General features: G+C 37.3%; 4 protein-coding genes across 14 annotated transcripts; 3 read left to right on the plus strand and 1 right to left on the minus strand.

The window, feature by feature from the left end:
- Window positions 1-295: 295 nt before the first annotated feature.
- On the plus strand, window positions 296-2,416 carry LOC122315150 (WRKY transcription factor 18-like). The gene is made up of 5 exons (XM_043130929.1): window positions 296-525; window positions 654-719; window positions 1,048-1,359; window positions 1,563-1,679; window positions 1,855-2,416. The coding sequence occupies exons 1-5, from the start codon at window positions 376-378 to the stop codon at window positions 2,200-2,202; spliced, it is 993 nt and encodes a 330-aa protein (XP_042986863.1). The 5' UTR covers window positions 296-375; the 3' UTR covers window positions 2,203-2,416.
- A 14,530-nt stretch (window positions 2,417-16,946) lies between these two features.
- Window positions 16,947-19,207, plus strand: LOC122315851 (probable WRKY transcription factor 40). The gene is made up of 5 exons (XM_043132102.1): window positions 16,947-17,107; window positions 17,221-17,309; window positions 17,640-17,909; window positions 18,023-18,139; window positions 18,574-19,207. Exons 2-5 carry the CDS (start codon window positions 17,277-17,279, stop codon window positions 18,952-18,954), a joined length of 801 nt encoding a protein of 266 aa, XP_042988036.1. The 5' UTR covers window positions 16,947-17,107; window positions 17,221-17,276; the 3' UTR covers window positions 18,955-19,207.
- Window positions 19,208-19,742: 535 nt separating this feature from the next.
- Window positions 19,743-39,726, minus strand: LOC122315850 (formin-like protein 18). Of its 10 annotated transcripts, none has more exons than XM_043132095.1 (18): window positions 39,142-39,726; window positions 36,685-37,382; window positions 35,283-35,504; window positions 33,466-35,135; window positions 33,227-33,356; window positions 31,919-31,990; window positions 31,400-31,498; window positions 31,210-31,251; window positions 30,774-30,854; window positions 30,626-30,676; window positions 30,449-30,530; window positions 29,629-29,723; window positions 23,279-23,350; window positions 23,049-23,165; window positions 21,252-21,320; window positions 21,086-21,152; window positions 20,118-20,512; window positions 19,743-20,007 (listed from the first exon to the last, which is right to left on the minus strand). In XM_043132095.1, exons 1-17 carry the CDS (start codon window positions 39,212-39,214, stop codon window positions 20,325-20,327), a joined length of 3,828 nt encoding a protein of 1,275 aa, XP_042988029.1. In that variant the 5' UTR covers window positions 39,215-39,726; the 3' UTR covers window positions 19,743-20,007; window positions 20,118-20,324. The 10 variants fall into 10 exon arrangements, with proteins under 10 accessions (XP_042988029.1, XP_042988028.1, XP_042988025.1 ...); XM_043132094.1 differs by having other exon boundaries at window positions 23,049-23,159; window positions 30,431-30,530; XM_043132091.1 differs by having other exon boundaries at window positions 30,431-30,530.
- A 5,234-nt stretch (window positions 39,727-44,960) lies between these two features.
- On the plus strand, window positions 44,961-48,201 carry LOC122315106 (protein POLAR LOCALIZATION DURING ASYMMETRIC DIVISION AND REDISTRIBUTION). Of its 2 annotated transcripts, none has more exons than XM_043130871.1 (3): window positions 44,961-45,566; window positions 46,726-47,192; window positions 47,647-48,201. In XM_043130871.1, exons 1-3 carry the CDS (start codon window positions 45,179-45,181, stop codon window positions 47,959-47,961), a joined length of 1,170 nt encoding a protein of 389 aa, XP_042986805.1. In that variant the 5' UTR covers window positions 44,961-45,178; the 3' UTR covers window positions 47,962-48,201. The 2 variants fall into 2 exon arrangements, with proteins under 2 accessions (XP_042986805.1, XP_042986806.1); XM_043130872.1 differs by having other exon boundaries at window positions 46,735-47,192.
- The last annotated feature ends 2,336 nt before the right edge of the window (window positions 48,202-50,537 follow it).

Raw genomic sequence — 50,537 nt, forward strand, 5'->3', positions numbered from 1 at the left:
TAATATAAACAATTGAAAAAAGAAAGAAAGAAATTAAGAAAAAGCCATGAATGCGCCGGCCGGAGCTAGATGTCCACGACGACTAATTAAATTAATCTTTAGTCAATACCGATATGCATATGCTATGTAATTTAATTAATTCCACTCATTGACCTTGACATTTCCAAGACTTTCTGCACAAGCCGACATGACATGTCATATGTCCATTTCGTTGCAACTTTCCGACCAAACAAATTAATCCGTGGACCTCACTGTTTTCCTTTTCCTCCTTTCTCATCCTATTATAAATTCCTCATTTCTTGGGGAATTTCTCTCATCGATCACTTTACGACCTTTGAGGCACAAACTTTAATTGTACCCAGAGCATGCATATAGATGTATAATTACCTCGTTCTTTCCAAAAATCAACTCCGAATTGAAGCAGCCGGCCTCTCCATACACGCAATCATGGAATCATCCAGCTTGCAGCATACTTCTCTCGACCTCACCCTTAATCCCTTCCGGCCCATGAAAGAAGAAGTTCCGGTCATGACCACAACTTAATTAGTTTGATATATATATAAGATCTATCTATATGTTTTATTAATTCCTAGTTTGTCGATTGATCTTGTTAGAATTTTTAAACTGATAAATCTTCATCTCATTGGGACCAGAAGAAAGAGCTTGCAGGAGTTTTGGCTAGGGCTGATGATCCTCAGAAAGAATCGATTAAAGAAGAGGTGAATTCCCTGCGCGCTGACTTGACGTTCATCATGTTCACGTTGATCAACTTTTAATTTTATTCTCAATCAAATATGAGCAGTTGATGATGATCAACTTTTGATCTCCTCTAGTTTAATTACAACGTTTTTTTTTTTTTTTTTTTTAATTTCCGGTCAAATTAGTTAATAAAGCATATGGCAAGAAGGATCAGATTTAGTTACTTTGTTCTAGCGACATGATCCGATTTTCTTTTTTGCTAGTTTGTTATATCCAGCTCGATCGTTATTGATGATCTGTTCGATATCAACAACTAATTAATCGGAAAGCTGTTCTCATGATAAACAGGCTGGCTTTTTGGCCGAGGAGTTCGATCGGATAAGCTCCGAGAACAAGAAGCTGACCGAAATGCTAGCTCACATGCGTGAAAATTACAATGCTTTGCAAAGCCATTTGATGGATCTCGAGAGCAACAACTCCAATAAAGAATATTTCGTTATACCCAGGAAGAGAAAGGCTGAGAGAACTGACAACTATGGGAATATTGAGTACAGTTATAGTGATGATCAAGAGTCATGTAAAAGGCCAAAGGAGATCAGTTACTCTAATGCAAAGGTTTCGAGGGTTTGTGTACGGACTGATGCATCCAATACGAACCTAGTAAGTTCTAATATATAAGCAAGCAACTCTAGTATGAATTATATTGGGTTACATTTATCTTTGACACTGAAAAAGATGAGGGGTACCTTAGAAATTGAAATTTGGCTTCGAACTTAGAAAGTTATAGCGCTAGCTATTACTGTGTCATATACATACAGAAGTTACCCAGCTTCTATCTATTAAGAAACCCTAATGCATTGCAGGCCGTAAAGGATGGATATCAGTGGAGAAAATATGGTCAAAAGGTCACTAGAGATAACCCATCTCCAAGAGCTTATTTTAGGTGCTCCTTTGCACCGAACTGTCCAGTCAAGAAGAAGGTAAACATGATATGCTAGCTAGTCTGATCTCTCTCTCCATCTCTCTCTCTCTAGATCTCTTTCTTAATTACAAACGATTATAAAAGAGAAGTCTCAATCATTTTAATCTCTTTTGGTATCTTTTTTTTTTTTTTTTCATTTAATTTCTTATTTTTATATTGTTTTTCATATTTAGGTGCAAAGAAGTGTTGAAGATCCATCCCTTTTGATAGCTACTTATGAAGGAGAACACAACCACATGCACCCCGAGCCTCGAGCCGAATTATCATTAGGCTCGAGTCAATGTGCAAACCTTGGTTCTGTTAGCTCAGTATCATCCATGAGATCTTCACGTCCTACAGTAACCCTTGATTTGATCCAAACTGGGTTGTCTGAAAGTAACAAAAAACCCATTGAAGGAGTAGAAGGATCAACCTTCCAACAGTTCTTGCTCCAACACATGGCTTCTTCCTTGACAAGGGATCCCAAATTCACAGCAGCAATTGCCACCGCCATTTCGGGAAGAATGTTGGACTTCACTTGAAATTGAAAACTCGTAAAAAGAGGACTTAGATAGTTTATGTTGTTTTCTTGGCTCCATCGGGGAAGTAATAGAGGGATCGATCGATGTAAATAGATCGAATTGGAAACTAGTAATCATGGATTTCTCCTTTTTAATTAAATGTATTGCCATTTTGGGGTTTTGTTATGTGGAAAATATTGGTATATATATATTAAGGAAGATCAAGTGCTAGTAATTGCAATAAGAGCAGATCGAACATGATAATTAGTTAATTAATGCATATATAAGATCAGTATCACTGTTAAAGGGAGAAATTAATCGATATATTAACGATAACTAGAGGAAAGAAATGTACATGATGCGATATAGGATCGAGTATCCCGTGTTTCTTTTATTCAGCCAAAAAGGATGCTATTAGAGGAGAATCTGCTTCCCCTGATTGTGACCAAGAAGATAGTTGATTCTCCATGATTCTAGCTTCACTCACTGATTCACCTTAATTATAGGATATTGCCTTTTATTGTATATATTCAAATTATTTCCTTATTTATAATTGTACAGATTTATTGTATAAATAAAGATCACGTCATAGCATTTACACTTGAGGCATTTCCTTTACATGGTATCAGCCAGCCGGTGAAATCCTTGCCGAGATCTTCTCTCAAGCTTTCATGCCTGACTCTTCCACCAACCAGCTTCCGCTCAATACGATGGTTCACTCTAGGGGTGGGCAAAATTTCCGAACTCCGAACTCCGGCCGAATTCCGACAAGGCTCCGACTTCGACGGAGTCGGAATTTTCGGAATTCGGAGTCGGAGTTGGAGTAACTTCGACTCCCTTAGTCGGAGTTGGAGTCGGAGTCCGGAGTCCATATTGGCTCCGAGCTTCGACTCCGAATTCCGACACTTAACTTAATATATTTAATGTTGTAACAAAATTAACAAGTACTTGAGTGGCCTAATGGTGCGATGGGGTGTTTTGCCAATAAGCTGACCCGCGTTCGAGCCTCCCCACGTACAAATGATATATTTTGCCAAGTTTTTTTTTAAAAAAAACCCTCAAAAGTTCAAAACGGCGTCGTTTCGGCCTCATATATATTTATCTCTTCAGCCTTTAGGAATCAGGTCGAAACCCTATGCCGTTTCTCACCTCTTCCATCATTTTCTTAGAGCCGAAAGCTTCTCTTTTCTCTCTTACCAATGTTTCTCACTTCCTCATTCGTTTTCTTACAAATTCCTCCTTTGTTTTCTCACAAGTTCCCTTAGTCAACTAATATTACTCAATTCGTTTTCTCACTTCCATCATTTTCTCAGAACTGTGTTCGAGTTCCACTACACGTGGGTTAGGGTTTCATCCCTAACTTCTTCCCGCCGCTTCTCACCATCAGTAGCCTCCTCTTCTCCACCGCATTAAGGAGCTTCCAGGGTGGACTTGTTACAATATGCTTCTAGGATGCGAAAATCTTCTGTGAATCTGTTTATATTATTTTTTTATAATTTATGTTATTTTTTATAATTTCTGTTTATTTGTTGTTTGTTAGGATGCAAAAATCTATTCTTTGTGAAATGTTCTTTGTTCGGAGATTTTGATATTGGGTTGCAAAAGAGATTTTGATATTGGGTTGCAAAAGACTTGGGGAATGTTCTTTGTTGAGATTTTCGTTTGTTCTGTTTTTTTTTTTTTTTTGTTCTTCCATTCAACTCCGATTAGAGCTCCGACCCTCTACTCCGACTCCGACAACTCCGATCGGAGTCGGAATCTACTCTGATTCGGAGTCGGAGTCGGAGCCCAACTTGATCTCCGACTTTGGTCGGAGTCGGAGGTCAGAGTTGGGCTTTCCGACTCCGACGGAGTTAGAGCCCAGCCCTAGTTCACTCCCACAAATGACCTCTTGTGGCGTCGTCAATTTATTCCTTTACTGGAAAGTCAGGCTTTAATGGGTTATCTGGATGGGTCTTCTTCGGCACCTTCTGCTCAGATTCTCCAGGGTACTGATCTGGTTTTGAATCCTACTTATGGCACGCACATGATTGATTAATTCTCAATCTTCTTTATGCCTCTCTCACTGAGGAATGTATGGCTAAAGTTGTGGATTGCTCTACTGCTCGTGATGCGTGGCTAACTCTTGAAGCCTCTTTTTCACACAATTCTAAGACTCGGGAGATTCAATTGAAAGACGAACTCCAACTGATGCAATGAGGCTCTCGTGGTGTTGCTGAATATGCTGGTTCCTTTCGCTCTCTGTGTGATCAGCTTAGTGCTATTGGCAAACCCGTTGATAACACAAATAAGGTACATTGGTTTCTTTGTGGTCTTGGATCTGATTACAAAATTTTTTCTACCTCAATGTTGTCACAGTTGCCGCTGCCTTCTTTTGCCAACTTGGTGCCAAAAGCCCTCGGCCCTGAGCTTTTCTCTCGGTACCTTCATGGTGACTCATCTTCCCAGTCGGCTCTTGTTGCCCAACGAGGTTCTTCTTCTTCTTGGAGTGCTTCTTCTGGTCACCCAAAGCCTACCTTTGGAAATATTTCCAAGACTCCAGGCGTTACCTGTCAGTGGTGTGGTAAAGAGAGGCACACTGCCAAGAAATGTCATAAACTTGGTAAGTTATTGTGATGACCAGCTTTTACGTGTATTTTTACTGAAGGGTTGTTTTAATTTAATTAATATATTATTTTATTTATTTTAAATTAATGTATTTAAATTGGTTTTTAATTTATTTGATATTGTGTTTTATTTATTTAGTCGTTTTACGGTTTTAAAATCGTTTTTGGTAGATCAGTTTTGGTTTCCTGAGTGAGGACTGGACCTCATTTCTTTCCTTCATCTCTTCTTTTCTCTTTTCCCTTTTCTCTTTTTCTCTTTTCTTTCTTTTTCTTCTTTTTTTCCTCCCTTTCTTCCCGTGCGTCGACCCCCCGTGCGATTTCTCTCTCTCTCTCTCTCTCTCTCTCTCTCTCTCTCTCTCTCTCTCTCTCTCTCTCTCTCTCTCTCTCTCTCTCTCTCTCTCTCTCTCTCTCTCTCTCTCTCTCTCTCTCGCTTTCGTCCATCCGCCCAGTACCGCCGTGAGCCACACCACCACCACCAATCTCTTCCCCTCCCTCCGGTGAACCACCCCACAAATTTTCACCGCCAATAGAGCCGCCGTTTAACCAGAAAGTCACCATCAAGCCGCACGGTTTTAGCCCCGATTTGCTGCCGTCGCTCTACCTCCAGCCACCACCTCTTCACCACTTCATCACCGACTTCTTACCGTCCTAACCCACTCATTTTAGGCATCGATCCGTCGTCAGAACAATCCCCACGAGCTAACTCTCTGACTTGGGTATTTTGGCCTCCTACCGCCGTTTTCGCCGCCACCCATGGCCAACCCTCTCTTCTACTAGTTTCATAAACACCTCTAAGTCATTCTCTATCAATCTCGAGCCTTGGTTTGTCCCCCTTCAAAAGTGGGTATTTTACAACCCACGGCCACTGTGTTTTTACACTGTTACGTTGTTTTCTCTTCGCGCTTTGCTGCTCGCCGATCCTTTAAAAATTATCTTATAGCACTGTATGTAACAGCCCGCTAGAAATTCAATTGTGAAATTTCTATTAACTTTAAGAACCTCGTGAAAACCCCATAAGTTTTCACGAATCCATTAATCGTATAGGTTTTTGTCTAACTACATAGTTAGTGTTATTATTTACTATGGTATCAGAAGTATGTTTTAAGCATTTGGAATATTTTCAATTTGGTGCATAGTATTGCTAAAGAAAAAAATTATCCGCTGCGAATATTGCATAATGTTATATGCATGTTAGGAACATTGCATCTTATATGTCATGAACGGGGGCAGGTAACTTTGTGTTGCATGTCTCGACGCTTCAAATGTCCGTCCGATCCCAAACGGAATTTGGGGGCGTCACACTGTAAGTATTTTCTAAACTCTACTTTTAGATTTAAATATATTTTACTCTTACAATAAATATTTATCTGCTGGTTGGTTGATTCCAGACTGAGTCCGAGGAGTTCGGGAGTCGGATGGATTGAGGATTGAGTGCTTGGTTTTGGTTGTTTGTGATTACTTGGTTATTTGTGCCATGAGGTGTGCGTTACATATTGCATACATGTGCATTTTATTTTAAGTGAGAAAATCATGTTTTGTTGGCGTAAATGGATTTCGGGTGTGTGAGTCTCACAAGCCCAAGCCGGGATGAGTTATTATTTCGGTAGAGCTCCTCTGGTCATTCGGGAGCGGATAATACTGAGTAACATCTCCTGGGTTGTCGCAGGGCGACGACCGGATCGCACGATATGGTAATGCTGTCGTGTCGACTCCGTGGTCCCTAGAGTGGTGGGGACTAAAGGATGGCCTGGCCAGGTACGCGCTGGGCGCGAGTCAGGGCATCGCTCTTTTAGGTGTCACACGCGTAATCATTACCTGCGGTGTGGTACAGAGCCAGGGTGTGCGGATGATCCCTAGGAGAGATCATGGTGCATGCATAATTGGATCATTTTTATGGTTTTCAGATGTGGGCCATTTTCTGAGAAAATGGCGAGGTTTGATTTTGAGGCTTTTGATCCATTTTCTGGAAAAATGGTGGTTTGGGCCATTATCTGGGATAATGGCGAGGCTTGGTTTTAAGCGATATGTTTTTGGGCCTAATGGGTTTTTTGGCGTGCGTGAAAAAATATGGTTTTACAGGACATGTGCTTTGGTTTTTCTTTCATGCATGTTGTTTGAGTTTTATATGTTTTTATCTAGTGGTGTTTGGATTTTACTTACCTGCGGCACCATTTTTTGTTCCGTAGATTTTGGTGCAAAGTTCGAGGAGGAGGAGGACGTTAAGTCCGAGGATGTGGCTCCGCCGAATTCTGAATTGGGTTATGCTTTGTATTTGGGCTTTGAAATAATATTTGTATTTTGTAATATTTTATTAGGTATGTTTTGAACAATTTTGTATTAAATTAAGAAAAAATTTGGTACTTAGTTATTGACTTTGCTATCCGCTGTGTATTTTTCGTGCATATTCGTTGCTTATACACACACTTGACACACGTCGATAGGGTGGTGACCTGTGATGTCATTATCCGGACGTTTCAATTTTTCCGTGTCCGTGCATGGGGATTTGGGGACGTCACAGTTATTGAAGAAAGCCAAGGCAGATGGTTTGATTGAAGCATTTGCTGCTACTTCAGTTGATGAACCGACTGATTCCGAGTGGTATATGAATACTGGGGCTACTTCGCATATGACAAATGATGTTGCTGCTCTTGATAGTTCCGTTCCTTGTACTGGTAATCAGTGGGTGTATGTTGGTAACGGTACTTCCATGCCTATTTCTCGCATCGGTTCAATTTCATCCATTGTTGCTTCTCATCCTTTACCTTTGTCTGATGTTCTCCTTGTGCCTAGTCTTACTAAAAATCTCTTGTCAATTAGCAAGCTTACTCATGAGAACAATTGTTCAGTCACTTTTTTCTTCTTCTGGTTTTACCATACATGATCTAGCAACAAGAACGGTGGTGGGAGTTGGGCGATGTGAGAAAGGGCTCTATGTTCTTGACCGTGGCCATGCAAGTTTTTTATCTAGTCTTTCTAAATGTACCTCTTGTGCTTCATCTATCACTTGGCATGCACGATTAGGACATCCATCTTTTCGCATTGTTTCTTCTTTAAATAAGAATGGTGCTATTACCCTTTCTCATAAGAGTAAGATTGATTCTAAACCTTGTTTTGGTTGTCAATTGGGCAAAAGTCATCGTTTACCTTTCTCCAAGTTAGATCAACGTTGTGCCTCTTTATTTGAAAGGATACATTGCGATTTATGGGGTCCCTCACCAGTTACTTCTCCTTCCGGATATAAGTACTATTGCGTTTTGATAGATGATTTTTCCCGCTTTAGTTGGTTTTATCCGTTAAAGCTTAAGTCTGATTTTTTTGACATATTTGTTCAGTTTAATAAGTATGTCCAAATTCAATTTGACTGTAAAATCAAATATTTTCAATGCGACAGTGGTACTGAATTTACTAATCATCGTTTTACCTCTTTTCTTCGTGAGAATGGTATAATTCAACGTATCGCCTGTCATTATACACCAAATCAAAACGGTATTGCCGAGAGAAAGCATAGCCACATCACTAAAACTGGTCTCACCCTCATGTTTCATTCTCATGCACCTTTACGTTTATGGGTTGAGTCTTTTTCCACGGCATGTTATCTCATTAATCACCTCCCATCATCGGTTCTTCATGGTAAGTCCCCTTACGAAATTTTATATGGTTATCCTCCTCCTTATTCCTTGTTATGTACATTTGGCTGCCTTTGTTTTCCTTTTCTACATGATTATATGCCGAATAAATTATCTCCAAGGTCCCTTCCTTGTGTTTTTATTGGTTATAGTTATCTTCACAAAAGTTTTCGTTGCTTGGATAAGAAAACTAACATGGTCTATATTTCTCGCCATGTCCAATTTTTTGAAGATTATTTTCCTTATGCTTCTAGCTCGACTCTTCCTACTTTGAATGGTGTTGACTATGTCACTTTTGATGACCCTTCTGACAGTTTTCTTTCTAGTGATACTTTCTCCTCAAGTGTGACTTCAGCTCATCGCCCGGCCCCCACCTTGTGTGTTCCTTGTGTTGATTCAAGTATTCCTTCACCACCTCCTGAAGATTCTTCTCATCCTTCATCGCCGGCGATAGCATTGGAAGTCATACCTCCTGTTCCTTCTTCCTCTAATCAATTGCTGACAGCTACTCACCCTATGGTTACTCGTGCTAAGAACGGTATTGTTAAACCCCGTACTCTTCATTCATTATAAGCTTTGTCTGCTCCACCGTGGTTTCAAGTACATCTTGCTGTCAAGGAGCCTCGTGGATTTAAGTCAGCTGTCAAGCATCCCGAGTGGCTTTGCGCCATGGATGATGAAATCACCGCTTTCAAACACAATAACACATGGCGTTTGGTTCCACGTCCGAGTGATCATAATGTTGTGGGCTGTTGGTAGCTCTATAGAACGTCACAAAGCTCATCTTGTGGCCCAAGATTTTTCTCAGAAACATGGCATTGATTTCAATGACACATTCAGTCCAGTTGTTCGGCCTGCCACTGTTTGAATTATTTTGTCCCTAGCTGCTATGCATGGCTGGTCACTTCATCAGCTTGACGTTAAAAATGCGTTTCTCCATGGTTTTCTTACAGAGGAAGTTTACATGGAACAACCACCAGGATACACTGATCCCCAATTCTCTTCTCATGTTTGTCGCTAACAACGTGCTCTTTATGGTCTGAAACAGGCCCCACGGGCATGGTTCCAACGTTTCAGTCAGTTTTTGCTTGGACTTGGTTTTATTGTGAGTCGTGCCGATTCCTCACTTTTTGTGTAGCATGGCCCTCATGGTTTTATTTATCTTATCTTATATGTCGATGATGTGGTTATTACAGGTAATAATTAGTCTATGCTTCGTACACTCATCAATCGATTGGCACGAGAATTTTCAATGAAGGATCTTGGTGATTTACACTATTTTTTGGGAATTGAGGTTATTCGCAATGAAAAAGGGATTTTTCTCAGCCAAACCAAATATGCTTTTGATTTGTTGACTCGAGCAAACATGGTGGATTGCAAACCTATTTCCACTCATTTTCTGGTGGGATCTCATCTAACTGAATCTGGAACTACTCATTCAGATGCCACTCAGTTTCGATTACTTGCAGGAGCTTTGCAATATTTGACTCTTACCCGACCTGATTTATCTTATAGTGTTAACTCTATATGTCAATATATGCATGCTCCTACTACTGATCACTTCCGTGCCTTGAAGCGTATTTTACGATATGTTAAGGGCACCTATCATTATGGCTTACAACTCTCGCGAGATTCTTCTTCGACTTTGCTTGGTTATTCTGATGCAGATTGGGCCGGATGCCCAGTTACCCGGCGCTCTACAACAGGCTATGCTGTTTACTTCGACCGAAGTCTCATCTCGTGGTGTTCGAAAAAGCAAACTACTGTTGCTCGCTCAAGTGCTGAAGCCGAATACCGTGCTCTAGCCTCTGTTGCTGCTGAACTTTCCCGGACACTTCAGCTTCTTCGTGAGCTTCATATCACACTCCCCTCTCCTCCGAGATTGTTATGTGATAACACAAGTGCCATCTTTATCCAACCCGGTCACCAAGTCTCGCTCCAAACACATTAATATCGATTATCATTTTGTTAGGGAACTTGTAGCTCAACAGGTCCTTAGTCTCGAGTTTGTCCCCTCTCATCTTCAATTGGCCGATGTCTTCACTAAAGGGGTGCTGAAATTATAGTTTTTGTTTGATTGTTGCAAGTTGTGTGTTTTTCCCATTTCACCCACGCCAACTTTGAGGGGGGATATTAGAGGAGAATCTGCTTCCCCTGATTCTGACCAAGAAGATAGTTGATTCTCCATGATTCTAGCTCCACTCATTGATTCACCTTAATTCTAGGATATTGCCTTTTATTGTATACATTCAAATTATTTCCTTGTTTATAGTTGTACAGATTTATTGTATAAATAAAGATCACCTCATAGCATTTACGCTTGAGGCATTTCATTTACAGATGCCTTAAGGGAAATTTTTAAAATTGAGTGATGGATTGTTGAGTGTGGTGCGCGCTCTAATTTCTAAGTAATTCTTGCTGAACTTCTTTTCCATTCCGCGCGTGTTGTAATTTGTTGAAGTATTGGGCTCTTTGTGAAGAAAAGGGGGAGGCAAAATCCCAGAACCTGACTAGAGAAAACAAATAACGCAAGAAATACGTAATGGGCAACGAGGTAAGTTTCTCATCCCTTCGTGAATTACCTAAATACATGATTGGCATCTATCTTTTGTATCGTGCAAGAATTTCCACGTTGCATAATTAATTTTAATATTTCTTTTATTATCCTGTTTGTAACCAGATCTTAGTAAAGAATTATAGCTAGTTTTTTTTTTAGAAGCTTAATTGGTTTTGAGATTTCTGTAACCTCGTCGCTTCTATCTGTATAAAGTATTTCTCAATTACAAGTGAAGGTTGATTAATAAAATTGAGATAAAGTCCATGACTGGTACCAATCGAGCAAAGTCAAAGCGCCAAGCCTATTTTTTTTTTTTTTTTTTATTTACCCCAAGCCTAATTAAATTAAAGCCAAATTCAGGACAAAATTATCATGTTTTTCTAAAAATTAGGATATTATATATATAGGATAAAAACAAGAAGAAAACATATTATATAGACTTGATTGGTGAACAAGTGGAATAATAATTGTGGCGTGCTATCCTTGATTGGGCCCCGGGATTACACAAGTAGTACTACTTCATAATTAGTTAATACCCACTTATAATTAATAGCTAGCCATATTAATTGTGTTATGGACGTGTTTCATCGTCATCGATACACAACCACCTACAACTAAAGAATAAGATAGTTTGGAGGATTCGAGAGAACGTCACTGATGTCTAAATTAATAATCATAATGAATAAACTCTCTTCAATACCAATAAGTCATATGGGTCTTATGTACCTAGATAGAGAGCCCATAGAATGTTCTGTTATTGTGTTAGAGCGGACTCATCCGTTATTTGAAATTTAAATCTAAAATGATTAGTTTATCTCATGCTAAATTCAAATGATAATTACTTTTATTCAATGTTACCTTCATACGATTATCTCGTCGGTACTGGAAATGGGCCCCAAAATTCAAAGCTCATATAGTGAGGTAGGCCATGAGCCTGGCTAACGGTCCAGATCCACTTGGACATTATTTCCTATCCAAATTGACTAAACAAGCTGCTACTTGCAATCTCAATTTTAATGGCCGGTAGCCGGTAGGTACTTTAGGATTAACCTACGAACTCATGATCTTTTGAAATATCGAGCTCTTTGCAGGCTCTTTTGGTCTTCCTTCTTCGTAAGAATGGAAGACACGAGGAAGTCTTTGGTCTCCACACGTGGAAGGCGCAGCTATCTATAAATAGTACTTGTGATATATATCTTGCTACTTGCTTGTCTAAATTGCTTGACTAGGAATATTAAAGCGCCTTGAGTTTAATCTAATTGGAGATCAGTACTAAATATCAGCTACAAGCTGACTTCGGGTAAAATTTGCCGCCTGGCCATGCAGCTAGCTAGGGACTTGATCTAGTACCTACGCGCGTACTCCTGACGATCACAATAGTACTAGTACTTGAATTTTCAGGGGCGAGATCATGCATATATATATATATATATATATGCACCCAGCACATAACCTGCAGCGACATGATCTTGATCAGAATAAATTAATTAATAGTAAGATATTCAAGTTAGTTAATTTCCGCTAGATATTGTTTGATTAATATATTTTGGTATGGTTATAAAGATCTCAATTAATTTCCACCATACGTCCATCTTTTTCTTAACATCATCATCATTCAAATAGACTAATTATTAATCGATCATGTTGTTAGTACGTAGGTCCAAAAAAAAAAAGAAAAAAAAAAAAACGAAAAAAGCGAAACTTCGTTGCAGCTTCTTGATTTGTTTTCTTTGCTAGAAAGTTTGGAAAAAAAGAAACTGTATATATAGAGATCAAGGTCCAGTAGTTTTCTCAAAAGCTACGGATGCAAAAAAGTCAAAAAAAAAGAAAAAGTAGTGCTCGATCGAAGCAGGCTGCGGGCGGCCAGGTGGACCGTGCATGCAGTCATTGATCGATTCAATAAATAAACTATGACCGGCGCCGGGGAAGACAAAAAAATTATGGACCCAATTGGCTAGGCTGCAGGGACTAGTAGTACTGGCATGCCAGTAGTACTTGAAGAAGAAATTAAGTTATAAAACATACATGATACAAGCTCACGATGAATCATGATGTAGTAGCTACTAGTAATTAAGGACGCCGAGGAGTGAAATTAATTTATAAGATGTAATTAATATTTAGTAGTTACTACTGCGTGCAACGGCCGTTGAGGGCCAACCGTGAATAATCAATGCACGCAAAGACTGATGGACCAGGTCAACTGGGAGAGATATCGTGCATGGATTGATCAGCTGATGAATGTCTTCTTCTAGAGGTTTAGGGGATTGACTTCCGACGACTATTGACTGGTTGGATATGCAGGATAATGATCAGTAGTATTACTACTGCTTCCGACGACTATTGACTGGTTGGATATGCAGGATAATGATCAGTAGTATTACTACTGCTTCCGACGACTATTGACTGGTTGGATATGCAGGATAATGATCAGTAGTATTACTACTGCTTCCGACGACTATTGACTGGATGGATGCAGGATCATTATCAGTAGTATTACTACTGCTGCACGCATGCTTGCTTTAATTAACAGACTTTGGCCTTAAGGCCGCCAAACGCTCGATCACCATGCACTAGCTAGCTAGCTATTATATACAGCTGGAACATGATCAATATATATATATATATATCATCATGTAGATCGACTACTTATAATAATTTCCATTACATGATATATATATATATATATATTTATATATGACGAATTTCATTGTTTTAAGCGCGCATGAGGATGCATGACTTCAGGCCGATCGAGCATTACATGAATTTTTTTCAGGATTTTGAAGTCATAAGCTAGCGTGCATGACTATCATAGCAAGAAAATCATTTTTTACGCAATGATCATGACAACGATCAAGTTGCTAGCCTTTAATTACCTTGTCCAGACATATAGATTCTTCTCGATCCATTAATTGACGGGCTTTTGGAGATTACTTCGTCCACAATTGAGTTTACATGGAAGAATTCAATGCATGCAGATAAAACAATTCGAATAGTCAATTCAAGTGATTTTGGCCGTAGGATTGTCAACGCATGCATATTAGACCAGCCTCTCTCTCTCTCTCTGTCTCTCTCACACACACACACACACAATAGACGTGAATTTGATTCTTCAGACTACATGGGAATTAAAATAGAAAGGGATCGATCAAAATATGTTAGTACATATATACTTGGTTCACAACCTTCGCTAATTAATCAGCTAGCATGTCCACGTGCACTACAAGAAATTTGATTTTTAGGAACAAAATCTTTTAAAAATGAATTAAATTTTGTCCTTAAAAGTAGTTATTTGAGACGAAAATTATATTTCATTCCAAAACATGAAAGTGATTTTTTACACATTCGAAAAGACAAATATCTATTTAAAATAGAGTTTTTCGGACGAAATATATTGTCTCAAAAAAGAAAAATATTTGAATGCTCGCAAACATGTTTGAAAAGTATTGTATTTCACATTTGAATGTTGACTTAACTGTTCAAATAATATTCATGACGGGGAAAGTGACGGGAAACTATACACAATTGTGGTAGGGGAAAGTTGGAAACCGTTCAAACGTAATATGTTCGTTCGAACAAAGTTTGAGATCGTTCGATGGTATGTAATTTTCTATTCTAATGTATATATATACAAGCATCCAAATGATTGTTTTGGTAGGAAGTTATAAACAAATATGGTGGTGATGCTTGCTATATCGTTCAAACTGTAATATTATGTTTGAATGAATTTATAAACTGTTTGAATGCTCATAGTATTGGTTCAAACTTTGATATAGAAAATTGAAATAAATTTAGTTATAGAAATTTATGAAAGGCATTCAAATGTTTTAATAATAATTATTGTCTGATTCTATTAATTATCATTTTCAAAAGATAAAAAATATACGAATTAATTATTATTTATGGTAAATTTAAATGTATCATATATGTAGTCCTAGAAAATTTATAGAATTAATTTAAAAATTTATTAACAGTTTTTTATGGTAAATGAGAATTTGCAATTAAAAACAAAAGTTCCTTCTAGGTAATGTCATATTTTATATTGCCAAATGGTAATTAAAATAAGAAAACTGATTTGTGATAACAAACAAGCTAGCTTTATATAAAAAGATAAAAATTATATAGTAATTAAAGTGACAACTTTTGGTACAAAACAAAAGGATCAATACAAAATAACATTATTGTGTAAGATTATCCAAGTCCTCCAATATCACAATAATGGGTTCCTCAATCTCTTGTAGCCAAACCATGATGGGCACAGTAATCCTCTCCATGTCCTAGATCATGTGTGTGATGCTTCTCGAGCAGATATCACATCTCCTTGGTAGTAGTTCCTATAGCCTTTATATCAACACCAACATCTGTAGAAGCTAGATCACACTCTGTGCCAGTACCACATGCCACTACAACAATGATGCGAGCCTTCCCTAAGTGGCCCTCGCTCTTACTAAAAGTGATCTTGTTAAAGGGCCCGACTGTGGTTATCTCAGCTCTGTCATTAGCACATCAACTCTCGAACTAACAAGAAGGTTAGAGATCATCAATGTATACAGTAGACTACTTCTAATCAAATATTGTGATTCAGATCATATGCGGATGAAGAAGTATAGAGGCAGATCAATTGGCTCTCCTCGTGCTATCCATAACATAAATCGAGTTTGTTTGATGCCAAAATCAGTCTTTTGATTTATTTTGCCTTAATGCAACATTTGAACAATTGTGATATTTTAATTATAATATTTAAATGTAGTTTTCTTATTTTAAAGTTGTTAATTTATTGTATCATAATTACTGTTTGAACGCAATACATTTGGTTTGAGCAGGTAATTACTATTTGTTATTGTTTGAACACATTTTCTCCACCGTTCGAACAAGCATCTCAAACATTAACCTTTCGAATGAAACTGAAAATCATTACTTTGATTCGAATAGATTAATAATAGGTTCGAACAATATGTGTTTTTTTATCATTCGAACACATACTATTATATTTAAACAAATTCGTCATCATTTGAATGAAAATGAACCGTTCAAACAAATATTGTCAAACTAAATGTTCGAACAGATTTTTTAATCCAAATGTTTCTCAAGCACATTGGATTGGATTATTTATATTCGAACATTAACCGAGTTGCTCAAACAAACGTAAAGCGTTCGAAAACTTTCTTCAATCAAACATAATCAAATAAATTTGTATCGTTCGAATTAAATTTCCGTGATGTCTGAATAGATATTCAATTGTTCAAACATGATTTTGGGACAAAACTGTTTTATCCCCAAAATAAATTTCGTTCAAATGAGTTCAAATGGGTCAGCCACATTTTATCCCTAAAAGGATTTTAGGAAAAAATTTCATCTTTAAAAATTTTTTGAGACAGACTTTTTTAGATGAATTAGAAATTAAAAAAAAAAAAAAATTTGTCTCCAAAATGTTTTCGATGAAAATAGTATTTTTTTGGAATGAAATGGTTAGTTCCAAAAAACCCATGCACTACACGGGTTACTTTATCGTTCACAAAACAAAAGTAGTACCGTGAGATAATTGATTATAGTCCAAAAACTAGCTATTTTGTCCTGCCTTTTCACGTTAAATTTTACTAAGAGTTAAGGGAAAGTATTTGATTTAGCAACCATCACCTCGTTTGATTATACAGTTTAGATAAAATAAGATAAAATATTTTATTAAAAATTAAATAAAATATTATTATAATATATTTTTTTAAATATTAATGTTTTTTTAAATTTTAAAAAAATTAAATTATTTATTAAATTTTATGTAAAAATTTAAAAAATTATAATAATTAAATAAGAAAGATAATTTAATAGTCTTTATTTCAGCCTTCCATAAATGATCAAGTCAATGGGAAATAACGTGGCCGGCTTACCTCATTGATGATGATGTAAGCATCATGTTACGTAGGTACGTGTAGATCATATGTCTCACGTAATTTCGCTGCTCAAAGGTTCGTAATTACCTTTTTCTTTCCTCCATCAAATGGATTTGATTTCAACGGCCTCTTCCTTGCGAAGAACAGAGACCAAGCTTGCTTACTAACTTCTAGAGAGAGCAGCCAATAAATAATTGGTCTCTCTTCAATCGATCGATATTGATCTTCGTGTACTTTCCTTGAACCAAACTGGTAAGTACTGCATGCCTTGAAGTACAATTAACCATTGATCATCGGTGAGATTATTATTCACGTACTGTAGATCAAGGATTTCTCTAACTCGCATTCTTTTTTTCCCCCTACAGTCTTAATTAGTTCTCAATCATTTTGATCAATTTCATCAGTTGCGATTTGATCGAACATGGAAGCGCACATCACCTCTTCTAATGAAAAGGTAATTTTCCTTCTTGCTTCTTGATTTGTTGTGTCCATGTGATCATAAAAATGGCCAAGCTTGCATGCTTTTGTTTCCGTGTTAAGTGCTCGGCCTTCAACTCCAAATTAATCATACATATATCGATCCATACTCGTCATTTTACTAAGAACAGCTACACAGCCGAGACGTTCGTTCTAAGTTTTACTCATTTCTTTCTTCACTTTTGGGCATTTTCCCAAATTCTAGAAAGCAAATTTTGTCATGGACGTTCTTCGTTTTACTTGTTATTCTTCTGAGAAAGAAAAAGAAAAAAAAAAAAAAGAGCTAATGGAAAAGATGTTCCTCCAGGCCGTGGAAACTGATCTCCAAGCAAACTTACAGAGTTTGAGAAAAGAGAATGAAACTCTAAGATTCATGCTTGGCGTTATGAACAGAAAATGCAACATTCTTCAAGCCCGTCTTCAAGAAAGAAAGGCAGAACAATTCATGAACATCAATTTAACTCAAAGCGGCTCAAACAATGAAACAAATTACAAGAAAGCACGGACAGAGTTTCCGGCACCTATTAATAGGACATCACGAATCTTAGTGAGAGCTGATTCTCAGGACAATAGCCTAGTAAGTATATTATATAGTTCTATATATAATGTTTATAATTAATTATATATGTAATTTGTCAAACTAATTGTTATAATATGTATCTGATATTCCTCGATCTTGAATTAATTCAGATAGTGAAAGATGGCTATCAATGGAGGAAATATGGGCAGAAGGTTACTAAAGACAACCCATCACCCAGAGCTTATTTCAGGTGTTCCATGGCTCCTGGATGCCAAGTCAAAAAGAAGGTATTATCTCTAAAGAAATTATTTTAAGCTTTAAAGATCAGCCTTTGGCCTCATCATCATGTATAAAGTCGACTTGTTTAGCTAAAAAAAGAAATAATTAGCTAGATAGAGCTATATATAGGGCATTGCAACATCGACATCACTAGTAATCATAAACTATATATATATATTCGCAAAGCATTGACGGCCAGGAGAAATAATCCGAAGAAATTTCGGAACATACACTGCGTACAAAGAGTGCTTGATACGTACAGTGTTTTGTGCGCACACGCATCTGTAAAAGCTTCGGAAACTTCCCCTGTAATTGGTAACATGTTGTAGTCAATACCGAAACATTAATAATAAGAAGTTGTTGTGTAATTTAATGCTAGTTATAATATGTTGCTTGGATCCTCCTGATACGATCATGATTCATGATCCCTGCCCTTCATCAGGTACAAAGATGCGTGGAAGATAAGAATGTACTTGTCGCAATCTACGATGGGGAGCACAACCATGATTCTAATGCTAATTCTGATATCGGGGAGTACTCTTTATTTTCATCTGATCGTATTGGAGTGGCCACGCCGAGCTCAAATTCAATGCATAATATTATTTCTCCTCCACATATTACTAATCATGATAGCCCATTTCGACCAGCTATCGCCCTTGATCTCAGTCTCTCTGGACCAAACAAAGAAAATCAAAGAAATTATGTGGAAAAAGACCATCATAACAACTACTACTATAACATTGAAGAATGCGTGGCCTCTTTGACTAGAGATCCCAACTTCACCGCATCTTTGGCTGCAGCAGTTGCACGCTCCATGTATTAGCCACCAGCCTAAATTACCAAAGATTTAGATGTGATCGATCAACATCATGCCTGATATCTGTAACTGTAAAGAGATGAAAATAGCCTGGAATCTGAGCTTAATTAAGAGTAATGGTGTTCTTTTGGGTGTTGATTGTTGAGAATAAAGTTTCATCTAGTAAAGATAAAATAGGGGACAAAGGGAAAAGGGCATTTCTGTTTGCTATAAAGTTTATTCTGTTCAACTGATACATGAAGTGCCTCTGTTATTGATTCATAGCGCCAATCCCTTTAGAATGCAGAGGCAATATTCGTATATATACTACAAATATATAGGTATGTCATGTACATCGATCTTCATCCATCAGTTTGACAAATGACGCGATCTAACTCGAGGAAACCATGATTGTCTTGTCTTAAAAAGGTCACATTAATTATAATTAATCACAAGCTCAAAAATGAAAACAGATAATAGGTTTTGTGTTTATAAAAACTACTTAAGGCTGACGAAATTTATAAACTTCAATCGATGTGAAGATCATACCCATGCATTAAATAAAACCTTTAAAAGAGTGTCAATATTAGTACCTTAATCTCCAACGTTTGATTAAGCAGGAATTTTCTCTTCACTTATCCTCTCCTTTGCGTTTTCCACGAGTGTTGAAATGGTTAAGACGGAAAGTTATTCTAAACACCACATGTTTCTTCTTTCTGCCAAAAACACGTTTTAAAAGCAATACTTTTTCTTTTTTATCAAAGCAAATCGCTTTCTCTAGCTACACGCATCCAAATGATATTGAACATAGTACATACTTGCTATTCAAAATAGTGGATTTGATTAAATTGCTCGCACTGCAAAACTTCCATACCGCTTGCTTTTTAAGAGGATGAATATTGCCTTTTCTAGTCATCTTCATGACAATACATATATACATACATACATATATATATATAAACATTTACATCCCTAACATTCCAAAGAATACACAGAAACAATATTGATGAACCAGGAGCGGAGTTGGTAAGAGCATATCACAAGTGGCTCATGGAACGGGACTCGTCAGCTCCGGCATCACTGCTCCAAAAACAAAAAACCGCTTAGAATGATAAAACAGACATAAATTTCAAGATTCTTATGCTAAAACATGTTCCAAAACAGGAAAGGAGGCGACGTATAAGGCTTACTGCTTTAAAATAAATCTCTCCCAGCTGACACCACGCATTCCATTAATTGCTGACTTGTTATTGCATAGGTTTATACGTTCTCTATGTCATCAATATCAGTGCTGCTGGTTGAAGTTTGTATGCTCAGTCCCCTAAAGGTTTTCGTCCAGCAGCAACTAGTTTATGTTGTGTTGCTCAGGTGAATGCAGTGTTGGCATGATGCTTTGATCAATTAACGTTGCCATTCCTGATAGTAATGCGCATAATATGTACGCGCTCCTTTTTGTTTGTAAATAACATCAGCTTCTCACTTTCTTTCTCCTTCTCTGCTCTCTTCTTTTCAAGCTCCATATACTTGCAGTTTTCCTCATGTGCTCGTACAAACATCCTCACAAAGTTGAGCAGGGTAGATACGACTAAGACATGACAAATAAAAGAAAAGATAGTAAATGACATTCCTTAGAAAGGAAAAGGCCAATATGCTAAATAGGATTCAGAAATGTAAAAGCAATAGATCATATCCACCACGATGCAGATTCATAGATTACTACAGCTTGGCATGAATAGGATTCAAGAAATGTAAAATACATCAAGCTAATAACTACTGATGGGTACTGATTTTGAGAAATTCTAAAAGCTAATATAAATTAACCATAATATGCAATTAATTATTCCTCAAATCAATAGGACCAGGAATGAGCATGTTTAGGAACATCGCTGAAACTGTTAGTGATTGACTGCTACTGATTATCAGAGAAACAAAAGGGTTGAAAGGTATTCAGGAGAATTAATAAGTATAAATAATTCTCATTAATGCATTAAGTGCTTCTTCTTTTTTCAGATTTTCTTACACTTCTTTTTCCTACTGCAGTTTGGCCAGTTTTTTTTTTTTTTTTTTTTTGGAATAACTCTCGGCAACTGTGCACCAGCTGGAAATCGAACCTTTGAACAGAAATAAAGCCAGTAAAAGGTGTTAAGACCAAAAATACCTTGCTCAAATGGAAAACGTGCTGGATCTTCCCCAAAATAAAGAGCCAGTGCATCTGCATTTCTACCCTGAAAGCTTCTAAATTCAGAAATGTATAGAACTGCTTCTGTACCATCTTGCAAGCACCACATTAACCCAATTCCAATCAAAATGAGCTTGATACGTACCACACTAGAATAAAGTGAACCCAAAGACCTCACCTCAGCTTCAGCATAACTAAGGAACTCCTTTATAATCTGAATATTTCCCAGTGAAAGATTTAATATTAATGAGTGCATTAATTGTAATCATAAAAATCAAGGTAAATACAGTAATTTAAATTCAAAAGCAGGTTTCAACAAACGGTGAGTGTTTAAACAGGAAAAAAGCCATGCCCTCTACTAATGGCATTAGATCAAGCAGAATGTTGCAGTTACATTAGGGGGCCTCATACCAACCCTTAACAGACATGGTCACCTGGAACTTATTATGTTCATGATCCTTCATCCCGTAAAGCAGAAAATACTCCAATTTCCCACTCTCATATGAGACAGGAAAGTTTACTGGCGATAGGTCAGCATGAAGCGATTCATCGCTTGATAGATCATCAAAATGCTATGAATGGAATAAGAAGTTGGTTCCTTTAAAAGGTTGAAATAAATAACTCCCCTTCCCTGGATTTCAGAACCTAAAGACAACCAATGAGAAAGGTATTTTATTTGTGTTAGTTGGCCTAAGCTGTAAGATTACTGCTGGGCTGGGGCTCAGCCTCCAGATTGTCTGTAAAATAAGTTTCTGCCTCATACAGGCGGCCAGAGACGAGGAGATTTGGGAGAGATGGGGAGACTCAGCAGCCAGCAATCAGGGCTTGGATAAGTCTTGAAGTCAGAACCCTTCAAAACTATAGTTAGATGAGAAGTAAAAAAAAATTCAGTCAAGTTCACAGCTGAAACATAAGGCCTCATTTGTTTGACCGATTACTTAAAGATATTATCGAAATTTCTATTATAAAGAAGTAAATGAGTGCTAGCCCGGACGAACCTCTTGTTTCAGTAAGAATAGGGCAAAGGTTAAATAGTGAGTTCAAGATGCACTGGGAGTAAGTTCTTTTTTTCTAAGATGTATATATCATGACAAGACTTTCATGACCTCATGTTTAATCTTATTACCATGTATGTAATGTAATATGATATTTTATGACCATTCGGCTTTCAGTTATAGTAAACATGGGTGACTGATTTTGAGTCAAGGAACTCAACTAATACAAGGGAACATCTTCTGATTCCTCACTTTCAAGATCAGTGGCAGGAAAATATTAAATTTATGTCCTAACCACTTCCCCTCCTTTTGGACACAATGTTTTTAACTACCCAGGCCTGGCAAAAATGTTTATTTACTTTTTTCACTCTGAATGTGGAACAGCTTTGTTCAGGAGTCTCTACCAAATACACGCAGTCGCACTACCTTTCAAAAGGGGAAACTTTAGAGGGAACCTTGGGCTTGTTGGAGGCAATATATACTCTACTTATGCTCTTCCTGGGCCTTCTTTCATTACCAATCTCATAAAGAAATTGTTGATAATGACTTTCAACTAAATTCACTTGCCACAAGATGGAATGAAATGAAATGGGAGATTATCTTTCTGAAAAGGAAATGGGGTTTGATTAACTCCGGTACTTGTCATCTATGAAGCAGTCTCTCCATAGGAAAATAGAAAGGCGGTCTAGGGAAAAAAAATGAAAAGTCTATGGAGAAGAATTGTTGCCACAAATTACAAAAATAAAAAATAAAAATCATCTTAGACAGGCTTTAGAAAGGTAAGGGATGCTATTGGTCTATCACAAGGGGTCCAGCTAATATACCCAGTTCCTCAAAAGTATATTTCATGCTTCAAATCAATGCATCCATTAGCTGAAGGAAAATAATGCAGAAAGAAGCTTCAATAAAAATATATGAATCACGTATGCAGCTGATGCATAGAATACCTTGCAAAAGTTATTAGATACATGCCCGTCATTTTCCGAGGCAGTCAATTCCTGTATAACCTTCTCCAGTCCCTTACTAATGGCCTGCATTTCCTCGGCCAAATATTTCAACTGTATCTGTGCATGGTAATGAAGCTTTAGATATCAGCTACAAAGACATAGGATACGGGAAATTAATTGTTTCCACAAAATCGATACCAAAAAAAATATAAACAAAAGGAAAATAATACCTTTGTTGAAGCCTCCAAATTCACAAGGTCTTTTGAAAAATCTAGAAGTTCTGGCAACTTTTCAGCGAGTACCTACAGATTTTCAAGCAGAAATAGATTATTAATAAGTATATATGATTTTACCCCAAGTGAAGTGTGTTGCGGATGGAGACAAAAGTGGTGGGTGGCATGTGCTTGTTTAATGCACCGAATGCACCGATTTCAAAAGGTGCGGCTGCACCTTCTCTCAACTGCACCTTCTCATCGACTACTCCCAATCAATATTATAAATAGAAGTGTTGTGATGAGATGAGTGTGTGTGCGGACAGAGTGCAGCAGAGAGAAAACAAAGTGTGTGCTGCGTGTGTGTGCAGACAGAGTGTGGAAGAGAAAGAAGAGAGAAACAGAGTGGGTGAGCAAAGAGAGATTTCTATAAAAAATTATTTTCCTAGTGAAATTACAACATCTGTGGACGTAGGCAATTGCCGAACCACGTTAAATTTCGTCTCTCCTTTATTTATAATCATCTTTGTGTTAGAACAGCTCCCAACAACTGGTATCAGACCACTGGTTCGAGCAGTCCGAAAATTCAAGTTGTTCAAAATCAATTTTTGACAACTCCGCGGTGTTCCTCGAGTCGAGACGAATCCGTTGCCACAAACGGAATCGAAAACGGAGGTCGGAAGAGCCTACAAGCACCCCTAGAAGATCGGCGCCTGCATCTACTGCAACCCACGCGCCCCCACGTGCTCCAGAGGTTGAAGACGCATGATCCACACGCGCCCACGCACCCTCACGCGCTCCAGAGGTTGAAGACGCGTGAAGGTCACGCCCCCACGCGCCCTACAGAGATTCGGCGCATGAGTCACATGCGCCTCACTCTCTCCCACGCGCACACAGTGCTGTAGCGCGTGTAATACACGGGCCTACGCGCCACCCACTCGCACTGTGCCACACGTGTATCCCACGCGCCAGACAGATCAAAGCCGTTCATTTTTTCAGATCTGTTTTCGGCTAGATCTAAGCCATTCAAAGTCCGATTTCAACGATCAAATAGTGCTTTCCAACTATTTGGATCATTCCGGACTCATCCGTACGGTCGAAATTTTGAGATTCGGCATCAGTACATTAGATCTGAACCATCCACGTGTTGCAGATCATTTTGGGCTAGATCGCGCCAGTTGGAGTTCCATCGCGATGATCAAATAGTGCTGACAAACTATTTGGATCATTCCGGACTCGTTTCCAGCTAATTCGAGTGTTTCGGACGCAACAGTGATCTTTGTTTGTTTGAATTTGAACTCATTTGTAAAGTTATGTCTGGAGAAGAAGCTAAAGGTGTTGGTATCGAGAAATTTGACGGTACAGACTTTGTCTACTGGAGAATACAAATAGAGGATTATCTCTATGGGAAGAAACTACATCTTCCACTCCTAGGAAGAAAGCCAAATGACATGAGCAATGAAGATTGGAGTTTCCTTGATAGACAAGTGTTGGGAGTCGTTCGACTAACACTGTCAAGATCAGTTGCACACAATGTGGGAAAGGAGAAGACCACGGCGGATTTGATGAAAGCTCTATCAGACATGTACGAGCAGCCATCAGCCAATAACAAAGTGTATTTGATGTACAAGCTATTCTACTTGAGAATGGCAGAAGGAACTCCAGTTATTCAGAATCTGAATGAGTTCAACACTATCATCAATCAATTAGTTTCAGTGGGGATTGAATTTGGTGATGAAGTACGTGCACTAATTGCTCTAGCTCAATTGCCAAAAAGCTGGAAGGCCATAAGAACAGCTGTTAGCAATTCTTATGGCAAAACAAAGATGAAGTATCAAGATATCCGAGACCATATTCTTAGCGAGGAAGTTCGCAGAAGAGATACAGGAGAAGCATCAACTTCCAGTTCTGCCTTAAACCTCGAGACGAGAGGTAGAGGAGCTAGTAGAAGTTCAAATAGGGGCAGATCGAAGTCCCGAAGAGGCAGAAGTAAATCTAGGTCCGGAAAACAAGTACAGTGCTGAAATTGTGGCAAGATTGGTCACTTCAAAAATAATTGCAAGGAAGCAAAGAAGAAGAATGAGCATGACTCTGTTAATGCCACAACAGAAGATCTCCAAGATGCCTTACTTCTTTCAGTCGACAACCAAATTGAATCTTGGGTGTTAAATTCAGGAGCCTCGTTCCACACTACAACACACTGAGAAATCTTGCAGAATTATGTCACTGGTGATTTCGGGAAGGTGTACTTAGCAGATGGTGAAGCGTTGGAAATCGAAGGCATGGGAGATGTACCAATCAATCTGCCCAATGGAAGTGCATGGTTGCTGCAGAAGGTGCGACATGTTCCCAAGCTCATGAGGAACCTGATTTCTGTAGGACAACTTGATGCTGATGGGCATTCGATACTATTTACCGGTGGCACGTGGAAGATAACAAGAAGAGCTATGGTAGTAGCTCGAGGCACAAAAACAGGTACTCTATACATGACTTCAAGCATTAGAGATACTGTTGCAATTGCTGACGCAAATACCAACCTATGGCATCAAAGGCTTGGTCACATAAGTGAGAAATGAATGAAAGTACTATTATCCAAGGGGAAGTTGCCAAAGTTGGAATCAACTGATTTCGATATGTGTGAAGGTTGCATTTTTGGGAAACAGAAAAAAGTTAGTTTCCTGAAAAATGGTAGAACTCCAAAATCTACAAAGTTGGAGTTGGTGCACATAGATTTGTGGGGGCCATCCCCAGTCGCTTCTCTTGGAGGATCGCGGTACTATGTTTCCCTTATTGATGACTCAAGCAGGAAAGTATGGGTTTATTTTTTGAAAAATAAATCTGACACATTTGATACTTTCAAGAAGTGGAGAGTCATGGTTGAAAATGAAACAGGATTGAAGTTAAAACGTCTGAGGTCAGACAATGGAGGAGAGTACATCGACGGAGGGTTCAAAGAATTCTGTACTGCAAATGGGATTAGATTTCAGAAGACTATTCCCGGGACACCGCAGCAGAATGGCGTAGTTGAATGCATGAACAGAACTCTCAACGAATGTGCCAGAAGCATGAGGCTGAATTCAGGATTGCCTGAATGTTTTTGGGCTGATGCAGTTAACACTGCAGCCTATTTGATTAACCGGGGACCTTCAGTTCCCTTAAAGTTCGATCTACTAGAAGAAGTCTGGAGCGGAAAGAAGATAAATCTTTCCCATTTGAAAGTTTTTGGCTGTTTATCATATGTTCACATAGATTCTACTGATCGTAACAAGTTAGAAGCCAAATCTAGAAAACAAATTTTCATCGGTTATGGTGATGAAGAATTTGGCTATCGATTTTGGGATGATAAAAATCGCAAAATCATCAGAAGTAGAAATGTGATATTTAATGAGCAGATTCTGTACAAAACTAAGTCACAAGCTGAACCTGAGGAACAGCCAAAGAAACCTGAGGTTGTTGATTTTGATGTTACTCGAGTCAACACTGATCAGAACGAGGATCAAGAAAATAATGATACACAGATCGAACAACGTACACCACTCAATGTTATTCGAAGATCTTCAAGGACAATCAGGCCACCACAGCGGTTCTCACCATCTCTACACTACATCTTGCTAACAGATAGTGGTGAACCGGAAAGTTATGATGAAGCTCTACAAATTGAAGATTCAATCAAGTGGGAGAAAGCCATGCAAAATGAGATGGAGTCACTGATGTCAAATCAGACATGGGAGCTAACTAAGCTTCTAAAAGGCAAGAAGGCTTTACACAATAAATGGGTGTACAGAATTAAGGAAGAACACAATGGTAGCAAGCGCTACAAAGGCAGAATGGTCGTGAAGGGGTTTCAACAAAAGGAAGGTGTCGACTACACAGACATTTTCTCCCCAGTTGTAAAATTGAGCACGATCAGGCTAGTGTTGGCAATTGTGACTGTAGAGAATCTACATCTTGAGCAGTTAGATGTGAAGACTGCATTCCTTCATGGTGATTTGGAGGAAGACATCTATATGCACCAGCCACAAGGATTCTCAGTGAAGGGAAAAGAGAATCTAGTTTGCAAACTGAAGAAGAGCTTGTATGGCCTAAAACAAGCTCCACGACAATGGTACCGGAAGTTTGACAACTTCATGTGCAGTAATGGATTTACAAGACTGCAGGCTGACCATTGTTGCTATATGAAGAACTTTGACAATTATATTATCCTACTGTTGTATGTGGATGATATGCTCGTTGCAGGGTCAAGCATCGAGGAGATCAATGAACTGAAGAAGCAGTTGTCAAAGCGATTTGAGATGAAGGATTTGGGTGCTGCAAAACAAATCCTTGGTATGAGAATTATTAGAGACAGGTCTAATGATACTCTCAAGCTCTCCCAGGAGGAGTATGTAAAGAAGGTGCTCAGAAGGTTTAACATGGACAAGGCGAAACCAGTGAGCACACCCTTAGCTAGTCATTTTCGACTAACTAAGAATCAGTCGCCAAAGACGGAGGAAGAGCAAGAATGCATGAACAGAATACCCTATGCATCTGCTATTGGTAGTTTTATGTACACCATGGTCTGTACAAGGCTAGATATTGCACAAGCAGTGGGAGCTGTGAGTAGGTACATGAGTAATCCAGGAAAGCAGCATTGGGAAGCAGTCAAGTGGATTTTAAGATATCTACAAGGCTCTTCAGATACGTCACTATGATTTACAAAAGCAGGTTTAAAACTACAGGGATATGTAGATGCTGATTTAGCAAGTGACGTTGACAGCAGAAAAAGTACTACTGGATTTATGTATACGCTGGATGGTACAGCTGTATCGTGGGCTTTTAAGTTACAAAAGATTGTTGCTCTCTCAACTACAGAAGCTGAATACGTTGCTATAACTGAAGCAGGGAAGGAAATGGTTTGGTTGCAGTCATTCTTGGAAGAATTGGGAAAGAAGAATGAAAAAGGTATTCTGCCCAGTAATAGTCAGACTGCTATTTTTCTTGCAAAGAATCCAGCCTTTCATTCCAGAACAAAATAAATACAGTTGCGATACCATTTTATCCGATCTCTTCTCAATAGTGGACAGCTGATACTTGAGAAGATTCAAGGAACAGAGAACCCAGCAGACATGTTCACAAAAGTAATTACTGTTGACAAACTGAAGCTGTGTATAGCTTCAGTTGGACTTCGTACTTAAAGGCATGACTTGAAGCTGCTGTGATGGTTGCTATAAAGATATGTAGACTTATTTGTCTCCAAGTGGGAGATTGTTGCGGATGGAGACAAAAGTGGTGGGTGGCATGTGCTTGTTTAATGCACCGAAAGACACCGAATGCACCGAATTCAAAAGGTGCAGCTGCACCTTCTCTCAACTGCACCTTCTCATCGACTACTCCCAATCAATATTATAAATAGAAGTGCTATGATGAGGTGAGTGTGTGTGCGGACAGAGTGCAGCAGAGAGAAAACAAAGTGTGTGCTGCGTGTGTGTGCAGACAGAGTGTGGGAGAGAAAGAAGAGAGAAACAAAGTGGGTGAGCAGAGAGAGATTTCTGTAAAAAATTATTTTCATAGTGAAATTACAGCATCTGTGGACGTAGGCATTTGCCGAACCACGTTAAATTTCGTCTCTCCTTTATTTATAATCATCTCTGTGTCAGAACAGCTCCCAACAAAGTGTGCAGAAGTGCCAATTTTGTTATAGAGATTAACCCGGGGGGCCGGGCACCCGGGGGGGGGGGGGGGGTGTTGAGAGAAGAAAATAGCCAAAGATGTACCCAGCTATCAATCAAGTGATTCTTTTTTTCTTTTTTTCTTTTTCTTTTTTTTTTTTTTTATAAGTAGCTATCAATCAAGTAATTAAAGAGCCCTAGACACCTTGTAACATAAAGTGACCTTACATATGAGCTGGTGGTGCAAAAGGGTCCAAGTAGTAAAATGTAGTAAAATCAACTTCAGAGTAGGTCTTACCTCTCCACCATTGAATTAATTCAACCATGGACAAAAGCTTTAACTCATCATGCGAGTAAATTTTTAATGATAAAGGACTAGCTCCTTGTAAGAAGACTCAAATAATCATACATTCTAAATAATTGTTATCGTCTTATCCTCTCCATCCAAATGCTGTTCTCTCCATTCAGCTGAGCCAGCTTTAACAGCATGGCAAATGATTGTGAAGACATGCCAAGTGATGAAGAAAAGATCAAACATTTTGGTCTTAACCTTACCCAAGAGACACCTTTGTCTGTGGGAACTTAAAGTGGATGCTCATTTAATTGTATAAAAAAAATAAAAAAATAAACTCAAAAGCGACAATTGCACATGAAATTTATTCAATGGAAGAGCTTGCAGAAAAGATGGGCATAAACAGAAATAAATGAAAAATATTCTACCTTACAAAGATAATGCATGAGAGTCATCTTGTTATTCTGGGCTCGTGTATCGGTGAGTTTAAGGAGGCTATCCAATCGAAATCCAATTGCAGAACCTGCAGCAATAATGTCATAAATGCATTGAAAGAAGCATAGTTAAAGGTAAATGTTGACAGCTGGTACTTTTAGGGAAAAAGTACTACACGATAGATAAATAAATGTTAACAAACACAAATATACACACGCAGGCAAATGTTTAGTAAGAAAACCCACAACTAAATATATAAGCCATTCCAGATTTGATCCCCTAGCCATGAGTTCATGGTTCAAGCACAAAGCAGCATCACTTGAAATGACCCATATGATTGCAGGTCTGAACAACCGAAGGATGGAGATATTGGCACCAAATTCAAGTAATATCTACTGATAGAAAAATAAAGCAGTTAAGGGGAATCGTTGGGTAGATCTCAGCCACGTTTCAATATGAATATATAGGTCACCCCCTCAAAAGGCCAACAACTTGAGGATACACTATTTTCCAAGGGTTTGCTTTTTGCATTTCCGTTAGACCCAGGATATGGTCACGTGATAGCTATCTTTCAGGGGAAGATGGGTTGTTTTTTTCTTTTTTCTTTTTTTTTTGACTTGAGGTTGTACATTTTCTGTCTTCTCAAATGACAAACCTATATCATGTACCATTTCAAACTCAAGTGACTTTATCACCCCTGCTATGGCTCTTTTCATATACAAGTTCTTGTATATGGTATCATTGTACTTCCAAAATTAATATACCTTAAGATGATGCCCAAGTACAAGACGCTACCTAGGAATTTCAGCTCACCTCTTGCAGTTCCATGGTTCAAAGCATTACCCAGCGAAAGAATGGTTTGCATGATTCTTTTCAACTTGACTGAATTTCTGATCTGATAAGCACAATAGTGAAATGACATCAGGTATGAACTTTTTCACAAGAAGATTTTAAAGATACAAGAGAATGGAATGTGAAAAAGTAGCTCGCCTCTTCAGATGCAGAATTGACAACATTCAAACTATTTCTAAGGTCAGAAACCTGTGAGAAATACACAGCAAGGAATAAAGTAAAGAAAAAGGACACCCAACAGCAACATAAAGCATGTAGAAAAATGATAAATAGATGATCATCTGACCTGAGCATGAAATTGTATCTTAAAGGAGAAAACTCTCAGCTTTGACTCTACCCGTGGCACTTTCATCAATTCCAAGAAGAACTATCAGGAAACAAGCAAGTCAGTTATTCAGACCGTGGTGGAAAAAGACAATACTGAGATATTTATGAAGTTCATGATAATTCAATAATACGAAAAAATATATATCAATACAGAAATAGGACTTCGAGTTGAATGGTAAGCTCATAAATATGCAATTGACAGCTCTTGGAAGATCATCCATATACCTTTTCCTCATATGATATCAATTAACGAAAAGAATGATTGATGTACAATTCAAGACCAACATCTTGCCCATTCAATTGCAATGGAGGCATCAGCCATGCTATGTAAAGAATAACTTATATGTCAGAAACTATGAAAAAAAAAAAAAAAAAAGATAGAGAAATCCCCATACCTGTTCACATTTTCCCAAGTTTTCCTTATCTCCAACATAACCCTGAATATTAAAGCGTAATCATAACACAAAAGCAACATAAGAAAATATCCGCACACTGTACTCAGGAAATTGAGATAAAATATTCAGTGGGTACATTATGCAGACATGGAGGACTAGAAAATTTAAACTGAAAGAAAAGGCCCGATACCTTTAGTAATTCTATCTCTTCTTTCGTTGGACAGAATTTTATGAGGTTCTCAACCTGATCAACATCTAGCGCTGATTCATCCAAGGCAAGGACTGAACTCTAAAAAAGGTCAGGGAAGCAATAAGGTAAGAGGCCTAAATGAAGAGCTGTTTATTGACTTGGATATCACTTTCAACCCCCCAACATCTAGGAGTGGTAAAGTGTTCAGTTGTTTATCTTTGCTCGTGATTGTGTCTCCAGAAAGTTAAGAGATACTAAAAAACATAAAACAAATATTATATAAAGTTTAGAACAAAGAAGCTATGTATTTGAGGTGGGCACCGGATTAAAAATTGAGCAGCACATGCAGGACCACAACTCGGGGAAAAAGACATGCATTAATAAAAATGAACAAGCTGGAAACTTAGATATTTGGCTTTTCAAAACTGTAACACGCATATAGCCATACAAAATCTCGAGTTCAACACCACTATTGAAGAAGCATTTATGTAAAAATAAATTCTCTAAGCTGTAGCATACCACTAATTCTCGCAATGGGACTTTAACTTTTGTGAGCATGATTTCACAATTATATGCTCGCCTTAGCTCAATCTGCAAGAACCAGTAAATTCTCTGTTGTGAAATTAGAGGTTCCATCAATGTCTTTTGGAAGAACCAAACATATTGAAATTGGCTGTCATTTCATTCAATAAAGATTCTGACTAAAGATATATCTAAATCATTTATAACATGTGAAGACCGACTTGCAGATATGCTTACAAAGTCTTTAGGTCATCATCAATTGGAGTTTTTTTTATTGGTAAATACGAATTTTATTAAAAAAAGGTGAAGCCAAGTACACGGGAATCGGATGGAGTTTATCTGTTCCAGGTTGGGTTTATACACTCAAACTTGAGGGGGAGTGCGAAGGAAATAAATTCTTGTGGTAAATGTTTACGAGCAACCACATCATAAAGTATTACGCACAAGGGTATACTAGTCAATTTCATTGTTAGAGCATCTCTGCATTTCCTCTCATTTTTTGCAAACCCTAGTCTTGACATGTACGAATATAAGGAAGAGAGATGATGCAATGTAAAACGTAAAAATGTAATTAAAGGTTAAGACCCACTAGTTACTAATTAAGCAAATTCTAACTAAATGGGTTAGAGTAATGATGATAAATGATAATCACTTCAATCTTCAACCCAAATCTCTGTATTCTGTTATGGTCTCATATGATTTTATAATGGTTGGCCAGCGAATTGGCACTACTACTTAGTTTTGTTTAATGAGAAGTTATGGCATGAAAACCATTATCTCATCAAAAACAGAAAGATTACAGTGGGGAGAAAGAGAGAGCTTCTTGGTAGCTGGGGGAAAATACTGCATTTGACATTAAAACACATTAAAAAAAATGAAGTTCTCGTCTGCCCCACCCAAAATAAATTGGATACAACTATACATAAATTAGAAGACCAAATATAATCACTGGGGAGCTTCACTAAGCTTCAAACTAAATTTTTAACAACTAACCAATTCAATTGCTTAGATCACTTAAATTTTTCTTAATTATTTATTGGATGGTCACTTAAAACTATCCAACTATAAGAGTTGAAAAAGGCAATTCTGTGGTTTTTCTTTCTTTCTTTCTATCCTTTTTTCAAGCCCGTATAGCCCAACCCCAGCACAGCCCCTTGAGGAAAATTACCAGCCAGAACCAGGTAAAGCCTGGTCGTTTCACAGTATTTTTATGTCATGCCAGCTCAAGTGTAAAAAAGTTGTTTTGAGCCAATGAAATGGAAAGGAATTACAGTAAGCTCCATCCTAAGAGAATTCAACACTAACCAGCTGAGCCTTTTCAAGCTTTGATCTGGAAGCACGACGATTTGATTTTCCACCAGTGCTTCCATGTTTGGAATTTGGAACAACTGCAGAGAAAAGACTCTGAAGCTCTGATATGTCAAAATCTGGAGCCCTGGCACAGATAAGAAAGAATATGAACAATAAAATGTCCATGAGAATCATAGGACTGAAAAGACTTTTTAAACAGTGAGGGAAAAATGGTTGACGGAGAAGATGCCTACTTGGAAGTTTCATCAGCTTTCTGTGCCTCAGCCCATAAACTTCCTTGCATGGCTCGTGTCAATTTTAGCCAATGATATGGTTTGAGATTGTTCTTTTTAGCAGAGGCTTGATTTCTGGGATTTGCACGTGATACGCCCCATCCCTTTGAACTGAATGTAGAACCAGAAGGTGGTCCAGAAATTGGAGGCACTCCAGTAGCTCCAGAGTTCAACTTTGGAGAGGCACGACCAGCTTTTGTTAACCCATTGGAAAAGGGAGCTGGAGGGGGTGGTACAGGCGGAACATGAGCAGAATTCTTGGAGGAAGAATCATTCAGGGCAGAATTAGGAGGAGGGGGAGGTGGTGGTGGTGCCGAAGATAGTTTAGTAGGACCAGAGGCAGGACTGGAGCATGGAAGAGGTGGAGGCAGTGGGGGGGCAGATGTAACTGATGTGTTCTTCTTCACGCACACTGCAGAATGAACATCACAAGCATGTGAAGAAGGAATTGCAGGGCGTGGAGGATGGGAACCTGAAAATGAGGTCTTGAGAGATGATGGAGGTGTTCCCGAAAGTTGAGGTGGAGAGGATGGCAGATTTGAAAATGAGTTTTTTATTGTGGAAGATGGGGATGTTACAGACAAAGAAGGGGGTGGGGGTGGGGGAGGGGGAGTTGAAAATGAGTTATTGACAGATGGAGATGGAGAAAACCCAGAAAAAGGAGGGCGAGGGGGAGGGGGTATTGAAAAAGGACTTTTAAGAGCATAGGCTGGAGATGCCCCAGCAAAAGGAGAGGGTGGAGGATTGGGTGGAGGTAAAGATGACTGAATCGTGGTCCCAGGATGTTGAGTAGGCGAAGAATCTTTGGCACTTGAAATCGGTAGAGGCACCAACAGAGATGGAATAGCTGCAGAAGTATTGCCGATATTTATAGGAACATCAATTGAAGATTCTATTGAGAAAGAAGGGAGTGGAGGTGTTAGCTTTGAAGGAATAGGTACATTAGTCAGCTGTACAGGTTTCGTTAAATTTGAAATAGGAGTTGAAGAAGCAGTAGAAGTTAAAGCTACTGTCACCGCATGCTTGACTTCTTCACTATTAGATGCAGCATGATCATGCAACAAAGCTGTAATTCCAAGGGCCGAGGGTGCACTATGGTATCTTGATATAGGCACAGGTGAGCCTTGCAAAGAATTAGAATATGAAGCTGGAGCTGGAGCTGATAGGGAAGTTGGAGGTCCTCTTTGGGAGATGATCTTAGATTTTGCAGGCCATTGGAAAGTGAACTGTAACTCTGGAGCTTCAATCTTCTTCCTAACTGAATTAGAATCGAGCCATGGATCTGAAGAGGGTATAGACTTTTTTGCCTGAGCCATCAATGTCAGATTCCTGTTGTTTTGTTCTGAGGCCTTCGATTCTGATATTAAATTTTCTGGAGTTGAATCCAGCAATAGGCTACCTTCTGCAGTAGGCAAAGAAATTGTCTCCAATCTTTCCTGAAGGAAAGTAGATGTTTTGATTTGCTGGAGCACATTCAATGCCGCATCTGCCTTTGAATCTAGGCCATCTACATTGCCATAGATCTCTTTAACATTTGCAAATGCTTCCACAGGAAGGCGTCCTTTCTCTTTGATACCAGGTAAATCAATTGAAATAAGAGAGGTAGCAGCATCCATCTCCGAAAGAAAAACCTTCATAAGTGGTCAGATCAAATAAGAGATTTAGAAGATGGAATAATTTTCCACTGAACACAAAGTTGTTGTACTAAACATAAAAAAATTAAAATAAAGTAAAAAAATAATAAAAAAATTTAAAAACTGGGAGAGATATATCTATACCTCTGCTCTAAAATCCTTGTGAAATTGATCCTTACAATTCCATAAGATGTCTATTTCATCACGGTTTATAATCAGGATATTTGATTGTATAAATGCTGTATTGAACATGACTCGAAACATCATCTCTTCACATTCCAGATCTTCATCCAAACTGATGCACTCAAGAACAACATCACCTTGGACGTGGCAATTAATGTCAAATTTAACGAGTTCACAATCTGCCTGCGTTATAAGTAGCAAGAACAAAAAGTCACCAGAATAATATATACGTAATTGGAAAAAAATATGCAATTTTAAACTTCCTTTCGTTGGAATTGCATCTACATAGAAAATAATAAGAAACAACTATCTATACTTTCTGAATGGGGGATAACAAGTGGCAGCGATCTTCACCATTGAAAATGGTAAGAAGGCACGGACTTAATTGTTCTGTCATTTTAAACTTGAGAGCATCAAAGACTTTTTTATTAAGTAATAAAATACCAAAAAAGCAAAAAGGGAATTACTAAGGCACTTGCTTTGACTAAACCTTTCCTAGCTTTGGGTCTTTATGAAATGGAATGATTGGACAAAGAGAACAAGGGCAACTAGTCTTATTTCGACCAATAAAGGCAGTTGCCAGACTGTTGAGTGAAAATGGAGTGCTTACGTTCTAATCTTTTTTTGAGAAGATAAACTTTACTAATGATCAATAAAAGGAAACATAAGCATTATCAAGGCACCCAAGGACTATACTTCGAAAATGAGGAAAATATATAAAAAAAATTCCCAGAAACTACGGCTTGGAAGACATAGGTGAGCTGCCATCCAGAGGTAAAGTCCTTCCATTATCTTCAAAACTCCAATCATTTACTTCCCTCCATACGCACATAATTTCATATGTACTAATCTCCATCACTTAACCAGAACAGACCTATCTATAAACTCTGAAAAGATAAATTTACTATGAAATAATCTTAAAAAAACCATAGTAATAATTATAATACTCAAAACAACAACAGCAACCAGAAAAATAAAAAACTGATAATATAACAATATCGCATGGTGAACCATCAGGGGCAAATTTTCATTTTATTCGCTGGTTGATTCAACTAATCAGCTGACCCATGATCAGAATGATTTCCATGCACAGACAATTATATGAGGACCTTACGACACTTGCATGTATTCTATCAAGAGAGGGTCCCGCATATGTTAATGTTCTTCCACACCACCCTTCAGAAAATAAAATAAGCTAAGAAAATAAAATGACACAAACATAATGAGGAATCACATCGTGGATTGAACAACTTGCTAATTTTAAAGGGCGGATATTCTCTCCATTAGTGGCAATTATGAAATAAACCATTGGAAGCACAACCAATCCAAGTCGATAAGAAATAAATTAAAGACTTAGATGGACCTGCTTGTGATGCCTAACAATTTTGCTCCTCGGAGTTGAGAACAGAACTTTGGTTGTGTGATCAGCAGCCATAAAAGGATCCTGTCCATATATCCTAAATATTGGACAGCAACCACCAGCTCCATCCATTTTAGGAAGGAATCTAATAATGATGCAGTCCAGTGTAAGAGCCCTAGCCAGTGGAGGCCATTCTGAGGTGACATTTCTTCTGGAGACATACAGAAGGTACCTCAGTTGTGAAGGCATTGAATTCAGCGGTGACATCAATTGCAAAAGTTCCTGAGGAGCTTGGTTGTATATCATGTCCAGAGTTTTTTGTTCTCCAGTGTACTGCTTCCTGTAAACCAAGAGGGCACCCAACATGAAAGCCAATACTGGCCATCCACCTCGTTCACAGTGCATCAAGAGTACATTTTGTTGCCCAAGTGACAGCCAACTTTCACTTGATCTTAAAAAGTGGTGGATCATCTCGATTGTGAGCAATGGGCAGCCTTCATAGTGGCGTGGATAATCCATCACTGTCATATCATACTCAGACAATATGTTAGCAATCTGGCTCTGCTTATCTCCTTCTCGAAAGTTGAAGACCATGAATGAAGCATCAGGTAAGTGTCCACGGAGTTGACGTACCAATCCTCCTATGTAGACTTTATATCCATCTTCTTCCCAAGTATCCATGGTGAAACAGCAGTCAAAGACTGCGCATTCAAACATCATGATCAAAGCCATTTAAGTAAATTGTTCTATGAATTATTTTTACAGAATGAAAATTATCAGCATAATTTTTACATCCAGGTCTAATACATGTGTTTCCTCCAAAACCTACATAATAAGGCAACAAGTAAAGGGTATGCACCCATTTCATTTCCCTTTTTATATCTTCTGAAAACCAAGATTTATAGAATAGAAAAATTTGACTAAATGAAAATCTTAAACACAAACACATATATCTATACTTATATATATGTATCCATATATAGTAACATATGCATACATGTGTGAACACATAAATAAATACATATCTAAATATATGTGCGCGTAGTTATGTGGCATTCATTGCAATGCGATCCTTGGGAAAATATAACATGTCCAAAATCTGTCAGAGGTCACAAACCGCCACCAAGGACTCTCCTATAATGAATTAAGGGAAAACTTGAAACATAAGAATGATTCAAGATTGGCATTACTTCTTGATTGGGTTTCACTCAAAAACTTTATGAGTCAAGTTGTGAAAACAAATTATTTATATTTCTGAACTGAATATAATTACTTATCAAAAAAGTATTTCCGGATATAATTCACCGGCCAGTCAAAGCTTTGGTTACGAACACTGACAATCTGACATGCATTGAGCTAGGTTCCACCAGTTTCAATTGAATGAGTTCATATAATATTTTTCTATATCTTTTCTGCAAGCATCACTTGCCTCAACAAGCAATTACTATAGCGTGGGTAAATATTTGTACTTACCACCTTTTGACATTTGTCATCACCCTCAAAGAAGGTCAGTAGACGGAAACAATTTATTTATTTATCTATTTATTTCACCTCCCAAAAATTTTCTCGGGAAATATTAGCCGACAGAGATATACTAAATTCGTGACAGACTTGCTCATTGACAGACCCATTTCCACCGGAACAAACTATGCCTCTAGAACACCCAGAATTTATTATGAAAGGATGATGAATAAGATCATATACTATATGGGAGGAAAAGAGTCCTTGCGATTTGTAATGATTCAAAGTGTTCCAATTGTGACATTGACCAATCTTTTTGCTGTACAAACCAATATTTTGTAACTTGAGCTTTACAAAAACAATCTCAGTTAGAAATGTCAAATGTGCATTTCAGCTGTACCACCTACAACATAATGGCCTAACTACAACGTCAAGATTTAAAGAGGATAATGTAACATCACGGATTCAGTATGGGGGCGTGGTGAATGGGATCCTACATTGTACAGAAGGGAGAAGCCATTGCGATTTATAATGATTCCAATAAATTCAAATGGTAATATTGACTAGTCTTTTCGAAGTACCACATAGATGTGACACATTTAGTCGATACAGCCTCAGTACTACATAGTTCATTGTCAGGTTACTTCTATATCACCTACATTTTCAGTTCTTCCAATACATAACGTGTGGTATATAGACCTCCAAACATAGACAAAATGCTAATAAAACATTGAGCACATTGAGAACTCTCGATCCTACTGAAAATTGTGTGTAAGACGATAAAGAACCCATTATTTTATATCCAGCGAACATATACTGTAATGTCCATGGTACTACTATTAACACCAATGATGCAAATTCACAGGATTGAAACTAAATAATAAGAATTTAACAGAAACACGTTAATCACCAGTCCCATTATTTCTATCTTTTCTCGAAGCATTAATCTTCGGCCCTCAAATGACCAAACTTCATATAAACTAACCGAAAGAAACATACCATAAACCCTTTCAGATATCTCCAAAAGCCCGTCGGGTGGCTTCCGATAAAAGAACTTACGGAACAACGCCATGGTGTTTCAAGATTCAAAAGAATACCCAACCGGGAACACCTAGAAACGCTCCAATACAACACTCGTTGCAGGAAAGCAACCGCATTTCAGCTGAAATACGCAGATCACAGGAACCCCACAAAACATAATTTGCGAATGGTCATGATGGTATTGAAGAGAGTGTATATTCAGGAACCAGTGTATGGATTTTGCCGAGTCTGGAAGGAACACTTTCTGGGTATTCTTGTTGTCGTTGTCTTCGCAGTCACACTAGTCTGTGTCGGCGAGACTTGGCTTTCAATCAAGGCAGTTAGAGAGAGAGAGAAAGTTGAATTACAAAGAGAGAGCAGAGAGGAGAGATTGGGCATATTCTTACGTTATATATTAGTCACAAGAAGAGTAAGGTATGGTGGTTGTTAACTTGTTAGAGAGGAATTAAGGAATCCAAGGATCTGAGGTTTGTCTGTGTCTGTGTTTGTGCGTCTGTAGATGTGCGTTAAGAAGAAAGACAGATTGATGAAGACGACATGGCACGTGTGTCCTCTCCTAATCAAGAACCAAACATTAACGTTCATGAATAATAAAAGTTTTCACCCGACCCGACCCGACCCGGGCTGTACTCGCTTTCTGAACCCACGTTTTAAATTTTCATCAAATTGTTAATTTTTTTCAAAAACTTCGTTTTATTTAAGGATTGATTTGTTTCTATTTGAGGAGTGCTGGGTTTTGCTTCCGTTAAATGACTGGTTTTAACATCCTTGAATGTGAATATGCTTTCGATGGATGATTGTTTTTAAGTTTCAATCAAATTGAGTCTGGGAAGTGTAAATGACCATTTAGGTGTTCATTTCTTAAGAAAGTCCAAATAAGAGTTATTTGAACATCGGATTGAGAATGTGTGGACTGAACCTGAAATTGGTCACTAGAGTTGTGATGTGATCAACGAGGGGTTCACCCTGTAGCTTATCCACCACACTTGTGTATTTGAAAATAATAATTTGGGTGAGAACTGAGAAGAGATCACAGTAGACTAGTTAAGTATAAGTTTTATATAAGAGTATGATGCTATGTAACTTTTTGAGCATGCCCAACTGCTACCGTAAACGGTATTTTTTTCCATAATTTGATGAAAATTTTAGAGCTTTGTTTAAAATCATCTCGATCTCTATTTTAGAAAAAATATTTGTAAAATATACAATAATTTTTTATGTTTGGAGAACTACTGTATATCTTTAAATTATTTTTTATTAATATTTTATTCTAATCATTTATACTTTCTATTATATTTATCTACTTCTAATCATCTACACTTTCTATCATACTCATATTTATTATAGTTTTTAATAATAATTTTAAAAATAATTTAAATAATTACTAAAATATAAAAATATTATCTTATCCACAAAAAATAATTTCAATTTTTGTTTAAAATATTCACTAAAGTAATAATTCAAAACATAAGAAAAAATATTGAGTAGTTAAATTTGTAAATAAAAGTGAAAGAAAAAAGTAATAAACAAATAATAGATAAATATTATTTTAATATAATAGAAAAATGATAGGTAATGAGATGTAGGAAGTTTTTGAAAGATAAGTAAAATTTAGAAAAAAATTTTAAAAAATATTATTTTTAGCTAAATTATAGAAAATTTAGAGGCAGTAAACTGGGCAAACCCCATAATTTGACACATTCATGTGTCTATCATTGAATGGCCTACACTTTCTTGTCTTTGCTATTTATATGAATTGTCTTGGTGTGTAATTACTTTTCAATTTTCCGCCTGTACGTGATTTTTGTCATTCTTATTCGTTCAAATTTGATGTACTAAGTATATTTCAATCTAGGCCTCAGTATTTTGGATGTTTTAGACTTAAAAATGGATGACGGGGCTCGAGCAAAATTTCACTTTCATTTCCAATATAAATCTCATTAGTTCTATGTATGTAAAGTAGGAGCTGCTGGCCACTGATTCTGTGGAGGCATTTCCCATGAAGTGTCTGTCATTATTTTTTGTTCTTGAATCTAGAATCCCTCAGGAAGATTGGTTTTTGTATGTGATAGTTGGACATCTGGATTCATATTCGTACTGGTCTGTAAAATGCATATCATAGTTATAAATTTGCACCAATTGCATAGAATCTCCATTCAGTCATACTAATGAGGGCACACTAGCTAGTACATGTGCTAGAAGTAGATCTCACAAGTTCTTGAATATAATTGGCATAGCTGGAATTTTAGAGGTGATTATTTTTGTTGTTGATGGTTGTCATGACTCATGACATATTTAATTGAAAAATAGGATATCTTTAGGCTTCATGGACATCTGCATAACATTGGCACACCGCACAACTCGTACGAGTCTTATAGTTTGTTGCTAATGTGATGAACATACTTACTATCTAGTAAAGTAACGACACATATTGAAATGCTTGTGCTTTAGATGTTGCACGGGGTCTAGTGATGTTGTTTGCAACTTCTTGGTATGTTGTTTTATGGGCAGTACAGATGCACAGGACCAGGAGCTAGCTTTGCAGGGAGAGGACCATGGTCCAGGGAACTTATTGATGAGGAAGCCAAGTCTTTTATTTCACTCTGCTTTATTAATGGATCTGAATGGATTAAGTTGTAATTATTCCACAATTTTTGTTTCATTTTATTATTTTTACAATTATTGACCATCTTTTGAAAAGTTTTGATACTATGAAGTGCTGCTATTATGTTGGAAAAAGTATGAGAAACAGTTAACAACTTATGTTCAAAAGATCAAAGTACATGAAATTCTGGTTTGGCGCCTTTTTGTGTCCTGATCGGATCAGGTCAGCGCCAAAGCCAGTGTTTGTTAATCGGGTTGCAAGCCCAAGCAAAATAGACAAAAGTGAACAACTTGCACTTGAGAATAAGAAGTTCGAATCTACAATTATGAAATTAGATATTGATGGCATGAATACAATGCAGTGAGATTATTTTCAAAGTCTTCGTAATGAAATTTATGAGATTTCAAAGAATAAGTTTGCAACTATATCTACATCTGATAATCTATCAATACATTTTGGAGGTATGTAACCTTTCGTCCAACCTATGCTGATGTTGTAATTAATATTAATAGATGTTTAATGTATACTTTGTATGATTTAGGGGCTGCTCAGCCACAAGTGATGTAAATACATGTGGTTGCTAGCAACTATGTGACTATATGTGATTTAGGCACATTTAATTTTGTGATGGGGTATTGTTTTTATTTTTTGTGATGTACATGCTGAAAAGTTATGAATAAAATGTAACATTTTGTGATTGCTCATAGCTTAGTATGAGTTTGTGTTGAAAATATAAAACCAGATGTGCTGATTTTGTGATTCCCCATAGTTCAATCTCTATTGATTGTCTTTGTTTTTCATTTTTGGTGATAGATTGTCCTCAGTCACTTTTACAAGACATTTCATTTTATTTTATCTTGTTTTATCATTACAACTTTATCAAATTTTCATATAAAATAGAATAAATAATTCTATTTTTTTAAATTCAAATACATTAAAATAATATTTTATAATAATATTTTATCTAATTTTCAATGTAAATTTTAATTCATCTCATTTTATCTCAAACGAGACTAATTACCTGCTGAGGCTTAAGTGGATTTGCTATTCACGAAAGCTTGGACTCGTTTCTTGCATCTGCTATTCCATTCCAGGAAAGGTAGTGAAAACACTTTTTCATGTCAATAGAAGTTCAAAGATCTTTAAAATAAAAAATAAAAAATTGCGTCCGAATGTTTTGTCAGCCAAGAAAATTTCATGTCGTTTTTGGTTGTTTTGTGGAATCGGAACACTAGATGAAATTCAAGCACTTTTTTTCGTTGACAAATACCCATTACCACACTAGTTCAAAAGACATGCATTTTGTCATCCAAGAAAATGAAATCTTATGATTGGTAGTAGGGGTGTGCATAAATTATTGAAAGTAATTTGAAGAACAAATCATAGATTGATCAATGCTTGGAACATGGTTGTGAGGTATGAGTTTCAAATTTTGATATTTTAAATTGGTGGAAGATCAATGAAATCAAGTATCCTATTTTGGCGAGAGTTGCACGGGATGTGATGATCATTCCTGTTTCTACTGTTTCTTCTGTCTGAGTCAAACTTCAGTGTAGGGAGTCGGGTGTTTGACCTATTTCGTTGTTCATTATTTTCAAGAACAGTTGAGACACTTGTTTATACTCAGAATTGGTTAAAAGATCCTAAACTATTGATTTTCGTGCCTCGTTGAACAATATTGAAAGTTTTAGAACAGAATCAGGTAATAAACATATTTCTTTCTTCCATATTTATTGAAGTTTTTCATAATGTTTATTTTTATATAATTTAATAATCACTTTTTTTCTTTTCTTTTTTCCAGAATTTGATCACCAATCAAGTTTTATTTATGTTGATGATGAGTGACTCAAGGCTTATGGTCTACACATTCTATATTTGTTGTTAAATATTCCTATTTGATAATTGTTTATTTCTTGTTCATGAATTTGTTTAAAATGACTGAAATATTTTTCATTGACAATATATATAGGATGTAATGTAGTTGATGGATGAATGGATTTGTGAGAAAGGTTGACGTTATATTCATGTTTATTTCTAATTCATGAATTTGTTTAAAAGGGCTTGAATATTTTCTATGCATGATAATATATATTTATGGACATTAATATTTTATTGTTTATTGCTTATGTTATGGATGACCTATGGGATATAACGTAGTGGATGGATGTGATGTAATGTTTTATTGAGAAAGACTGTAAATGAGATTAAAAAAAAATAAAAACTGCATATTTAACCCGGTTCGAATCAAATTTAACTCGACCCGAATGATTTGGATCAGGTTGGGTCATTCTGTGTTATTTCTGGGTTGCAGGCCACAACAATTTGGGCCAAAAATTGGTTAGGCGGGCTATTGTTCAGGCCTAATCAGTAGAATGGTAAAATATGAAGGTGAAGGTGAAGAGCATTATAATGACTTATGTATTTTTATACTTATTTTCATATTTGTATAATATTTTTTTAAATTAGTCTATATTAGATTATGCATATTTAAAATTTTACATAATTATGAATAGTATTTTTTCAAGTTTAAAGAAATACAATTCATTTTTTAAATATTATTTTACTATTTTTTTCTCTGCTATCTATTAAAATTAATTTTGTGAAATTTGTATTATGATAATTTTGATATATTAAATTTATATTAAGTTGATGATGCAAAATGTTTTAGTATATATTAATATTTATTGATAAAATTGGTTATTTTGATATATAAAATTAGTAATATGTAGACATATGGAATTGATATTTTCGAGCATTGTGCTAATTGTAAAATATATAAAAATTTTGAAAAAAAAAAGTAATATTTTATTATTTATTTCAAATATGCATAATCTAATATGAAAGTTTTTTTTATATGTAAAGTCAATTTTTAAAAGATAAAATTTTGAAGATGTATATAGAGAAATCAATACTAGTGCTCAAATAGAATTTCTATTTAGGTAAAGTGATATTTTTTAGATATTTATCTGTAAAAAATATTAAAAATAGTGAAGTTCAAACTAATATCTCGTTAGATTTAAAAAATATATATATATTTTTTTGTTTTTTCACATCATTTTTAGTATTTTTAAATATTTTAAAAAAATTCATAATAATATTAAACAATTTTTTTTAATTACTAAGAAATAGCATTATTAATAACGTATTGGGTCATAGAGAGAGAAAAATGGTGCCAACTCGAAGAGTCGCAAAAACGCTCCCCATCCCCCTGGAAACTTTCCCTCCAATTTCTAATTTCTGTCGGCTATTCAAAACCCCCCCACCTTCTCTCTCCCTCCCAAGTCCCAACTGCGGCAGCAGTGTCACTCCTCCCTCTCTCATCACAATTAATTCCCAGTCTGTCCCGCCTCACCCTCTGCAACGCGTAGTAACACCGATCCCTATCCCGAGATGAAGAGCCTCTTCTTTAATAACCTCAGCTTCTTGCTCTCTCCTGTTAAATCCGATAGCCAACACCTTCGTATCGCCGACATACTCGCAGAAGACGACGAAGATTCTGATTTAGATTTTGGTATGGATAGGTGGCGGCGCAATGACGGGTCCACGAACCTGCAGTGTTCTTCACCGCGCCGGGTTGTTGCTCGATGGCTGGCGGCACTGAGGCGGATCAAGGAGACTAGGAATATCATGGTGCAGAGCCAGAAGACGGCGGAGGTGGAGGAGGAGGAGGAGCGGGAAGTTAAAAAATTCGCTGGCGGGTCGATGCATGCAAAGCGCTCGTTGAATGGTCTGGACGTGGGTGATTCCTCACCTTTGGCTACAGAAAGTGAGGAGTCAGGTGAAAGGATTGGTCTTTTTTGTTCTTTTTTTAATTTATATTAGTTCGGTGTGAGATTTTGTTGACACTTAAGTACCTGTTACTTTTCGAGGTTTCTACTCGAATCTTTTGTCCGTGGTATTTATCAAGGATTCTAATTAAGTGTTTCCATCCACTTTAAACCAGATCGTTAACAGAATAATCCAATACCCCATAGATGTAATTTAGATAGATGTATTTTTTTTTTTTTCTATCATTGAAGGGGTTTTAGTTTATGATCTTAACTGGAACTGTATAGAAGTGGTTGATTAAATACTTGAATATCAATGCGTGGAATTGAAAAAAATTGGAAACTGGCCCAAAGAGTCTCGCCAGAATTATATCACCAGAAGGTATGTACATGCATATTATCCTTCATTAATTGGGATGTCATCATTTCATCTGATACAATCCACTGTATATGGACGACACCCATTTTTTAATTAATTGACCTATTGTTGCTGGTATTTTCATAAATCTAACACATTCATGTCGGCAAGAGCAAATTATTTAGGTTGTATTTATATTTTTGCACGTCTTTGTAAAGTAGTACTCCATCCAGTACCCCACGAGCTACCATCAACCTCGTGATCTACCGCATTTTGCACACATCACAATCTTTCAAAAACTCTCTCGTTAGCATGACCTGACACCATAGTCATTTTTTCAAGAGAGCTCAATTGAGCCGCATTAAAATCCAGACCCTAATCCTCCCACAGAGACTGGAAAGTACGTCTTAACCACTTTATCAATGAAATCTAAACTCCTCCCTCCGTCCTTCGCATCACCTTACAAAAAGGTCGTAATTTTCTAAATGATCTGCTGTACTTGCAGGAAGCGGGAAGGGCACAAAAAAATACGCAAGCAAGTTTGACAAATTTGATAAACAATTACCATAACGTTGCTATCATACGCCTTAATCCCTCTGAGTACCGTTAAATGAATCAAACATATGAGTTTGTTTTTGGTAATACTACCTATTTAATAGCAATAAAAATCTGCATATGACTAAAATGCTTTGGGATGTCATGAGAGGCCTGGTGGACCGTGTCTGATTTTTCTTCCTTTATTTTCTCTCTCACAGTTTTTTTTTTTTTTTCAATTATTGCTATATGTGATTTAAAGCTTCTAATGTTTCCAGTATATCCAGGGCGTTCCAGAAAAGATGCTTCTTTCAACTTGGGAGTTGGGTGTAGTTTGCTCTATCTCGTTGCAGCAAGTAAAAATGAGCTTACGAAGATGGTGGAGCTTCGAAAGCAAGTGGAAACACTTCTTCTTAATGTCAAAGAAGAATTGAAAAGGAAGGACCCACAGTTTAAGGCATTCGAATCAAATTTCACTGCTGCATATTCCACCAGTGATGTACTAGAGGGTCCAAACTCTAACAGCAGGGTTTCACGGCAGTCGCAAACCATATCATATGTTTTACCAATTTCGGAAACAACTATGATGCATGATCAGTCTTTGAAATGTAATTCACCTCAACAGGAGGAGTACCTTGAAGGAATGGACGGACTTGAAGCAGAGATTGAAGCTGAGTGGGAGCGCTTGCAGATCAGCTTGGAGAGAGAAAACTCGTTGAAGCATACACGGCAGCAAAAAACAAAGGTGAGTGGAAAGTGTGGAAACCATCACATAACGTTACAAACAAATTTTAATGTCAATCACAGATGATCATCAAATTCATAGTCTTCCCTTCTTCCTTGTTTTGCTTGTAATTTGCAAGTGGATTTCTTCGTTCTGCTCTGATATTACAAATAGGCTGCAAATACCCACACTAGAAGTAACACAAATCTGATGGGGGAAAAAGTTCCTTTGCAACCTTTAATTCATCAACTCTGTACATGTTAATGGCCATTTAGAGATGCCATTCGGTTCATACATAATTCAAGACCAATAACTACTAAGAAAAAGGGCCCTTTATTTTTTGGTTAGAATTTTTTACCGAGGTCCCAACATTGTGGTGGCCGCTTTTATTTTTCTTCTGAATAGTCTTTAGTATCGTGTTCTATCCCAAAATTTTCGATTCATTCTCTGAATATTTGTAAACAAAGAGCTGCAGGTGACTGTTAAGGACATAGCATCTGTTGGAAGCCCCGGTTTGAGTTTTGGCGAAGTGATTGACACTCAAAATCCCGGTACCGAAGTGCATTTTGGTGTTCCACCCACTGAACTTGAGAGCAGGTTGCATGAACTACTGGAAGCAAGACAGCAAGAACGGATAAAAGAGCTAGAATCTGCTCTGGAATGTGCCATGCACAAGCTTCGAGAGAAAGAAACGGAGGTTTCTTGGTGGAAAGGCACTGCAAGATTTATTTCCCAACATGTTCCAGGGCCTTCAAGATTTGGCTCCCAACATGATTCAGAAACCTCATAGCCATGGACATAAGCATCAAATTGTAAACAATAGTTTTTTGGAGTGAGATTTTGATCAATCCACCATGCATGTGTAACTGTGCTCGGTGTTAAATGGTGAGTTACCACCTTATCTGTTTGGTTTCTTGTGTGGGATATAGTTTTGCGGATTGTAAATGGGAAAAATAATAGTCCATAGATTTAAGAAATACAACAGTGGGATTCAAGAAATTGAAGATCACTACTTTCTACCTCTTGGTCACTCTTCTTCTTGAATGAATTGTTTCTCCCCCTTGAAAAATCTGCCGTCCCAACCCGCACCCAAAATTTACTGCATATTGTTATCGGAATTTGTGTTCTGATCACGGCCCCATTAGGTGTGTATAACTTTTTAAAATCATCTTACATTAATCCTCTGTTCGTCAGTTTAGATTAGAATTACAAATTTCGGGCCGAAGTTGAGTCTGGAGAACGACTACTATTAATTGGAGGTAGAGAGCCGGGAGGATTGGGAAAGAAAATTCATATTATTTTCTTGGAATGTATATCAATGACTTAAATTGCGTAAGAGTTCTTCTATACGTAAGCATATTGCAAACGAAAATGTGCACCATTGATGACGTGGCAGTCGAAATATTATTAAAAAAAATAGAGGCAAATGAAACCTTTTCCGCACGATTCTTTTTGCCATTTTTCCCTCCCAGCTCGTCTTCAACCTACTCTGCACGACCAGTCCCTCAGCTCCTCCGCTCGACGAGCTCATCCGCACCACCACCTCCTCTGCGCAACCACCTCCTCTGCGCGACCACCTCCTCGGCGCGACCACTTCCCGGAAGAGAAGAAGGTCGAAGAGAAGAAGAGGACCTCGAACGCAAAGCAACAGATTGTCGAAGAGAAGAAAGACCTTGGACGCAAAGACATCGCAAACCCACGAACAGTAGGCTCCATTTCCCCCCCGCATTTTATGCACTATCTATTGTCACTGATTATTGGTGTCTCTCTCGTCTCCGCCACCATTTTTCCCCCAAGTCTCCGCATTTACGTACTCACCACCGGCATTCATGTCAGATCTGGGTTTTCTTGGGTCTCCTCCGCCGGCACTCACGTCTTTCTCTCAGATCCACCGCCACTCCTCGCCATCGTCAGATCTGGTTGGTTGGACCCTTACTGCTTTACTTTACAATTCCACTGTATACACATTGTACTTGTTAGATCTGGTTGGACCCCATACGTCCAAATGACCCTCCATTTGTCATTCTGCAGAGACTCCCCTGCCCAGGATGCTCCTCCAAAACACCGGATAACAAGAAAACAACCGCATCCAGAACCGAAACCCCATAGATTTTGAAACTCGTGGTGCGCGGCGCCACATAGATTTTGGTCCTCCTCCATCTACAACAAAAATAGGTACTTTCCGTTTGTTTCCTATGAGAAGAAAAGCAGGAAAATATACAAATAAATTAGTTGAATTTATTAGGATCTTAACTCAATCCTCAACGCGATTTTTCTTAGGAATTTCACCTCCTTCATTTTCTGTTTGTTTCGTGCGTAAATTAGCAATACTAGTAAAGTAAAACACAACAGGGGTTACAAACTGCGATCAACTAGGCCTGATTCTACTTTTGAAAAGAATTTAATTGAGGCCTTCTATATGTGTGTTGCTAACTTTTATGACACTGGACTGTTTTGCAAATTTGGAAGAGTGAGTGATGAAAAGAGAGAGAAGATTTTAGTATCTGGTGTTGATGGTGTGGTGAAGATCGTCAAATCTGATTATGTTGGTTGTTGCAGTAACATTGATTGAGATAGTAAGCTAGAATTTAGGAAAGAAAAGGGATAGGTTGAAAAAAAGTGGTCAAAATCTGCTACTTGATCAGGGGTTAAAATATGTATGACTCATAGAACATTAATTCCCTCCATGTCCATCATGCAAGAATTGTTGTAGCAGTGATAAATTATAGTATTATTATATTTGGTTAAATTATATGATTTGACTTTTTTCTCCTTGGGTTATATTGATCTAATTTTTTTATGTATTGTTAGCTATCCCAAAACACTACCGAAGTGGGGGACTCTAGTGGACAGTTTGGCTTTGCAGTGTTTGAGACTCAAGAAAGTGTAATTAATCCTATTTAACTTTGTCACTCTCTCTAAAGTGATTGATTTTGTTATATTATGTTTGTTTTCTAACTGTTATGTTATGTTCACAGATGCAACTTAGGTTGGATGAAATTCAGTCGGATAGCTTGCCTGGGACACAACAGTGGCTATAAGTCAATTTAGTTGGGGAACTGGTTGATGAGTAGAAGTAGAGAACCCCATGTTTTGTGCGATATATATTTCAAGAATTAGAGAACCTATTGTTTTATAGTTTCAATATATATACTTCAATGGTTGATCCACTTTGAACAGGTTGAGTAATGGGAAAATCTGGTTGATGAGTAGAAGTAGAGAACCCCTTGTTTTATGATATATAAATATATATATATATATATATATATCAATTCACTTCTTGGAAGTTCATGATCAATACATATATGGTGTTAGAAACTGTAGATGACTCAGATTTCTATTGTCTTGAGCAAATTTCTATATTCA

Source organism: Carya illinoinensis, chromosome 7, assembly GCF_018687715.1.
Source record: "Carya illinoinensis cultivar Pawnee chromosome 7, C.illinoinensisPawnee_v1, whole genome shotgun sequence".
NCBI lineage: Eukaryota > Viridiplantae > Streptophyta > Magnoliopsida > Fagales > Juglandaceae > Carya > Carya illinoinensis.

Excerpts from the sequence above, each read along its gene's own strand:
- LOC122315150 (XM_043130929.1), top strand. The coding sequence starts at position 376 with ATGTATAATTACCTCGTTCTTTCCAAAAATCAACTCCGAATTGAAGCA. Across the intron at positions 1,360-1,562 it reads ATGCATCCAATACGAACCTA|GCCGTAAAGGATGGATATCA; the intron begins GTAAGTTCTAAT and ends AATGCATTGCAG. Across the intron at positions 1,680-1,854 it reads ACTGTCCAGTCAAGAAGAAG|GTGCAAAGAAGTGTTGAAGA; the intron begins GTAAACATGATA and ends TTTCATATTTAG.
- LOC122315851 (XM_043132102.1), top strand. The coding sequence starts at position 17,277 with ATGGAAGCGCACATCACCTCTTCTAATGAAAAG. Across the intron at positions 17,310-17,639 it reads TCACCTCTTCTAATGAAAAG|GCCGTGGAAACTGATCTCCA; the intron begins GTAATTTTCCTT and ends ATGTTCCTCCAG. Across the intron at positions 18,140-18,573 it reads GATGCCAAGTCAAAAAGAAG|GTACAAAGATGCGTGGAAGA; the intron begins GTATTATCTCTA and ends GCCCTTCATCAG.
- LOC122315850 (XM_043132091.1), bottom strand. The coding sequence starts at position 39,214 with ATGGCGTTGTTCCGTAAGTTCTTTTATCGGAAGCCACCCGACGGGCTT. Across the intron at positions 31,252-31,399 it reads AAGAGATAGAATTACTAAAG|GGTTATGTTGGAGATAAGGA; the intron begins GTATCGGGCCTT and ends TTTAATATTCAG. Across the intron at positions 20,513-21,085 it reads ACGTTTTCCATTTGAGCAAG|TCGTATCTACCCTGCTCAAC; the intron begins GTATTTTTGGTC and ends GTCATGTCTTAG.
- LOC122315106 (XM_043130871.1), top strand. The coding sequence starts at position 45,179 with ATGAAGAGCCTCTTCTTTAATAACCTCAGCTTCTTGCTCTCTCCTGTT. Across the intron at positions 45,567-46,725 it reads TACAGAAAGTGAGGAGTCAG|TATATCCAGGGCGTTCCAGA; the intron begins GTGAAAGGATTG and ends TAATGTTTCCAG. Across the intron at positions 47,193-47,646 it reads CACGGCAGCAAAAAACAAAG|GTGACTGTTAAGGACATAGC; the intron begins GTGAGTGGAAAG and ends AAAGAGCTGCAG.